The sequence below is a fragment of the Corvus cornix genome, chromosome 6 (genome assembly GCF_000738735.6).
Source record: "Corvus cornix cornix isolate S_Up_H32 chromosome 6, ASM73873v5, whole genome shotgun sequence".
Lineage (NCBI taxonomy): Eukaryota > Metazoa > Chordata > Aves > Passeriformes > Corvidae > Corvus > Corvus cornix.
The window spans coordinates 2,233,259-2,287,606 of NC_046336.1; the positions used below are offsets into that span (position 1 = coordinate 2,233,259).

Genomic DNA, 54,348 nt, shown 5'->3' on the forward strand with positions numbered 1-54,348 from the left:
AGCAGAACTGAGAATAATTTGCAGTGGCTTCACCTTGAATTTCCCTGGCTACTGCTGAGCACAGCTGAGAGCATTGACCTGAGAGCCAAACCTTGGATCCTGCCCTGCTGGCATCCCTCGGGAGAGCGTCCCAGAATCCCAGAATGGTTTGGGTTGGAAAGGACCTTAAAACCCTTCCCTGTCTTGGGCAGGGACACCTTCCACTATCCCAGGATGCTCCAACCTGGCTTTGGACACTTCCAAGGATCCAGGGGCAGCCACAGCTGCTCTGGGCACCCTCACGGGGAAGAATTCCTCCCTCATCTCTGATCCTTCTGCAGCTGTGGGCATCAAACCACCATGGGATTTGTTCCTTTCACATGTAAGAATGTGTTTGCAACATTAAAAAATAGAGGTGCGTGAGATGTTTGAGTTTAAAGGTTTTCCTTTTGTATTTTTACATTCCTGGTTGCTTAAAGCAAACTGACTTAAACAGAATTGAAATACTCACATAAAACCAATCCTTAAAAATGATGGGTAATTTTATGTAGCGAAGGATTCCAGCTCTCTCTGCTGCTCCTCTGGTTCATAACAAATTAATCTGATTTTTCTCTTCTATTGCTGTGCAGGGCTGAGTCAGGATCCGTGGGGGCAGAGTTGATAAGGTGCTGATCAGGAGATATTTTCTCTGAGTCAGAGGAAAGCAATCTCTTCTCCTTTCTCTCAAGTGATGAGGTGTGTCCTGTCAAGCTACAGCTTTAATTCCAGGTTTTATGATGTTTTTACAGGTAGCTGTGAGGAAAAAAAGACAAGGAATCGTAGCTTAGGCAGAGAATAAACCTCAAGGTGACAGGCAAGAAAAAAGCAAATGATGGTCTCATTTACAGAGCAATTCCCTGAGCCACAAGAGAGTTCCAATGATTTGAGCCATAACACTTCGAGCTGAGTCACCAAAAACTGAATATAATTGAGTCGGATTGCAAGGAAGGGAACTCCAGGCTGTTCAGCATGCTCTGAGTGGCTGTTAGTCAGTATTTTTAAAGGGGTGGGTGCTCAATTCATCAAAATTGAAGGAGCTGAAAAATAGTGCCCTGGAAGTTTTTACCGAGACAAACATCACTTCTTAAATATTGATTTTTTTAAACCATTTTTCACACGGGACAAGTGGCCCAGCTGATGGCAGGAGGGCAGCTTTTAGCTCAGTTTATTAGAAAACATCCTTGGATTATAAAGTCTTGGACTATGTCCTTTGGAGAATAGAGCTGGTGGATCAATGAACCTGGAGAGGTGGCTCAGCCTAACAAAGCCTTGCCGTATTTCTGGGGTTAAAGTTTAACTGGGTACAGATCAGAAGGTGAGGCAGGTTTCTTATTACTTTAGACAGGGTAAGAAATTCCCTTTTATTCCTCAGAGTTTAAATCAAATCCTGGCTGACTGGCACTATGTTAATGAAGCATTTAGATTCTGTAGGAATGAAGCTTAAATACTTCTAAAAAAATTAGATTTATTTATTCCTATAAATAATGACCTCAAAAATAGCATCGAAATCTCAAATAGTTTGAAAAATGAAATAAAAATCAAGGCTATATTATGTAAAAGACCAGAAATAAAATATTATAAAATATATAATATAATATAATATAATATAATATATATAATATAAAACCTGATTACTGCTTAAAAGTTTGGGATCAAAAAAATCACGAAACAGAAAAATCTCAGTACAATAACCCTGCTTTGCAGAACAGGCATTTTCTCCTCCCAAAAATTTCTTGCACTTCAAATCCATAAAAAATTCGGGAATCTCTCCGCGTCCTCACAGGACAAAGCAGGGAAGCTTCAGGATGAGAACTCCACAGGTTGATGTAGCAGCACTGTTGAAGCAGATTGTTCCCTAAAGGTTAATTAAAAAGCTCTGGATGATCCAAGAGCAGGGATCCAGTACAAAGTGGGATAATGACATTATAATTAATAGAAATAAAAGCTGATGGAATCTTTATTACTTTACCCTGGCAATAAATTATTAATTTATGTTCCTGGTTTCAGCCCAAAAAAAGGGGGACTGGGTTTATCTCAAATTCTAGAAATTTGGTTTCAGTCTTTTCATTAAGCAATGAAAGTTCTGTCTGATACCATCATTTTACTGGGTTTTGTTGTTGTTTAGGTCAGCTGGGGTTAAAAAAAAATAGAATAGATTTGTTTCAGGATTTCTCCCTTTACATATCCACTGCTTCCCTGAAATGAAGGCCTGCTCAAGGTATTTGTTTCCTCCCTGACAAAACGAGAAAGGGAAGGAGTTAGTCTGTGAAAATAAGTGGAATTTGATTAGGAATTAGAGCTCTTTCTAGAAAATAACCCATTGACAGTAGACAGAACCTCCCTACCCCACCAAAACCCAAGAGCAACCCAGTGTTTTCCCAAATTTAAAGAATTTAACACGTTTCCCAAAGGGATGGTTGGGTAGCTCTTAGGCAAGCTGGGAATTTGAACAGAGAAAGAACATTTTACAACTCTTTACCATAAAACATTAGGCACAGATTTAATAAAAATTCTTTCCAGCCCAGCTATCAGGATTTTAAGAGGAAAAAGCAACAAATCAGGACTCTCCCAGGAGGAGCGAGGTGAGCTGGGAAGGTGCCAGCTCCAGGCTCTGGATGAACCCAGAGCGGTGATCTGGGAAGCGACGCTTTGGCAAGGACCATAAATCATCCATGGACAATTCCTTTGGCCTTTGCCAGGCTGCTTTGGTTGTCTCCATGGCAACACCTTTTCCCCAGAGCAAAGTTCAATTATTTTACATTTTTACTGCTGTTTGCTTAAAGTTTACCAGGATGACTCTGTGCTCGCACAGAGCACGGACAGCACCAAGGAGGAATCACCCTCATGGTAAACCGGACTAAAGGGACCAAAATCCTCTGAACTGGGGGGAAAATCCGTGGAAAGATGCCATCCAGGAGGAAAACATCCATGTTTGCCTCTGCTTTCTGTACCTGTGTGAGCTCCTTCGTGGTGATCTGTGTGGTGCTGGCGACCCCGCAGTGGGTGAGCAGCGACGTTCGGTTCTCCCGCACCAACTCCACCGTCACCGTCAGCCTCACGTACGGCCTCTTCAGTGGCACCTGTGAGCAGTTCGTGGATGCAGGACTCCTGGTGTCCGAAAAAACATTCCAAGGTGAGTGCTGGCACACCTGGAAGTGGATCAGAGGATCACAGACTGCTCTGGGTTGGAAAGACCTTAAAACTCATCCCATTCCCGCCCTGCCATGGGCAGGGACACCTTCCACTATCTCAGGACCCTGTCCAACCTGGCCTTAGACACTTCCAGGGATCCAGGGGCAGCCACAGGCTCCCTGGGAAACCCATTCCAGGGCTTCACCACCCTCACAGGGAGGAATTTCTTCCCAATATCCAATCCAAACCTAAGATCTCCTTGCTCGTGCCGCTGACGGACGTATCCATCCCGTATTCACCTGTAAGTAGAATACTTTAAATGAGAACAAGAATAGCCACAGAACAGTCTGGGGATCCAAGTGGTATAAAATAAGGCCCCCCAAAAGGCACAGAAATGCTGCAGCATTCCTGACAATACCAGCTTATCACCTGTGATCTTGGCCTTCACCTTGGAATGAGGGAAAAACCACAAAATGGGAACTTTCTGTCAAACTGACTTTGATTTTCACAAGTTTGGTGAGGAACAGAAAAGCAGCACTCAGCACTTTATTAAGGGATTTACAAACCTAATTGACCTTCCAGGTTGGTTTTTTTTTAAATTTCATTATGTTAATTTATTGTCTGACTTCAAACATTTTGCCACCTACTACTAAATTAGCACCATTTTGATAGAGAAAGGTTTTAAGGCTGCTGCAGGAAAAAGAATAAAACACACAAAACAACACCCAGAGGTAGATGAACCTGAAAGCTGCTGCCAGGATCAAGGGTTTGCACTTATTTTATCTGCCTTGCTGCCTCATCAAGTTCAGAGCAATAATGCTGGTGACACACAGGAAAGGGAGAAAAGCCACTCGAAAGAAAGCTACCAAAAAACATGAGCAGGTCAAGTAATTTTGAAATATGAGATATGGATTTAACTTAGGTGTAAGGACTGGCACAGGGTGCCCAGAGCAGCTGGGGCTGCCCCTGGATCCCTGGCAGTGCCCAAGGCCAGGCTGGACATTGGGGCTGGGAGCAGCCTGGGACAGTGGGAGGTGTCCCTGCCATGGCAGGGGTGGCACTGGGTGGGCTTTAAGGTCCCTTCCAACCCAAACCAGTCTGGGATTTTAAGATGTTTCAAGAAATATTTTCATTTTTGGTAGGCTGTTGTGAGATGTCCCAGCACAGCAGATGTAAACCTCCAGCTGCTTCCCAGCTCTTCCCCAGCTTCATTTATTCCTGGCATTGCACCTGCAGAAACACCTGAATTCCCACGGTGGCAGAGCTGTGTTACACAAACCTGTCCCCACCATGACATTTATGTTCTCACGAAACCCTGAGCACAGCAGCATTCCCAGCAAAAGGTGGAGCATGGATGGGGATAGTTACGTAACAAGTACAGAGTCCCAAATCATTCAATCTTACTTCACTACAGTCACAGCAGAACAATGAACGTGATTTTTAGAAGAGTCAATAATAAACAAACTAATTTATACGTGGTTATAGCTGCCCATGGCAGCTGGCTGAAGCCCCAAGCCTTGAGCCACGTGGGCAGCTCTGGCTGATTTTAATGGGGCTCCGTGGGAAACGTGGAATCCTGCCCTGGAGAGCTGATGGCAGAGGAGGATCCAGGCTGGCTGCAGTCCAGGGATTGTGCCCTGCCTTTGTCTGCACAGCAGCTCCCACAGCCCAGTCACAGGGCCTGGGTGTTGTGATCGATTTTAATTAGAATTACTGAAAGGAACTCAAAACACTCTGCTGTCAGTGAAAGGTTTCAGTTCTCTGCATGGTCTGCGTTGGTGGTGTTGGGTTTTCCCTCACTGGATTTGGGGTTTTGTGCTTATCACTTACCAAGTGTTGAGAGAACACTTACAAAAAGCTATCTCAACTCTCACCTATCAGTAATTTAGGGATGAATAAAGTGAGCGTCAGGAGCTGTGAGTTTCTTTCCACAGCTGCTGAAGGAAAGTGGAGCTTTGTGAATAATCTAAATATGGGTTTGCCCACATCCCTCATTAGTTCTGTCGGGCAGGTATCCAGAATGAGAAGAACTGACTTTAAATTAATTCTTAGGCTCTGTACTAGGCATGATTATCGTGTTTACATTAAATATTATTTACTGAAGAAATCCTTCCCTGGGAGGGTGGGCAGGCCCTGGCACAGGGTGCCCAGAGCAGCTGGGGCTGCCCCTGGATCCCTGGCAGTGCCCAAGGCCAGGCTGGACATTGGGGCTGGGAGCAGCCTGGGACAGTGGGAGATGTCCCTGCCATGGCAGGGGTGGAATGAGACGTTCTTTAATGTCCCTTCCAGCCCAAACCAGTCTGTTCTATCATTCTATTCCATATATATTTGAAATAGGAAACATGCTTCCTAGAATTCCATACATTCTATCTTTATATTCATATTCATTTACATTCCTGTCCTCCTAAGGCAGGAGAAGCGTTTCCTTTGCTGATATCCTTAAATAAACGGATTTCCAGTGCTATGGAGGAACAAAGTGCTGAGCTTTCTGCACTCTGACATTTCAGACACCAGCAAGAGGAGTTCTAAACATGCTTTTAAATCTCAGCATGATTTAATTTGGTATTTGATTTAAAACCAGTTCTGCCCTGGCTGGGGGCTCTGCTGTGCACCCCACGTGCGTTTCTCAAATGGCATTGTCACATTTGGGTATGGGAAAAGAAGGACAATCCCAGAAGGGTAAATCAGAGTCAAGAACTTGAGGATTATTTTTAGCAGCAGCCCAGGTTGGCTTTTATCAATGACTATTCCAAAGCAGATCATCAACAGCCTTTACAAAAAAACCAACTTGTTTTTTCCAGAAACCACAACATTAAAAGAAATTTCCAAGCACAAAGATGAAAGACTTTGAATATAATTCCTGCCATGCCCTGTGCATGGAGTGCCCAGCCAGGGTGGCTCTTTCCCAGCCTTAACGGAGCAATAAATCACTGCAGCCACTTCCCAGGCCCTGGGGATGAACAGGCAGCCAGAATGCAAAAGTTATTTAATAACCAGAGTCCTCAGAGCCTCCCTGAGCTGTTTGAGTGGTTTGTCTTAGAGAGGAACCACCTATGAATAAAATGCTCTGTCAGAGGGTTTGGCCACAGCTTTGACTGGTCCAAGCCAAACAGGTAGAGCTTGAGCCAGGCTCAGGAAGAGCCACGCCCAGAGAGTCCAGAAGGTCAGGATTATCCAACAGCTGGCAGCCAGCAAGGCCAACAACACCCAAGGAGGACTTTCAAATTCACCACAGCACAGAGGAATCGTTTCACTTTCTAAAATACATGACAACAGATGCTGGAATTCATTCATGTTCTCATCAGTTCCCAGGGATCTCCTGTAAATTTGGAAGCTCTGTTGAGCTCTCCTTGGGATTTTTTGCTTGTTTGGGCTTTTTTCAGTGCTTAATTCCTGATGTGTCATGGGTGATTGTGGAGCTGTAAAAGCTGCTGGGAAGGCTGACTAAGCTCAGTAAAGTCTGGGAAATTCTACCCAAACACGTAAGAATTAAGGGTGAAAACCAAAAGAAGATACAGGAAATTAAGGAGAGACCTGGGCAGACCCTGTTTTCATTCTAGGATGAGGTTGTTTTACACAGATCCGGCTGCAGGTTACAACTGATCCCACTCAAACAGATCAGCTGCTGGAGACTCCTTCCGTCTGCACAGGCTGCTTTAGTTAGGGATAAAACCCCATCAGTTGCCATGAAAAGAGCATTTTCTTTAAAGCCCTCAGCCTTGTGCTGTTGCAGACACGGCTACAACAGCTGGAGGCTGACAAGATGCCATCCCCTAAACTGCAGCTCCGTGTCAGACATAAACAAGATCAACTAGGGGGTGTGAGAGGTGTAGCCAGGCAGTTGTGGAGATGTTCTGAGCGATAAAATTAAGTGAGGCTGCCAGAGGGAAATTACACAAGCCTGTCTGATTTGGCTCCAGACTTATCTCTTCTGCAAGAAATAGATCACAGGTTGTAAGGCTGCGAGGCTGCTTCAGCCTGAGCACAGGGTGCAAGCTGCTCACTTCCATTTCATTGAGTGATATCCCCCGGATGCCCTCCTTTCCTTTTCTTCCAGGAAAATTGCTTAAATTTACAACTGATTTCCATAACACATCCTCACCTGCTGCTGCCTCGAGCAGAAATTAACTTGTACTGCAGTATTAGATAAAATGTGAGAGGAATTCTCCTTTCCATTCCTTTCCAACAGCTCTTTTTATTATATTTATTCCTCTTTATGGGTTTTTACTCCTTTTTTTTTCCTTCTGCTGTGATTTCTGCCATTTATGCACTACCTGAATATTTTGCAATAATGGCTCTGTATCAAGAACAGCACAGAAAGGGAATTTTCCTACAGAAATCTGTCTCTCACAACATCTATTTGAACAGAGAGCTCCAAAACATTGTCCTTGTATTTGTTGCAACATAAAGCAGCCACAGGCACATTATAGCTGCCTTTTCAGTCTTTAAATTGAGAAGAGGAAAAGAATTCACCTCCACAAAATACACTTTGAGGCTATTGCATTTGGGGTTGAGTCTCTTGTTATCAGCAACTTGTCGAGTAACTGGGAGGATTTAGGCAAAAATTGGTGACAGTTCTGAAGGGTTTGACCACAAGAGCCATGGACATGTGGCCGGGAGCTACAGCAGGGAATGATCTGGGAATAAGCCAGGGAAAAAGGAGAGGGAGCAGGATGTGGGGTCAGGGCCATGTGCCCACAAAGCTCAGCCCTGTGGGAGCCAAACCCTCCACGAACCCCGTCCTGTCCTGGTGGGAAAACAGCAGGAGCTGCTCCTTTATTTTAAAAGAAGGTACCAGTCCTGCCTCCAGCAAGCTTTTCCTGCAGGGCATGCAGACAGATCCAGTCAGGAGATGAGCTCAACCACCCTCATCTGCCCCTGGATGACCACACTCAGATTTATTTGCCCTGCAAATGCAGCTGACCCATCCAGGCAGCAGCTTTAATGCACTTTGGGAAGGATTTCCCCGTGAAATTTATTGCACGTGAGGGACTGCTGCTTTATCGAAAGGAAATACAACTGGAGCAGAGCTCTACATTGGAGCAGGGTTTTAAATTGGCATTTGTGGAGGTTACCAGACACTGGCAGAGGAACACCCAGATTTCTGATCCACTTTAGGCAGAAAATTCCTGTCTGGCCACGTCCAGAGGAAATATCTACAGAAGTATTAAGGACAGAAGTTTACTACCCACTAACCTGCAGAATTAGCAGACAAGAATTTATTTCAGCCCCACATTCCTTCACCCCATGTTTCGGTTTGGATTCATTGCTGTGTCCAATCCTCCTGCTCTTTCTTCATCCCCATCCCTACAGATCAGCCAGACCTCTGCTCATTAGCTTTTAATTACAGCCCTGGCAGGAGGTCATAACATGGGCTGAGCCCACGTGGCTGGGCAGGGCAGGTTGTCACAGAATCATGGAATATTCACGTAGGAAAAGCTCTCCAAGATAACTGAGTCCAACCTTTAATCACTAAACCACGTCCCCCGGCACCACAGCCACTTTAGAACACTTCCAGGCATGGTGACTCCCTGGTCAATGCTTGACCACCCTTTTTCTGTGAGCAAACTTTCCCACATCTCCACTCGAACCCCCTCTGGCACGAGCTGGGGCCGTGTCCTTTCCTGCTGTCCCTGTCCCCTGACCCCGCTGTGTTTCAGTCGCAGACGCCCTGAGCAGCGCCAGGAGCAGAAGCCTGAACGTTGCCATCATCGTGGTGCTGGTGCTGGCTCTGCTGAGCTCCCTGCTCAGCTCTGGCTTCACCTGCACCAACGCTGTCAGCAACCCCTACCAGACATTCCTGGGACCCGTCGGAGTCTACACCTGGAATTCCGTGTGCGGTGAGTAGCGCGTGTTCCCGTGGATTCCGGGATGAAGGAATAGCTGCGAAAGGGAACACTTGGAAATGCATTCTGTTCTGTGGGTTTCCTTTGTAACTGTGCCTGCTGGGACACCCGAAAAGCATCTTTGAAATACCAGTAAAATACATTATATAACAATAAAACAATATTCATATAATAGTATTTATAGGGAGGCAGCAGCTTGGAGGAGTGAGCCCTGGCAAAAATTATTTCAGTCTTTAAAAAAGCAAAAAGTCACAGGTGAAAATAAGTTTAAACATTCCCTAAGCATGAAAAACAATTGGAGGGGATGCTGAGTCATTAGAGCTGGGAACCTGTCCAAGAACCCCACGTTCTTGCTTGGATTGAGCCCGGCTGCTCCCAACCCTCCCTGTGCTGCTCTGGCCACGACCACAGATCTCACACTTGATTAGTCTCGAGAGGATTAGGTGTTCCTCTAATAATAGGTTTGCACTTGAATAATTTCCTTTTAAGACATCTGATTAGAGAGTACTTCAGCACAGGTATTTTGTCCCTCAAAAGCTCTTCAGGTCCAGGGAAGAAGTGTCCCCAGCAGCACCACGCTGTCCTGGGGACACAGCCAGCCCTCAGTGGGAAGGGAGCAGTGCAGATAATCTTAATTATAGCAAGTACAGGTGAGGCGTGAAAATCACCCATTTTTAACACAGATGCTGAAGCAGCTGTGAAACGCAGTAAGAAAAGTGAACAAAAGCTAAATTAGATAATTATTCACTTCTGAGACAGGTAGATCATTGTCTCATCACAAGAGAGGGTTTTTCCTGAGCCCAGCACCCTGAACCTGCAAGCTCTGACTGAAATGAAAGGACCAAAATAAATATTGGGGAGAAAATAAAATTCTCATGTTGGCTGAGGGTTGTGGTTACTTTTAACAGCCCTGCAAGTGCTGTGACCTGGAAGTTCATTTTGCTGTGGGTGTATTTTTATGGGAAATCACGCATCATTTAATGGGGGAGGTCATCTTGGAGGCTCCTAATCCTCCTACAGCGTCCTCCTGAATAAAAAATGAAGCTGTTTCAGCGTGAGCTGGGGTGGGATGAGGTGCCTGGAGAGAAGGAATGGAACTGTTCCGCCAGAGTTCAGAGATTACAGCTCTGTTGGCACGAGGAAAGCAGAGATGTAAGAGCAATATTGAGTTAAATGTCAAAGCAACTGAACTCCTTTTACATTTGGGAGGCTGTAAGAAATAGAGACAGACCTAATAAGACATCACATTTTGGCTCATGCCAGACTGATACAATAATTCAAGCTGTAAAGAACAGGAGACCTCCAAGTTTAAGCTCTTGGGCCACCCCTGAGCACAGACCAGGCTGCTCAGGGCTTTATCCAGCTGTGATATTTATCCAGCTGTGATATTTATCCAGCTGTGAGACTGCCCATCCATGGATTTGGGCTCGTATCAAACAGGCATTGACAAATCACCAAAGGGGTGAATACACAATACTGCTCAGCCCTAAATTCAGTGAAAAAGAGTTGAATTAAATGGCCTTATCTAAGACTAATCAGTGAGAATCTAATCATTTTCAATTATATCTTTGCCTGTATCAAAACACCTGGCAGATACTATTGGGTGGGGCAAAAATTCTTTAAATGCCCCCATAGTTTATTAATGATAAATATTAGATAAATTGATTAAAATACCTGGATTAGGACAAGAATTAAAGCAGACTGTAAGTCACTACATAAATAACATTGCAGTTTCTCCTCTAAAATGTTATATTTTATATAAAATTATAATTTTGTATTTCTATTTTCTAGGAGTCCTCACCCTCATAGCCATGATTCTTTTCCCTGTGAATGTCCAAGGAAACAGCCTGTCTCAAGAACTGGCCCAGGGATGTTCCACCTCTCCACAGACACACCTTGGATCCAAACACAACTACGGATATTCCTACTGGATCATGCTGCTCATCCTTTTCCTGAACATTGCTTCTCTCGTCATCATCTATTTCTATGACCACGCCAGATATTCCAAGAAGAAAGAGCAGGAAAGACCCATTGAAAATGCACCAAAGGATGTTATCCTGTTTTAAGGACACCTTGGAAAAGGGGGTGTGCAGGAGGATTCATGTGGACAGCAGATTTCTGTTTGCTCTGAACTGTGTGCGCAGTTCAATTCCCAAATTGTTGTGAGGACACCAAAGCCTCTTTCGGTTTCAGCTGCCTTCAGGCCTGGGCAGCAGGATCAAAGACATCGTTTGAGTTGTGTGGGATTTGGGATCTCGAGGGACAGGAAGAGTGTAAACACCAGGATCCCTTGGGATCAGCAGAAATGGTCACAGAAGTGCTGGTGCTCCATCTTCTCCTTTCTCTGCTCAGGGATGTCCTGCAGGTCTGGAGGCTCCTGGTCATGCCAGGAACTGCCCTTGTGGCCAAAACCCACAGAACACAGTGCTGGAGTCCCCATCCCTGCGGGGATTGAACAGCCCTGGGGATGTGGCACTTGGGGACATGGGGCAGTGGTGGCCTTGGCGGTGCTGGGAATGGTTGGACTCCATGGATTTCCCAACCTAAACGATTCTACAATTCCACAGCAGCAGAGAAGCCCAGTAGCTACAGGTTATTAATGGATAGGAGCATTAGGGAAATCTTGTCTGGGGCTCTTTGCAGACCTTTGAGCACTGCCAAGAGCAAAGGGCACTGCCACACCTTGGGCAGCTGTGCCCGGCCCCCTCTCCACACATCTCTGCCTGGCACAAAGTCCCCCCAGCTGGATTATCAGTGATGACTGATGGCCAGGGCCATCCCTTTGCCCAGTTTAATGAGTATTTACTGTGCTCACAAAGGCTGTAGAACTGCCCAGGAGTGGGGAGCTCCCTTCTCATTCCTCCAAGGGAAGGGAGCAGAGGGACCTTGGGACAGATCCTGCTCAGAGCACAGGCTCACTGTGGTCAGCACTTCTGCTCCTTTGTCCCTCACCTTTGCAGCCAGCAGAGACCTTTTCTTTTCTTTCCTTTAAAAAGGAAAAAAAAAAGCCTCATTTTCCTTTGCAGTGTGAATTTCAGTTGTGCTCCATATCTGTCCTGTGATACAAGAGGTGCTCGTGGAGATAAGAAAGCATTTTGAAGAGGGGATGAGGAGATACAAGAGGTGAATCCTCACTTTTTATGTCAGAAAAGCAAAGTTTGGAGATGAAAGCAGCCAGCACTTTGTGCAGCTGTGCTTTCACAGGAACCAGAGCAGAGGGATTTTCCTTCCTGCTTAAAAGGGTGGTGAGGGCAGAGGGGGGAATAAAATAAAAAAGAGTTTCTAAGAGTTGAGGGTGGCACAGGTCAATAAAATCAGGGATGATCTTTGCTCTGCGTGACTGGAAGTGCCGGCGAGGGCTGTAAACATTGCGGTGGAGCTGGCCCCGGGCCAGCTTTGCCAGTTTTGCTTCGGCTGCAAAAATTTTCACAGTTTCAGCGTTCATCTGTCACTGTTGGACCCAGCCAGCATCCGTCACACGCCACAGCTCCGCTCAGAGCGGCCTGGTGGAGGAACAGAGTCAGAATAATGCGGGAGGAGCAAGAATTCCTGCTCTGGAGAGCAGGAGCTTCCCACTGCCTGGGAGTTCCTGGTGCATCGAAGCACTGGTTTGGGAAATGAAATAAATCCTGCTTTTGGATGCCTGTTGGGAGCACGTGGCCCTGTTAAAAATCAGTCTGGAGGTCTCTTGTTTGCCTGCAGACACTAAAAAGTCACTGTGTAACGAGGACTCACCTGCTTTGATGTGAGCACAGATCAAAGTCACCACAAGGCTAAAAAACCCCGATTTAAACAGGAGTTCAAGTTGTAGGTGACTAACGAGGCTGCCTCGGGATTCTTCCTCTGGATGTTTTATCTCAAATTAAGGGCAGGAATTCCCTTCCCAGGCACCAAGAGCTGCTCTCAGGCACGCTGTGCTCGCTGGCAGCTGCTGCTGCGGGGATGGAGCAGGCGGGATGGGGCCGGGAAGAGCCTCAGGTGCCCCAAGGAGCAGCCGCGCATCCCTGCACGGGTGAACCCCCCAACCCCGGCTGGGCAAGCACAAGGCACGGACGAAGTGAACGCACAGAGCTGGCACCAACTTGGCACCCTGTGCTTCCCTAAAATTCCCTGCTAGCGCTGGGCAGTGGCAGCAGAGGGGGGGTTATCATTTATAGGGTGCCTCTGGATCCCTGGAAGTGTCCAAAGCCAGGCTGGTGCAGCCCGGGGTAGTGGGAGGCGTCCCTGCCCATGGAACTGGATGAGTTTAGGGTCCCATCCAACCCAGACCGTTCTGTAATTCCATTTATCCTGGGTTCAGGCTCTCCTCCCTTTCACCCCCCATCCAAACCTGCCCAAGGGCTGCCAGAGGAATATTTATTTTCAGCTCTCTGATACCCCTATAATAAAAATCATTAACTGTGTCTGTGATCCTGTGCTTGATTTAGAGCATCGATTGTTAATTCGGGCAGCTCTCCCACCAGCAGAGATTTTTAAACAGCAGGAGCTGGCTGGCTCTTTAGTGGAATAGCTCCTGGGGGACAGGGATTGCTTTTATTGACTGTGTCTCTGTGCCTCTGGGCAACAGCAAAGCTGCACTGGCTCTTTTTTTCTCTAATTGTGAATTAACCAGCTCTGCCGTGCTGCTGAGGGGCTACAGCAGAAATTATTGCATTTGCCTGCCTGCAGCTTTGCAATGTATCTTATTAAATGTTTTCAGCTGCTGCTAAACATTAGGCTGACTGTTAATTTAGCAGGTGTTGAGGATCTGCGGTGGTTTCAAGGAAAAGCTGCCTTTATTCAGCATTTTCTGCTGCATGGTGTAACTTTTATCCAGTGTGAAACCTTGAGAGTGAACTGTACAGCTGAAATAGATCTTGCACAAATAGAATCACAGAATTAGAGGATGGTTGGGTTGGAAGGGGCATTAAAATTCATCTCATTCCACCCCTGCCATGGCAGGGACACCTCCCACTGTGCCAGGCTGCTCCCAGCCCCAATGTCCAGCCTGGCCTTGGGCACTGCCAGGGATCCAGGGGCAGCCCCAGCTGCTCTGGGCACCCTGTGCCAGGGCCTGCCCACCCTCCCAGGGAACAATTCCTTCCCAATATATAACTTAAATCTCTCCTCTTTAATCCAAAGCCATCCCTCCTTGTCCTGTGCCCCTGCAGAAAGCCAGGTGAGAATGCATTGCCCAGTTAATGTTATATATGGTTATTTTAAACCCTGTAGTTCAATCACAATCACTTTAGGAGAAGCATCCAAGTGATTTATTTAGCCAGGGAAAAAAAAAAAATCCCTTGTTGAGCCAGAGCAACCATTATGGACAGGTCAGCATGGACTGGGAGTGAGGGACTGCCTTGGATTTCTCCTTCGGGGAGTAAAAGGAGGAAGAGAGGGGAGCAGATGGGAGCTGGGGGTGCCTTGCTGGATAATCCCCTCTTGTTCTTCTCCACTCAAGCTCAGCTTTCAGCATTTCTGACCGGGGGCACAGGGTGAGGAGCAGTTGGGACTCGGATGTCGGAGGGGGAATCACCTTTCAGCCGGTTTGAGGCAGGACCTTCCCCTGACCTGCTCAGACACAGCTCCCGGGGAAAAGCCGCGCTTCAGACACTGGCAAGTGATGAATGTGGAAAATCACCCGGCTTCAGATAAGTTGGGAGCTTGATTTTCCTCTCAGCAGCGCATCGGGCTGACAGTGCCAGCTTTTCCCCTTTCACCTGAGGGTGAACTGCCAGGACCTGTGCTCGTTAAGAGGATAAGTGCACTGAACACAGCTCCATTCATCTCCAGGCTGCCTGCTTGGCAAGAGCCGGGCCGATTCCCCTCTGATCTCCCAAAACCTAATGCAAGCTTGGATTAGGTTGCATCCCTTCCCCCCCCCGCCCCCTCTTTTTTACCCTCCTCCCATGGAAGTGCCTGTAAGGGGGATGCACAATCCTTTCTTCTGCAGAGCTTTTGAATCAGCAGATTCCTGGACACTTTGCCTTCCTGTTGTTCATCCCTGTCCTGGCTGGCTCCTGGGCAGCCTGTTCCCTTCCAGGACGTGGGGAATTCCTGACTTTTCCCATTCTGTAATCTAATTTAGAGCAGGAGCTTCCAAATCCAGGCAGTTACCTGATAACCAACCTTTGTTACCTCCTTATCCCAGCCCTGTCCAACCCAACCATGGACACTTCCAGGGATGGGGCACTTAAATCCTGAACCCCCCAGTTATCCCAGGGAACCAATGGGATTTCCAGGATTTAATGGGTGTTCTGCTGGAGGAGCAGTTCCTGTGGTGCCCAAACCACATCAAAACAACCTCTGGGAAGAAAAGGAACTGAAAAATCAGGAAATCAAATCCCACCGAACAGCATTCCCTGCAATAACTCAGGGCATGGAGTTATCCCTTCCTGCTCAGCCTGTTCTGGCTTCTGCTCCTGTGCCTGGAAAGGGAATTGAGCTGGAGAGTAAGGGGGATTTTCCCTGTTTAGTCCCATTTTCCTCCCGGCTGTTTGCTGCAGGAGCCATGAGAGGGCAGCAGGCTCCTTCCTAGGATGCCTTGGCTTGGCTTTCCTGGTTTATTCTGCTGAAAAGTGGACGGCGAGAAAGGCAGGGAGGGGCTGGGAGGGACAGGGAGAAGGCTCCTGACTCTACATGCAACGGATTCTTCTATTTCACCTCCTTAAGACACACAAAAAGAGAAAGTATTTTCCAAATTACATTAATTTTGAGGCTCTAATTGACATCCCAGCTCTGTGGGAATGAGCACAGGGGGAGGGAAGAGAGTGGTAGGTTCCTGGGAAAAGTTTTTGGCCAATTCCCAGTATTATGTTATATGTAATAATAAGAGGAAAATTGCCCCCAAAAAAGCCCAGAGGAAAGTGAGAATACACGATTTTTAAAAAATTAAATCAGAGCTACCAAAGCTCTTGGTTAATAATAGTCAGAAATACAGATTCAAAGAGAAAATGGGATTTTATACAGCACAAATCGGCCAAATAAGGATAAAGATACTGAGTTTTGCAAAGGTAACCAAGGCAACGTTCACTAGTATTCCTTGATCAATACAAGTGTGAGCAAAACCAGCATCTCAAATAAGAACAGAACTCTATCACCCAAGAATATTTTATAAACATGCTTATTTCTGGACATGAAAGAGAATATTTCAGTGACCACGGGAGGGGGGGGTTCTCCCATTCTTTGTCGAGGATTTTAAAGAGGAAAATAGAGGAAAATACAGAGGGATTGTGGCACTGTAAGAAAGTGTTTCCCATCTATTTCTACCTGTTGAAGCCTCGGGAGAAGCATCAGGCACATTACAGTGAATATTCAAATACTCAGATTAAAGCTTCTTGGGCAAAGAGCAACTCTTAGAATTAGCAGTGCAGAAAAAAAATGTGTGCATAACTAAAACCAAACTTCCTTCAACTGCAAACATCACTCTGGGAACATCCAGAGTTAAAAAAAATGTCAATTTTCCACCTTTCCAAAGTTTCTGACCAGTTCTAAGACTCATCTGGCAGGGAGAATAATAAAGAATAATAAAGAATAATAAAGAATAATAAAGAACCTGTCTCGTGTCATATATTGTGCCTTGCAAAATCTATTTCAAGGCACAATTTACCCCATGACACGTGATTTACTTGAGGAGACTTTTCAGGATGACTTTGTTAAATTTCACACATCCCCAGCTTGTGCTAAGGGACCTTCTCCTGTGCTGGAGTTCCTGCAGTGGTCACCAAACCAATCTGGGTTATTTTCTCTATTTTCCCATGTGTTTCCATATGTTCAGGGTCAGATTTATTTCCCATCGCTGCCATCTTCCAGATGGGATCTTTTGAGAATAAAATGTCCCTGAGTGATGGGGAACCCTCCCAGATTTTTGGGGAATAAGGTGATCCATGAACACACCGGTGCTCCAAGGAGCTGCCAATGAAGCCACAGGAAGATGGGTGATACCCTAATTATCCCAACTTCAAAGAAAATCACTAATTACAATCAAACTATGCTTAATTTCCCAAGGACTTTGGGGTCCAGCCCAGATATTGTCACCTGCCCATGTTTTAAGGATATTCAGCATTCCTGGACTTTTTACTGGATCTGAGGGTTTCATGTTTAACATGGCAGGGCAAGGAGAAGGAAGAAGGAAATATTTGATGTGAAATTGCCCAAGAAACACAAGTGGGTGAGAAATAAACACTGCTGGCCTCTGCACACCATAATCCTGTGACAGAAATGCTTCAGCAGCCTGTGCTGAGGAAAGTCAGGAAGAAAATTCCCATTTCTGTCAACATCCAACGGGAGGAAAAGACAACTAAAAATGCGTCACCGAGGCAACAAACGAACTTTTCAAAGATCCCACGATCCAAATCCTTAATAAAAAAAAGTTTCTTTAAAAACTGAACAAATAAAAAGCTGGCAGAGCACGTGGAGGACACAGGACAAGGACACAGGTCCCACTTGGAACAGGGACACATCTCCAAAGGTGTCTGTCCATGTGGGAACATCCCACCCCCAGGTCATCCCTAACTTTGCAGCAGCTCCATTAATCCCTTCCCAACATTTCAAGCTGCCTTTTCCAGCCCCTTCTCCAGTTTTTATGGGAGTTTTGGCTCTTTCCAGCAAAACCATGTTACAACAGGATGGAAATTTTGCTTTCCTGCTGGATCTTTCCACACTGGGAACAACAGTTCAGCAGCTTCACAGGAATGATGGAAACCAGGCCAGAACAGGAACTTTCGTTGGCTTGAGTGGGATTTGGATGGAGCTGTGAACAAATTAACAGGACAAGAATGGGGATCTTCTCATGTTTATCCTGTGAGGGCAAAGACTGGAATCAACATATCCCCACTAATCTCAGCTTCCTTTCCCCACCTCCATTTAAAGGGGTTACAGGGATTAGAGAGAGCCAAGAGCAATTCTGGCTCCAGCCACCAGGTTCTCCAGATAATTTTGCACGTTTTGTTGGAATTAAACAAAGTTAAGGTTGGGAAAGACCTCCAAGATCACCAAATCCAGCCTTTGATTGAATCCCACTGTGCCACCAAACCACAAAGTGCCACATCCAGGCGGTTTTTGAACACTTCCAGGTTTTTTGAACACTTCCACCACGGCTCTGAGGAGCTGTTGCAATGTTTAACCACTTCTCACAGAATCCATTTTCCCCAATATCCAACCTGAACCTCCCCTGGTGCAACTTGAAGCCGTTTCTCCTTGGCTCAAGGGATAAATTGGACCATTCCTAGAAAACACTTGAGGGTTTGCAATGCAAAATAACAATATTATTTTTATTTTGATATTTGCTCCCATCCCTGGGGAGGCAGGAGCAGAGGTTCCCACTGGGCCTCAGCTTTCACACCAGTGTTCAAGTGGATGTTTTACCAGCTGGGGGTAAAAAGAAGCTTTTAAAGCACAAACCCGTGGGTTTATCAGGTTTAACAGCGTGTCTGTGGGGAGAAAACAGCAGCAAAAGAGGGGAAATGAAAAGGGTTATGGTGGATACCATAAATTATGTGTTTTCTTTGTTAAATCTCCAAGAAAATAAGATAGAAGCCACACAGGTGCCCCTGAGAAGGACCCTGCTGCTGGCTGGGGGTGTCTGAGAGTCAAACACCCCTCTCCAGGAGCGGTTTCATTTATCAAGGAGTTTTGTCAGCACATAAATTGCTGTTTTCCAGACCTGGCACTCAGGCTGCAATAGAGGGAAGGAAGCTGAGGATCCATAACCATCCATCTCCATTTGTCATTCCGGGATGAGAGGGGAGCAGGGCCCCATCTCCAGCGCCAGATTTTGCTCTCTGATACCATCCTGGGAGTTACTCCTCCTCCCCTCCTCTCCCTTTACTCTGCTCCCTCAGTCCTGCCCTTACAAGCTGAGACTTGCTCAGTTCCTGCATTTTGAAATAAATTGGTTTTATTTTTCCAGCACTTCGCTGGAAATGAAACTTTGCACAGGTGAGAAAAGCACAAAAATCCCATTCAAAGCCACATTTAAACATCAAGGAGGTTTTAAATGTTACTTTCAGCCTCTTCTGGTACAACTGTCCCAGTGCTCCCTGCAGATCCGAAATGGTATTGGATTTTGATAGCACCTCTGGGTTTAATGTGAGATAATGAATGAAACGTACCCACAGATGGGAAAGGATCCTGCCAGCAAGGGGGAATTCCAATTATTTCTCTGCAGCCAGAGGGTGACTACTTCTAATCTGGAAATAACTTCCATTGTTGAAACAAAGGAAAAGGAGCTGCAGCTTCTGGTTAATTCTGGGGGGACTATTCAGCTGGTTTTTAATGAAATGCAGGTTGAGAACACTTTTTAGGCAATTTATTGCATGGGAAAGGCTGATGGGAAGCTACAAGATGCAGGAGAGAATCCAAGTCCTTAATCAAAGAAGGTGCAGCAGATAAAAGTCAGGTGTAAGAAGGGACTTTAAAAGGGCAGCACATTTTGGTTTTCCTCACAAAGATTCTTAAAGGAGAGCCAGGGAACAGAGCATCGACCTTTTCTGGAGATAATTCACTTCATGCCTCTTTTCTCTAAGGAAGATGTCATCACTTATTCCAAGAAATGTTCTCTGGCATGGACTAGCAAGAATAAAGCCCAGAGGTTGATTTCATCATTTATATTGATTTATTACACCTGTCCAAAACAATTTCAAGAGGAAATATTTTCTCTGGTAAGCTCTGAAGTCCCAACCATGCCCTGGCAAGGCTGCAGAAAGCCTCTTGATCACATACAAAATATTCCCTGGCAATCCTGAAACCCAGAAAACAGAGAGACAAGCACACTTTTTGTACATGGAGCCGTGCCCAAGATGAATTTTGAGGCAAGTGTGTTCATCTGAAAGTCATGAAGCAGCTTGAAGAAGGGTTTAGTCTGGGAGGCTTTGCTCTCCTGTAAATCATGAGCAGCTGGAGCTACTTGTTCACGTTCATTGAGGCTGAGAGCACCCTCATTCTCACCCAGGGAGTCCAAGGAGGGGTTTATTTCCCCAGGTTGAAAGAAAAGATCCCTCAGGTGTGACAACAGAGTGGATAAATCATTGCAGTGATTTAATTACCACTGGCAAAAATAAACCCCCTGCATTTCCAACACTTAGGAGTTCATTTTCATGGCACACCAGGCTAAAACATCCAGAAATAAATGTTGGAATAGAAACGTGTTCATCTGGGGCTGAGCCTCCTCCTCCCCCAGTGGCAGGTGCTTGGCTGGGCAGGGATGGGGAATGTGCCTGCAGGGATTCTGCTTCCTCCAAATCCTTTCCAGAGGGAAATATTGAACATTCCTGCCTGGACGTGGCAGGCAGGTTTCTGTTGGAGTCCAGCAAATAAAAGGGCTCAATTTGTCAGTGTCAGGATGGGGCAGGGATCTTCTTTCCTTCAAGCAGTAAAAACCTCCCAGCAGCCAGTGGTGCTGAAAACCAAGATGGGACCAGATGGAAAGAGCCTCTCCATCAATTAAAAAAGGATCCACTTTCAAAAAGGGGGTTTAGGGTAAGATATGGGAAATATATTCTGGATAATGTTATAGATAGTATTTAAATTATTGTTATTTAAATATTTCCGACAGGGTAACGAACTGCTAAGTGGCAAACAACTCCAACTAAATGTGTACAACTCCAATGGAATGGTTTGGGTTTCATTGTGTATTTCCAAAAATTCCAAGCTTAAGGGAGATAAAATTGGGACTGTTTGGCCTGGGGAAGAGAAGGCTCTGGGGAGAGCTCAGAGCCCCTTCCAGAGCCTAAAGGGGCTCCAGGAGAGCTGGAGAGGGACTGGGGACAAGGGCTGGAGGGACAGGACACAGGGAATGGCTTTAAGATGAAGAAGGGGAGATTTAGATGGGATATTGGGAAGAAATTGTTCCCTGTGAGGGTGCCCAGAGCAGCTGTGGCTGCCCCTGGATCCCTGGCAGTGTCCAAGGCCAGGATGGATGAGGCTTGGAGCAGCCTGGGACAGTGGGAGGTGTCCCTGCCCATGGCAGGGGGCAGAATGGGATGGGCTTTGAGGTCCCTTTCAACCCTGTTCCCCCCTCAGGATGGGCTGTGTTTGATCAGATCCAGCCAGGTTCTCCCAACCTGGCCCTTATTTCACATTCCAGTGACCTGAGGAGCACTCAGGTTTCTCTGTGCATCCCAGGAATGAGCAGTTGGCTTTTACAAGCCCATTGCTGCGTTTTATCCCACTTTTATGGTTCCTGTGGATGGGCATGGAGAAATAAGGAGAACTCCTGCTGCTTTCCCCATCCTGGATGTCCTGTTAAGAGCTATCAAATCTCCTTCAGCTCGGTTATAAAACTGACTCAGAACAGCTTTTCTCGAGTTCCCAGAGAAATGTTACCAACAAAACCCCCACACAATTTATCAGCTCAGCTCTCACTCAGCTGAGATGAGGCACAAACCCCAAATGCTCATATCAAACACAAAAAATCAAATATTAATGGCACTCTGAAAGACACTGTTAGAAAAACCTCACTCCACTTCCAAGGCACCTTGGCCAGAACTCCCAGAGGAACTGAATGCCTCTGGAAGTCCTCCACAAAGTTTTAAGGGCACAAAGGGTTCTCACATCAATCCCCAAGGATCTCAGTCTACTTTGGAGTAGCCCTGCAGAGAGCAGCCACATTCCAGGGCAGTAAAATGGAGCAGCTGGGGACTTTAAAAAAGCTGTGACTGAATTTCCTGAAAAGTCTCCAGAGTGTTTAAAAATATATAATAAAGGATTTTCCCCTGGGCATGGGGTTCAGGTAAATGGGAGAGCCCTCCAGAAGAAGAGGGTTGAAAAGAATTCTCTGCTTACAGGAGCCTCTGATGAACACGAGGGTGTGAAATGGAGAATAAAGAGATGGCAGAGGTCACTGAGGTGCAGGGGAGGGGTGAAAGAGCACAGGAAATTCTGGAAGGGAGCAGAAGCACCCAGGAATGCTGTAGGGTCAGGATTCGGGATCACCAGAGGCAGCAGTGCCCAGCAGAGCTCTGCTCCCAAACCCTGCACTGAGCACTTCATGCACTGCCAGAGGCTGTGACAGGGATTGGAAGATTCATTAACCCACGGGCTGTGCTTCTCTTTAGAAGCCTCCTTGCTACGCTGCCCAAAACTCTCCAGCTGCTCTTAAAGCAAAGAATCCTACAAGGAAATCAGGGTTTGATGGGAGCCAAAGCTTCTCTGCAAAGCTGGGTTTGGTGCAGGTGTAGGTGTTGCCTAAATTAAGAGGAGCCTGCACAGTTTCCTCAGGATCTGAACCATTCCCATCCTTTTCGTGGTTGCTGGCTCACACAGTAGCCTCCCCACACCAGTTACCTGGGGAATTCAGTGTTCCAGAGCTAACCCAGCATCTCCTCTGCTGGATTTTTTATGTCTTAACAATTCACGTGGCATCAGGGGTGGGGCTGAAAAAATTCAACAACTTCAACTCCAAACCAACGCTCTGGGAAAATCAGGTTTTCATTTCAGGGCTGTGCTACACATCCAAGCCTCACTGAGGTCAGTTCTGTTCTGCACAGGCCTCTGCAGGGAATGGGAAGACTCAGCAGACATTCCCAGTCAGAATTTGTCAGTCCCAAAGATCAGCACGGGGCTTAAATGTAGAAAACCACTTTGCTTTTTCTGCTGCTGCAGGATAAAGCCTGTCCAAATTACAGTGAAATAAATAAATAAATAAATAAAGGTTTTATTGCAGCAGCAGTTTGGTTGAAAACTTCTTTTTCCTGACATTGGCATGTCTGTTTTGATGTGACTGCAATGACAAAAATACCACTGCAGGCTGCAATAGGTGTAAAGGCACTTCACCAGAGCCGAGGTAAAGAGGAAAACAAGTAAATAAAGGCTCTTAAAAGAGTGCTCAGTGGAGCATGAAGTGAGAATATCCTGAGCTAAAACATGGGGATTTATAGGCTCGCTTCCCTCCTCCTGCCCATCTCCAAAATGTGTTTTACCCTCTGGTGCCAGGGATGAACTTCTCCCTCTGTCTGTAGAGAAAGGAGAATTTCAGCCCATGTGGGAAACATTTGGACAAGCGTCCTTTCCTGAAAGCAAAAGAAAACATTTTAAGACCCACAACTATTTTGCCTGGGGAAATTTCCTCTTAATCTTGCCACTGACACCTCTCTCAGACACTTCCCAGCACTTCAAACCACGCGAGGGGCCAGCAGCAGCTATTCCCAAGGTATTTGGTTTCTCCCCACAGGTTTTTGCAGCGATTAAGTGACCTCAGATCTGAGGGCTGCTCTTCCCCCGGAGTGACAGGTAATTGAACAGGAGTGCAGGAGGGGCTGAACAAAGATGTTTGCTGCAGAGCAGCTCCTTTTCCCCGCCAAAGAAAACCTTTTCTACCCTGCAAATGGGGTAAAATTCTCAGCTAATACTCTCTTGTAATGTTTCAATGATGCCATGAAGATTTTTTGCCTTTTCTTTTATACCCCTGTTGTACCTTTTTACAGCTCCTGTATTCTCAGTGCTTTGTGCCTGCATTCTTGGACTTGTTTGTCAAGCTGAGAGACTCAACATTTTAGAAGCTTCGTAGCCAGGGATCAGTGTGCCCCAGAGCCCAAGGTCCCCTCCAGAACACATTCTGTAAACCAAGATAGAACCATCCAGGGGAAGGTTCCTTGGGGAGGGGGGCTCACTCGAGCCTCTCATTGGGGAATCTTTGATAGATGTGCTAATTAGTAACACCTCTAATGATATACCAGATCTTTTGGGGCATTTTTTGGGTGGGGTGCATTTTGGTGCATATGACCTGGACATGTGCACCTAAAGATCCTTAAAATAAATACCAAGGTAAAATCCCTTTTCCCCTTCTAACCGTGTTTGACTCTTGATTTTAAGACCAGGAAAAGGCATCATCATAATAAAATATAATTGCAGAGTCAGATTAGACTTAATTAAGAGAAGCAGCAAAGATGGTTTTGTGCATCTTGTGAGCAAGGCTGCTAAAACTGAGCAGCACTTGGACAAAGAGTGGCTTTTGGGGAGCACTCAGCTGCAGCCCCTGGCACAGGGTGATACCCAGAGGAAAGGGGGTGTCACTGGAGGGAGCTGCTCTCCTTGGGAAAACAGAGCCTGCCCTTGCTTTCAGTCCCTCTGCCAGGGAAACGCTTCCAGGTGTTGCAGGCGTTGCATTTGTCCACTCCTGAGACAGAAACTCCTTTCTTGTCTGACACCATCAACTCACAGCAATGCCTTTATGCAGACAGAAAAAAGCCAAGTGGCTGAAAAACTTTTAGGGATGGAAATGACAAAGTCCCCAAGGGTCTTTACCAAAATCCCTGTTGTGGACACTGAGCTGGGCCCTGGGGATTCCCTCTCTCCAGGATTTGTGCTCGGTTCCAGGCAGCCCCAGGTTGGGTCTATTTTTCCTCTCTCCTGCAGTCACAGAATGATTTCGTTTGGAAAAGCCCTCTCAGACCACTGAGCCCAACCATTCCCAGCACTGCCAAGGCCACCACTGCCCCACGTGCCCAAGTGCCACATCCACAGGGCTGTTCACTCCCTCCAGGGATGGGGGCTCCACCCTGGGACCCTGTTCCAATGCCTGACCACCCTTTCCATGAAGAAATTTTCCCTAATGTCCAATCTGACCCTCCCTGGCACGGCTTGAGGCTGTTCCCTCTCTCCCTGCCAGTGGACACTCTGTTGCTGGAGCCGGTTCCAGATGCTGGGGAAGGAAGCTGGATTTGGCATCCCAAGGCTGTGAAATCCCTGCTTGGAGCCTGCCCCCACTGCCAGGGTTTCTGGAGGGCAGTGGAGATCCAGGAGCTGGGAACACCACCCAGAACTGCAGCAGGACAGGATTTATCCCAGCCCTGCTGAGAAACCTGCACAGAAATTGCTGCACTCCCAGGAGCTGGATGGTGTTTGATAACAGACTGGGAATTTATTGGGAATTTCCATTAGCGTGTTTCAGTCTTGGAGCTGTTTAAAAGCTTTGCAAATTCTCATTCACTCTGGCTTTAAATTATTCAGCTTTTTATTCCAGGTTAGCTGGGTCAGTATTTTCACAGGTGAGACATGGGAAGGGTGCTGCAGGTTGCTGCTTGCTCTCAGCTTCCCACCCAGGAAATAAAACAAATTCTGGGAACATGGAAAATCTGGAGAAAATTACTCTGAGGTGGCAGCTTTACAAAATAAAAACTATCCTGTTTATATCACCATCTGTAAGAGGGAACTGTTTTCAACTTGACTTCTCAGTCCTCTAAACCAGATTTCCTTCTTTAGGAATTATGTTCCCCTATTCTTAGATCCCTTCAGCACCTGAGCTAACAGATCAAACAAGTGATTTTTGAGCACTGCAACATTTCTGATGGAATGAAGCAAGGTCCTGAACTCAATATCAATGCATTGCAGACAAGCAGAGAAATACTGTGATTGCTTTTCTAATCAGTACCAACATTCCCAAGTATCCTACTTTCTAAAATTGGGAAAGCTGAAGGTGGAGGGAATCTCTGGGTAGAGATAAATTAAACAGAGCTTTTATAACAGTCATTTGGCACTGCTTTCCAGCTCTTTCCCCTTGGCTCCTCCACAAGACTTTAAAGCATCAAGTGACTCCTGCCTGAGACAAAAAAAGGAATGAGTGAAGGAATTGTGAAGAGGAGGTAGCAGCCAGATCTCCAATTATTTTCCAGATCTCTCATTTTCAGAGAATCCTGGACTGGTTTAGTTTGGAAGGGACCTCAAAGCCCATCCAGTGCCAGCCCTGCCATGGGCAGGGACACCTCCCACTGTCCCAGGCTGCTCCCAGCCCCAATGTCCAGCCTGGCCTTGGGCACTGCCAGGGATCCAGGGGCAGCCCCAGCTGCTCTGGGCACCCTGTGCCAGGGCCTCACCTGGAAGAATTCCTTCCCAATATCCCATATAAATCTACCCTTTTTCAGCTTAAAGCCATTTTCCAAATCTCTCATTTCACTTCCTCAGTGCCCTCAGAGCCATTTTAGAGCATTTCCTATCCCATCCCTGAGCACCAGCTGTGAAAGGCAGCAGATCAGCCTCGATCCAAGTGATCCCTGCTTTGAAATGTTCCAGGAATTACTCAAGGATTCGCTTGATCGCTGCTATTTCCACACCCCCGAGTTCCAAGGAGCAGTGTTTTAGTGGACAACAGGTTTTCCATTGCTGTAGGGATGGGTGAGCCAGTTCAGAACAGGACTTGGAGGAAGGCTTTTCCATGCCCAGTTTGCTCCATGCCCTTGGATGCCTCCAGGCAGTCACTATCCAAGGCCTTCTCTTCCCACTCCCTGTCTCCAGGAGCTTGTGGCTCTTTCCCACCACAAATGACCCCACAACCAGTGCTGGGCAGCAATGGGACAAACCCCTGGAATCCCTCCATCCCCTAAAGTTTCCTCAGGATCTCAACCCTTCCAGTCCTTTTCGTGGTTGTTGGCTCACACTGTATCCTCCCCACACCAATTACCTGGGGAATTCAGTGCTCCCAGCATCTCCCCTGCTCATTTTTTTTTGTCTTAACACTTCATGTGGCATCAGGGGGGGCTGAAAAAACTCAACAACTTCAAATCCAAACCAGCTCCGGGAAAATCAGGTTTTCCCTTCAGGTCTGTGCTACACTTTTAAGCCTCATTAAGGTCAGTTCTGTTGGGCCAAATGTTGCTGTGTGACACCATCCCGCTTATCCAGGGCGTGAGGAATGCAGCCAGGGAGAGAGGAGGTGCTGTAGGATGCAAAGGAAGCCCTCAGGTTTGGGACAGACTGGGGGACCTTGGCTGAAATGCCACCAGGCTGAGCCCACATAGAGATTTCCAACACACCTGGGCTGAAGCAAAGCACAGCAACCCAAATTCTCCCTCCCAGGTGCTTCCCCTCAGCCAGGGATCTGTTTTCCATCAAAAAATCGAGACCCTGGAAGCAGAAAAAGGAAAGGAACGTTTCAACACTTCACCATTTGTGATGTTTCTGCATTTTGATGCCTGGGCCAGAGGTGAAAAGGCAGCAAAATATTATTACAGGGGATTCTATTGACTGTAAACAGTCTGAGGCTCTTTCAGCTGCTCCCTTGGGAGGGCAGACAGGAATCTTGACGGCTTTTACTCCTGGGGAAATCACCCAGACTAGGATTTTATGTCTAAATGTTTACAGCAAGCGATAGCTGCAGAGCTGAACGTGCCATGGCCTGGGGGTGGCATGGGCAGCTGCTGGCACTGATGCCTTTTCCTGGTCTTAAAATCAAGAGTTATACACGGTTAGAAGAGAAAAAGGGATTTTACCTTGGTATTTATTCTTAAGGATCCTTAGGTGCACACGTCCAGGTCATGTGCATCGAGATGCACCCCGCCGAGTCTATCCCTGTGTCTCTGTGTCTCTCTTCTCTTCTTCCCCCCAGCATCGGGTATATCATTATAGGCTTTACTAATTAGCACATCTATCAAAGATTCCCCAATGAGAGGCTCAAGTGAGCCCCCCTCCCCAAGGAGCCTTCCCCTGGATGGTTCTATCTTGGTTTACAGAATGTGTTCTGGAGAGGACCTTGGGCTCTGGGGCACACTGATCCCTGGCTACGAAGCTTCTAAAATGTTGAGTCTCTCAGCTTGACAAACAAGTCCAAGAATGCAGGCACAAAGCACTGAGAATACAGGAGTTGTAAAAAGGTATAACAGGGGTATAAAAGAAAAGGCAAAAATCTTCATGGCATCAGCACCATCCTGCTGGAACAGCCACTCGTGATCGAGGCAGCTGCTGGGTCACAGCTCGGACATTCCAGCCAGCCCCAGGCTGGAGGGCAGAAGCCAGCGAGCCCTGGCACAGGGGGTGGTGTCCAGGAGGAGTCCAGGACCCCAAATCCTTCCCCAAGGGAACACCCAGGGCTGCAAGCAAACCAAGCCCTTCCCACTTTAGCAGAGCCAGGTTTGGGTCCCAACTTCAGGTCTGGAAACCTCCTGGGAAGCACAAACCGGGCTCCAATCTCAGTTTTCCAAGTCATTCCTTACTGAAGCAAAGCCAGCAGAAGTGTGGGAATAATCACCCACCTAAACCCACAGCGTGATCTCACTTAGTCCATGTTTTCAAGAAGATTCAAACCCACTTTTTCTTCCAAGTTTCTACTCCTGCTTTCCAAATATTTGGGAAATAAAGCTGGGAAGTTCTAGACTTGCTGTTAAAACCTTCTTGAAATGTTCATAACAAGTAAAATTCTCATGCTCAGAGGAATCACATGAAATGAAACTCCACAAAAAAGGGCTGGGCATGGAAGGATTCAGGCAGCACTGGGGGGTTTTCACTTCAGGAGCACAGATCAAGATAACACCAGGTGGAAAAAGAGAGGGAAAGCTGGGACTCAGAGGAATTTATCAACCAGCCTCTCCAGGGGTTCTAATCCAAAAGGTTTCAAAACTTAATTCCTAGGCAGAGAGGTTTTAGTAAGAAGCTCAGAGCATTTTTTTCTGGTTCCTCATAGCAGCTTTTATTGAGGAACCAAATTCTTCTGAAACTTCGAAATGAGTTGGAGAGAAACTTAATTCCAAAAGCTAATAATAATAATAGTAATAGTAATAATAATAATAATAATAATTCACAATAAAAGAGTGTGTTAAACACCTACCTCTGACAGGACTGAGCTCTTCAGTTTCCTGGTCCTGGTTGGAAGGTTGAAATAAGGATAATTCCTGGTTTATCCTGTACCAAGGATTACACCCTGAATGTTCCAAGGAGTGGATTGATTCCTTTAGCCATTGGTTCTTCTCATCCCTCCCTAAGAAAAAACTTTTCAAGCAGGGGAAGAAGTACAAAACAAATATATTAAAGCACACATATTTCCAGTTCTGGCTCCTGCACTGAGCTCTCCACCCAAAATAAACTGGTTTTCCAAAAAAACTTCTTCAAAGGGACTGAAAAACAAACATTTGCCATGGCTGGGGTTGCTCTGTGGGAGGAGCTGAGGGAGAAGCAGGAAGAACAAGTTGCCTATTTAACACCTTTTATTATTTAATTGACAAAGCCAGATTTGGGGAGGGAATGGGAATTGCTGTTCTCCAAGCAGGTGATGCCAGGCCTGGGTAGAGGAGCACAGGTTACAAGGGGAAGCAGATGAGGATAAATCCCAGCTGGGCCTGTGGTCAGGGCTGATCTTTGTACATCAGCAGGTGAATCCTTTGCCAGCTGATTTTTAAGAAAATCAAAATTCAAAACAAATCCCCCTTTTGATTTTTCCAGATAAAGAAACATGAAGCAAAAATTTTATGCCCCACAGCCCATGGATTCCCTGCTAGCAGATTTTCAAGAGAATATTCTCAGCTGAAGTTTGACTCCACACTCTTTTTGGATGTTTGAGTTTTGATTGCTTCTCCCAGAATTCTGGTAGTGCTGGACACCTAAAAAATAAAAGAAATTATTCTGAAAAACAAGTGAGAGGTGCCAGTCCAGATCTGAGGAGCTTTTAATGCACACCCATAGTTGGACTCTGCCAAATTCTCTTTGAACTTGTGGGGTGTGTGGTGCTGGTGTCAAAGAGATGTGGCTGTAGTTGAAATATTTGCAACTTTAATTACTTTAGGGATAAATCCTTGCCTGGGTGGATGTCACAGAACAAGTGGTGCAGGCTCCTGCTCTAAAAGGATCAGGAAGGACTTTTGTCTCTATAAATAATTCTGCTTTAATTTGCTCAGAATTTATTGCTGCTGCCTTCCAATTTCCACTGTGCCTTGATTTTATTTCTTCCTACCCAAACGCTCTTATCAGCCTCTGGGCTTTGGGAAGCAGCTTTGGGAATGGGGTTTGTACTTCAAGGTAAATATTTTTCACTTGTGATCTGTAAGATCCACTTCCTCCTGGTTTATTTTTTTTATCTGTTTCTTTATTTAAGATTTGTTGCAGGCTCAGCTTTTTCATCCCACTGCTTTCTTGCAGGGAAATGGGCACAGTTTTGCCCCTTGGCTGTGCCTTGGTTTTCCTTCTTCAAGGGACAACGGCACCACCCTGAGAGTCAGGGAATTATGGAATGGTTTGGATTGGAAGGGACCTTAAATCCCCTCCAGTGCCACCCTTTTCCATGGGCAGGGACACCTTCCACTAGCCCAGGGTGCTCCAAGCCCCGTCCAACCTGGCCTTGGGCACTGCCAGGGATCCAGGGGCAGCCACAGCCTCCCTGGGAAACCCATTCCAGGGTTTCACCACCCTCAGAGGGAATGATTTCTTCCCAAAATCCCACTAAATCTCCTCTCTTCCCATTTGAAGCCATTCCCCCTGAGCAGACAGGCAGTAATTACAATTACAGACAGCACAGGCTGTCAGGGAAAGCACAATATGAGCAAGGGTGGTGTTGGCCTAATTAATAATGCAAACACCAGGAGCTAATTTTACCCCAAGTATGATCATTAAAATGTAATTTATCCCCAGCAACTGCTGGCATGTTTTTATGGAGATTACTCAGTGCAGCAGCATTTCATCAGTGGCTCTCAAGGACAATATTTGTTTTAAAACGAGAGGCTGCCACCCTGATGGAAAATAATGAGCCTGGAATGCAAGAGGTTGCAAGTGATCTCTGGAAATGAGGTGAAAACAGCGCTGTCCTCTTGAAGTTGTCCTTGGGCGGGTTGGCATCCTCAGCCAGGTGCCAGGAAAACCTGGGATTTCACAGTGCCCCTCATGAAGAAATAGGAAACTGCAAACCCGAGAGGTTCAGAGGGCAGAGGTGGCCCCAAGCATCTCGTTTCACCTCAGCAACAAACGAAATTCAGCTGTTGAGATGAAGCCTGTCCAAAGTGTGGACAGAGAAGGATTTCTCCTTAAAATCCGTGTCAAATATGGAATTATGGGTGGTGTACTTTAAAAAAAAAAAAAGCAACAAGCAAAACAAAAAAGTGTTTCCAATAGAAAGGAAACGGGAAGTGATGAATTCCCAGGGCTCAGCCTTGAGCACTCACCTCACCGAGTATTCCCAAAGTTTGTTCCTCAACCAATCCTTTGGCATCGCTTTCAGAGTCCCCAAGCACTGCAGCCAGGGACAATAAAGAGATGTAATTCCGAGGGATGTAAATCTTGTGCGTTACCAGACTTTTGTTTTGAGTCACTGCAGAACAGCACAAGCTCCTTTTTATTCCCAGAAATTCCCTTACAACCAACTCACGCTGGAGAGAAATCCCGAGTCTCTCGCTCACCTCAGCCTCAGCTCCCACTCGTGACTTTAAACCCAGGGAGGAGAATTAAACCCGATTATCTTGGTAGGTCTAAAACCAACTGGGCGCTGAGATCCTCTGGGGAAAGGGAAAGTTAATTAACAGTGAATTATCTTGAGAGAGTCGCTGTGAAGCCCCGGGGGCCCCAGGCAGAGCCATTATTGCCTCATTTAAGCTGACAGTGGCTGTCACCTCCTCATTTCCAGGGCAGGACTCAGCTCCTCATCATTTATTTTTATTTCTTCAGAGCTTTTTTTTACTCTGTTGTTTCCCCCTTCCATTTAAAGACTTAATGAAATTCTTCCTGCATTAAGAATTCCATCCTTGTGCTGGATGATTTTTCTTCCTAAAAAATATATCCAGATCCAAACAACATCACCCCCTTAATGGGATCTCCCACAGCTACAAACCAGCCTTTGCTTGGCTTGATTTTTATTTCAGAGCCTGATGTTTCAGGGTGTTCTTTCTTTCCTTACCTCATCTCTACTCCCAGTGCTCTGGGCTGGTGACAAGCTGGGGATCGGTGACAGGTTGGATTGGATGATCCTGGAGGTCTTTTCCAACCTAAAAGATTCTGGGATTCTGTGGAAAGAACCCCTTTGCCTTAAAGGATGGGACACAAAAGCCCTAAATCTCCATGGCAGTGGCTTGGCTCTGCTGTGGGCACAGGGAAACTCAGCTGAGCAGCTGAAACTGGGTCAGTAAAATAAAAATTCAACAAATCCATCTGGGATTTCAGGTCATTCCAGTCTCCTACCCCGCATCCTCTCTCAGAGCAGAAGGCAGGAGGGGTGAATATAACCTTACCTGTACTTCTTGAGATAAATTAATGAGTTTCTGCCGTCATTTGCAGTGAGAAATATGGAGAGTGAGGGTTATTTTCAGGATCTCAGGAGTGTGAGAAAACATCAGGAGGATGAAAAATCTCCCCCCTTTGTTGGGCTATTTTCCAGCCAGCAGGAGAAAACTGTTGGAAGTTACTCTGAGAATTGATGGCCACTGGTAAAAAGTGTTGCTGTGATTTGGGTCCCTGTGAGTTACAAAAGCCATCATTGTGCTCTTGGCTATCAGCTGGCTCACGGATCCAGAGCTGGGTGATAAGTGGTGCCTTAACCAACCTGTGACCCCACAAACATCTGTCTGTGAGGTTCTACCCCCGTGCTGAGAAGGGCAGGTCCCCAGAGGGGTGTCCTGGGCAGAGGTGGCACCACAAAGAGGGACAGAAAGAGGTGGCACTGCTGACACCCTGAAGGGGACAAGGTCCAGCCTCTGCAGTCCCTCACTCACTTCTGAGGCTACAACATCATTTAAACCTTTCCAAAATATGCAGGTGGGAAGCTTTGGAAAGGCAGATTATTTTGGGGAAAAAGGAAACTATGAATTACAGAATTTGTGTCAAGCTTGAAGGAGTGAAAAATTCCATACTCATGAAAATCTCTCCTCCTGCACACCCAGAGCAGCTGGGGCTGCCCCTGGATCCCTGGCAGTGCCCAAGGCCAGGCTGGACACTGGGGCTGGGAGCAGCCTGGGACAGTGGGAGGTGTCCCTGCCCATGGCAGGGGTGGCACTGGGTGGGCTTTGAGGTCCCCTCCACCCAAACCAGTCTGGGATTCCATGATTCATTCCAGTATAGACCAGTATGGTTCTGGTGTCTCTATTTAATTCTGGCACTATTTAATTTTATAGACATATTCCATATGTGCTGCATGTCTTACGTGCTTTAATTCCCCAATTATCTGGATAATCTGGATAGTTCCAGCACTATTTGAAAGGCAGAAGAGTTATTATGTGGCAGATGATGAGTCAGAAACTCAGAGTACACATACCAAGATAAATGGAAACTGGGAGATGCCACCAGACTAATTTATCTTTATTTGAGAACGTATCCCTTCAAGAAAAATGCAAGAGATCCACCTATCCTTCATCTGAGGGTATCATCTGTTACAGCAGGAAAAATGACTGCAGAAAAATGGGTGCAAGGGTGGGAAGAAGTTTCCAGAAGAGGCTGAAAGGAGCACAAGTTGTGCCTCACGCTGCAGGAGAGGAGGAGGCAGCCAGGAGCCAGCACTGCCGCGTGTAGGGGGAGTTAATGGCACCTGCTCCTCACACATCCCCTAGAGGGAAAAAAGGACTGAATATCAACCCCAAAAGGGATGAAATGTGACTTTACAAAGTTTTTATTCTCGGCACAGCATGATTATTTCAGTAAGCAAACCCTGAGGGAGGCGAGTGTGAACTCGTCCAGAAAATGTCAACTGCGGCATTTGGGAAAACAGCAAGTTTGGGGCAGGAGAAAACACTGCAATTTTGGTGAAAACTGAAATGCAGGAGGAGGAGAAGTATGGGAGTGAAAGGGAAACTTTGTCATGTGGAAGAAAAAAATGTTTCATTATAGCTGTGACTGCATTTACAACAGAAAATGGAGGGGGGCTTCCATCAGGAGGACTGAAATAATCAAACTGGGTGCAAGGAAGCAAAGAAAAGCACATTTTTAGGTGGATGTTCATGACTTGATGACATCTGCAAAAGGTGCTGTGCCAGAAGAGCACTGCAACCCTAAACTCTGCCAATTAAACCCTTTAAAGGGTTGGATTGATTTAAACTCATGAAGAATTTCACAGGGAGTGAAGGAGAGGTGAGGTGGCTTCACCTTGGTCAGCTGAGTGGATTCAAAGGTAATCCTTTTGCTAATTTAATCAGAATATTTGCTGTCATCTCTATCTGTAACACAGATTATAATTAATTAAAAGTTCATCCACAAGAAGAGCAGCTGAGCTTTGATCTCACCACTTGAAGGGCCAGCTCCAGCTTTTACATTTTCATTCATTTCCATTCATCTAACTTAAACTTTGCTGATTCGTTGCTTTTTAGCAATCTCACTCCCACTTACAAATCCCTTTAGGAATTTCTGTGGATTCCTGGCAAGACCTTAATAAACCCCCCCCAAACTCTGCCTCTCCTACAAAACCAGCCCAAATTCTGCCTCCTGAATTGGGGAAATAGCACCTTTGGAACCTGAATCTGAGGGCAAACCCCTCTCAGGGACTGAAAGGCAAACTCACAAATGTTTTTTCAGTATTTTTACTCGAGCCCAGAAGATGGGAGGGAGAAATAATTAACTCCATGCACAGCTAATTGTGGTAATTAGCTATTGATGAAGGGAATGGTGTATTAAATATCAACATTTGTCACTAATGTGTCATTTCAAACAAAGCTTTGCGTCCCAACAGCAGAAATCTGACTTGAAATGTTCATGAGTCACAGCAGATAAAAAATGTGTTTATTCTGCATCCTTAACATCCGTGGGTTTGAGTGCTGAAAGGAAACGTTAACAAAACCAAATCCCTGTTAGAACTTCCCATCTAAATTGAGATGGATAAACCCCACAACAGAGTTTTTGTATGTCAGTATGTACATTAAAATACAGTTTCCAAAGAGGTGTCATTATTAAAAGTTAGATTTATATATTTAAAGCAGAGATTAAGTTTGAATCCTTAAAATTTCCTCTTTTTTGGAATGCCCCCTGATGTGGCAGCAGTGCAAACCCCTTTTCCTCTGCTCATGGCTCAGGGTTGCTGTGTCAAGGAAAGCCTTTGCACAGCTAAAAACAAAGCAATGTTTGGATGCAATATGTGCCAAATGAGCTGTTTCTGGACTATTTTAGATTAGCAGGTCAATCTTTTCCTGCTAATTCCAACTGTCCCACCCACTGTGTTGGCAACCCCAAAACTCAGCTTGAGGACAGACCTGGATACAGAAGTTCCTTCCTCTAAAAAGGGATAAAATCTCTCCTTTAAGCTTGTTTGTAGTAAGAAACTGTGAATCCCTGGCTTCCCATCCTAAAGCAACAGCTTGAAACCCCACTTTTATTTCTTGGAGCTCAACAAGCTGTGAGATGTTTATTTATCCCATTATAGAAACCAAAGTGAAGGGGGAAAAAATCTCCAGGAATTCTGTGAGCTCCAGCAAGTTCACACTGGGAACCTGAAGGGATGGGATGTGTAACTTTGAAACAAAAGGAAGCCTGATGTTCAAAATTGCTCATTGGAATCCAAACCCTTTAATTATGGTGTTAAAACTCTTTCCCTCTTGGGGCTGTTCCTCCGTTACGAGGTTCCCAGGCAGCCTGGATTTGTTCCAGCACTGCCCAAACATTTCCACTTGTGGGGAAGAGGAATCTTTCCCCCAAACAACTTCTTTGTGTGATTTTTGGGTTGTGTTTCGGCTGGAGCTTTCCTTTCAGAGGAGAAAGGGACTGGAGCTGAGCTGTGAGTTCTTCTCACTGCTGTTTTACACCTCACAAGGTCTGAGCACATCCCTTGCTCACCTACACACTTGGGCACTGTAAAGAACTTTATTCACCTTCAGGCTGTAGGAAAATAATCTTAATATGAGCAAGAAGCTCCAGGGTAGAGTTTGAAGACGTTTCATAAAAGGCCTGATAAAATGTATTGATCTTTCCAAAAGCAATTGTAAGTAAAAAAATCCCAGCTAGAAATGAACAGCAAAAATCCAAGTTTATTTTAAAAAGAGTCTCTGCTATTCTGCTGCTGTGAAGTGATCAGAAAGTGACTTAACTTCAGCACAGGAAATGGTTTTGCATTGGCTTTTCTTAGTCTGAAGAAAAATTAATGAGTTCATCTCCACAAAATGGAACAACTCACGAGTGCCTTTGGGCTCTGCATAAGCAGCAACACTGCGCAAGTTTGGCCCCTAATGAAAATAAAATAAAATAAAATAAAATAAAATAAAATAAAATACCAGTTCTATCAAAATCTGACAGTTGTAAATGATCTAAGCTGATATCAGAGACAATAATATGAAATCCTTCACCAAGCACAGCAGACATCACCCCAGAATGAAAAATTCTTCCTTTTACTCCGTGGTTATCCAGGTGATAAAGAAGTGTTTTCCTTAAAAGAAAGGCAAACACAGCTCAGCCGTGTGCTGTCATATTGACTGAAAGCTCAGTGAAAAGAGCAGATTAATCCTGGCTGATAGACTGGGCTTTGAGATGCCACTGCTGCAGGCAGGAACGGAGTTTTTAGTCCCTGTTCCACCCACAAGATCTCAGAGTCAACACCAGAGGTGCTCTTCTTACAGCTCGATTTTTCCCCTACTTCAAGGTACCATTTCCCCTTCTGCAATTCCTCACTCAGCACTTACTGGACCTGTTCCCCTCCAGGAGTGTCTCAGAGCATTATCCAGAAAAAATCCAGCATTTCCAAACAGTCCCTGGGCAAAGAGTGGGACGGGGAGCTGGGCTTGGCAAATTGGGGTGCCCAAATCCCAGGGTGGGTTGGGTTGGAAGGACCTTAAAACCCATCCATGGGCATCCCATGGGCAGGGACACCTTCCACTATCCCAGGGCACTCCAACCTGGCCTTGGACACTTCCAGGGATGGAAGATTTTCTGGGCAAGAAGAAATCCCAGAGCTGAGTGTCGGGAGCAGGACAAGAATCCCGAATTCTCATGGAGTGTTGTTGTCTGGCACCATTGCAGCAGGAAAAACCAGTTCCATCCCCAAAGCAATAAATCCAGCCCCTCACCAGGTACTTCCCAGGGCCTGGATACCCCTGGGAGCACAGGGAGAGGAGCTGGAGTCCTACAGGAGCAGGATTTGGTCCCTGGGTGCTCCCAGGATTCCAAGGAAATGCAACGATCCCGAAAAAACCCAGACACCACACAGAGCTGGGTTCTGCGGGTTCCAAGACAAATCATTCACATCCAACCTGCTCCCACCACGTATATTCCCAAGTATTTTTCTCCAGGGCTCGAATTCCTGTCTCCTACAGCATGGAATTCTAGACAACACATAGAAAAGGATGAGCTTCCTGATCTTTTTATGTACTAACAGCTACTTACAACTTCCTTTCCCTCCAGTCCTGATGACTCCCAAGAACATGGAAACTCGGGTTTGTATTGATTTTCCTCCCACAATATAAAATTTAATACTCCCTCTTCTGTTTTCCAACAAAAAAATCCTGGGAAGCCGTGTTATCCCACAGTAAAGCACAGGGAAATCCCAGTGCTTAACAAGGATTTATCACAGGCGAGTGTTGGAGCAGAGGGAAAATTGAAAAGAAAAAAGGAGAAATAAATCTGAGTTATCACATCCTGTTTGCATTTGTGATGGGCTCCTCCTGAGTGATAATCACGCTGAAAATAGAGATTTATTGCTGCTGCAACTGGGTTCAAATAGAACTGAGACTGGAAGAACATCAATTAAAGCCAGCAAAATAATTCACAGACTCATTGCTGAAGAAGTGAAGCCTCCAGCTCTGCTCTGCAGCCTCTGCTGCCCTCAGAGGCATTGCAGGGATAGACCCTGTGTGGTTTGGGGAATTTTCCATCCCTCCAGCTTAGTCCAGGGGACACCCCACAGGCACTGCTTGCACACAGCCAGAATCCCCTGCACTGCCAGGCTCTGTCCAGCCCCTCCTGGGAGGAAAAGCTGCCAGGGGTGAGGAGGGATGGGGTTTTTCTTCGGGAACCCTCCAGCCCCGAGTTGGGCTCAGAGCACAGCCCAGGATTAAATGTTCAAAGGTGCAAACTCTTCTTTCATGCCCTGCATCACTGCCTGCTCCCCAAATCCTCATTTATGAGTCTTTGACAGCCCCTTCTCTTCCTTATTTAGGGCAACACGTTGCTCCAGAGTACAGAATTCCTGGATGTTTATCCTGTTGGGTAAAGGAACAGGCCAGATCCCTACTTCCATGGGTCTATCCCTGAATAAAGAACCACGGTTGTTGTTTCCTTGCCAGAGCTGCACCTTCCCCTGTGAAAAGCACAGCGTGGAGCTTCCAGAACTCTGTTCTTTCCCAAGCTTTTCCGTAACTTATTGATGTCATTCCCATTTCCCAGTGCACCCTGGCTGAAATGAACCATGGGTTTCTTGCTCTTTTTGGGTGTTCCCTCAAACAGCGAAACCTTTTCAATCCTGTTTAGTTTATTGAGGGGGAAATGGTGAAAATGATGCAAAACCTGTTCCTGGCAGCACAAATTGTTCTAAATTCCAGCAGGAATTACAGAACAGAATCACAGAATATCCTCAGCTGGGAGGGACCCATCAGGATCAGTGATTCCAACTCCTGGCCCTGCACAGAAACCAATCCCCCCATTGGATGTCTAATATTTCCAAGACCAGGAGAGAGCAGAAATGGCATCCAACTGCAGGAACATCCCCCCGTAATTCTCACCTGTGTTAAACTTCCTGAGCTCCCACAGACACAGAAAACCAGTGACAAACCAGTGGCAGGGGTCTGGGGACAGCAGGAGGGGGTCACAGGGTGCACACTTCACTTTGGACATCCCCAACTCACCCTCCTCAGCCCTTCTCCCAGTGTGGAATGGCTCCTCCAGAGCCTCATCCCAGCCCCTGGGCTGATTCCCAGGCACCCTCCTGGTGAAACCACCTCCATTATTTCTGGGCTTCCTTGGGAATCTGGCCCATCCCAGCATCCCACCACCTTTCCCACAAAAGCCTGCAGCTGTAATTAGCCCAGAGCCTCATTACCTGCTGCAGCCCTTCCTTCAAGGCACTGCTTTTGCTCCCAGCGATTGCAACTTCCCTGCTCCAACGATTTATTTTAAAAACATCTCCTTTCCCATACACAAAAATAGGATCAGAGCACAACAGAAGCACAGAGAAATACAAATGGGGGCCTCCACATACACACTGAATCATCATCTAGAACTGTCCCTGGAAAAAGGTTCTGCAGTGGAATGTGGTCCTTTCACCGAGTTCTCCATGGATTTCCCTGCCCCAGGACCCAGGTGAGCCAGCAAGGACCACGCTGGGGAAGTTGGAATCTCCTGCAGCCTCCTGGGGTTCTGTTTTCCTGCTTTTCCAGGGCCCTGCAATGGTATTTTATCCCAGGAGAAAATCGGGAATTCAGCCCTTACAGTCAGATCTGGAATTTTGTATCCTGGAGCAGAAGGAAATGTGGGTTCAGTGAAATCATTTCTTGCCCAGCTCTGAGGTCCGGGGTCTTGGGAAGGGTCCTCCAGCGCTGCCAGGCAGGAGTTTCTCCATCCTTCCCAGGTCAAACGTGTGCCCATTCCTTAGGGAATTAATACCCCAGTCCAGAGGCAGCTTGGACCCTTGGACAGGATCCTACCCCGCTTGGAAAAGGAAACAGAGGCTATCATTTAAATGTCTTCTTCCTTGAAAACCCTGGAAAAATAATAATGGCAACAAAGAGATTCTGTCTGAAATATTTTAAATTCCATTGCAGAAATTTCACTTCCCCTTTTTGTGTAAATTTTCTTGAATGAGGCTTTTTGCAAATAGGGAATTAATAAAAAATAAATTTATCTACACAGACCCTCACAGGGTATTGGCTGACAAGTTCAGTTGGCTCTTTGCTTCACTCCAAGGTGGATATTTGTAAACCGGATATTTTTTAAACACAATTTACTACATTTTAGGCCAAGAAAAACTTCCTTTGCACAGCTGATTCTTCCCTCTCACCAGGGACTCAAATCTCTGACATTTTTTAGGTTCTCAGACAGTTTTTGTGGGGTTTTTTTTGGTTCAAATTTGCTTTATAGCCCCATTATAATACACAAAAAATTTGAATTATCAGCTTTTTGTTTTGGATGCTCAATTAAATCTGAAATTCCTCATGTACATTCTGGTCAGCTCCATGGGCTGGCACAGAGATGTGATTGTGTTTGGGGAAAAATAAAGGGGGCTTGGTTAGAAATGCTGCAGAGGATGGGGGCTGGGTGACCTCTGTGCCAGCCTGGTGTTCCCTGGGAACAAATCCTGGGAGTGAGGGCACATCCCTCTGGCTTTCTCATGGAGTCGATGGTTTGGGTTGGAAGGGACGTTAAAACCATCCAGTGCCATGGGCAGGGACACCTCCCACTGTCCCAGGCTGCTCCCAGCCCCAGTGTCCAGCCTGGCCTTGGGCACTGCCAGGGATCCAGGGGCAGCCCCAGCTGCTCTGGGCACCCTGTGCCAGGGCCTCAGCACTTCCGAGTAAAGAATTTCTTCCTGATATCCGATCTAAGTCTCCCCTCTTTCAGATTAAAACCACTGCCCCTTGTCCTAGCTGTTGGTGTAAGAATTCATTCTCCCTCTTTTTCTATAAGCTGACTTTAAATACTGCAAGGGGCTCTGAGGTCTCCCTGGAGCCTTCTCTTCTCCAGGTGAACACCCCCAGCCCATCTCCATCCTGAGCATCTCCTGGCCTCTCTGGGACACCCAGTCTGCAAACCCTTCACCCACCTCCCCAAACACAGCCAGGAGGGCTGGCAGGGAGCTCTGCTTTGCCCCTGGCCATGGAAAGCTGCTTGGGACACCTGTGTGGCAGGAGATTAAAGCCTTTCCAGGGTTCTGGTGGGACGGGACAGGGAGAGAAGGAGGGAGGAAGGAGAAAAGGCCAGCCCTGCACACCCATCCCCATCCCCCTGCACCTGTAGTACCAAACCTATATAAAAACTTACATTTCCACCGGACAAAACCATCCCTCTCCCGTGCCCGGGTTCAGCTGGGGGTGAGCCCAGTCAGGCCTGGCCCCCGGCGTGGCCGTAGCGGGCGGTGGCCTCGGGCGGGGGTGGCCGCGCCACCCGCTGCTCCCCAGCGCTGTCCCCGGCCGCCTCCGCCGCTCCGGCCCCCTCCGCTCGCCGCTTCCTCCTCCTCCTGAAATTCCCGTTGTCGAACATCTTCTCGCAGTCGGGGTCCAGCGTCCAGTAGCTGCCTTTGCCTGCGGACAGAAGGAGCCCGGTGGCGCTCCCGCTGTGCGCGCATCCCTCCGCTCCCAGCCCGCGCCTTACCCGGATCGCCCTCATCCCGCGGCACCCTCCTGAAGCAGTCGTTCAGGGACAGGTTGTGGCGGATGGAGTTCTGCCAGCCGGCCCTGCCGCGCCGGTAGAACGGGAAGTTTTCGGCCACGAACTGGTAGATCTGGCTGAGCGTGCGGCGGCGGCCGGGCGCGCTGTGGATGGCCATGGCGATCAGCGCCGAGTACGAGTAGGGCGGCCGAGCCGGGGACAGCGGCGACAGCGCCGGCCACCCCCGCTCCGCCCCCGCGCCCAGCACGGCCCCCGAGGGCAGGCACGGAGCGGAGAGGCCGCCCGGCCACAGGTACGGGTTGGCTGCGGGCGGCTGCGGGCCCGGGAAGGGAGCCGAGCATCCCGCGGCATCCCGCGGGTCCCGGCCGGGCGGCGGGGGCGGCCCGAAGGGGTGCATGGTGCGGGGCGGCTCCGAGCCCGCCCCGTTAAATAGCAGGGGACCCCCGGCAGCGACCCCTCCCTCCGCCCCGCCCGGCACCGCCCCGCAGGTGCGGGGGAAGCGGAGGGGTGAGGGGGGAGAGGCGCCGGGACAAGCGGGAGGAGTTTGGGAATGGCAGCCGGGGGGAGCTGAGCACAGCAAGGACGCGGAGCTGTTGGAGAGAATCCGGAGGAGGCTCCAGGATGAGCAGAGGGATGGAGCAGCTCTGCTGGGAGGAAAGGCTGCGAGAGCTGGGATTGTTCAGCCTGGAGAGGAGAAGCTTTGGGGTGACCTCAGTGTGGCCTCGCAGGGCCTGAAGGAGCCGCAGGAAAACTGGAGAGAAACTATTTGCAAGGGATGGATGACAGGACAAGGGGAGATGGCTTTAAAAGGACAGAGAGGAGGCTCAGATGGGATATTAGGAAAAAATTCTTTACTCAGAGGGTGGGCAGGCCCTGGCACAGGGTGCCCAGAGCAGCTGGGGCTGCCCCTGCATCCCTGGCAGTGCCCAAGGCCAGGCTGGACACTGGGGTTTGGAGCAGCCTGGGACAGTGGGAGGTGTCCCTGCCCATGGCAGGGGCGGAACAAGATGTTTTTAAGTTCCCTCCCAACACAAAGCACTGCAGGATTCTATAATTCTATGAATTTAGGAAAACCAGAGTTGGCTGATCCCACTTTCTGTGTCCTTCCAACAAAGGGAGCAAAATCTCACAGCCACAGGAGCCTTGTCCTGCAGTGAGGAAACTCCCAGGAAGTCAGGAAAAGGGGTAAAGATGGGTAAACATCTTTCACACATTGCAAAATTAGAAATAACCAAATTTTACCACGAGGTTTATCTGAATATCAGTTACTTCAGGCATAATTTTAGAAGATCTGCCTTAAATCTCAAAAGTGTGAGGGGAGATATTCCTTCCATTTCAGTGAAACGAGTTCAGGAAAGAATGTGACCCCAAATATTATCATTTAATTATATATTCCATATAATGTGTAATATTAATTACATCTATTTACTAATATAATTTAATTTCCCTGCTCTCAGTGATTACCTGGAGACATCCAGCAGCAAACTGACCCTCAGCTATCACAGGCACGGCTGCTGTGGGTGCTGTGGGTTTGTTTTCTGTGCCATTTCCTGTCTGTGACATTATTTATTTTAGTCACTGCCTCGTGGCAAACCTGCCGTGGGTTCGGCTGAACTTTTGTGGAAGTTGGAGATGTCTCCCGTGCAAACAAGAGAATTTAATTCACATGTTTTGTAAACACCCCCCTTCACAAGCCTACAGAGAGCTCATTAAACTCTCTCCATCTCAGCTGAGCTGACACCCGAGGACACAAATAGTCACATATTTGTTAACGCTGGCTTGTTTTTGCTGTACAGAAGCCGTTTTCCCGGGAAGCAGCAATCCCTGGGAAACACCCAAACACAATTTAACTCCTTGGTGATCTCTAACCCACAGGAAAAAAAAACCTTCCCGCTATGGAATGCGGCGTTTCCACAATTCCCCCCCCTTGTTTTAGCATTCCACCTGGATTCGCCAGGCGAGGAATGTGTCGGGTGTCACGATCCAGTGGCTCCCGCGGGTCTCACGGGTGTTTCCAACCCTGCGGTTGCTCACCAGGACCTTTTCCAGCGGCTTTTCCATCCGCGCGTGCTTCATCCCCCACCTCCCGAGGGATGCTCCCGCTCCCCGCTGCACCCGACAAATAGCGCGGCTCACCTGAAAAGCGGGATCGGGAGCTCCAGGAGTTATCCCCGCGTCATTCCCAGGGCAAGGCGGCGGGATGGGCGAATCGTGGGCTGGCGATGCCATCTAGTGGCACCGGGAGCGGCTCCCGCCGCTGCTGGCACCGATCCCTGCGGTCCGTGCCATAAATCTCCCGAAAATGGGGTGTGAGCGAGCCAGCGTGAAATTTCCAGGCGTATTTCCAGCCAGGAATGGGCTGGGAGGGACCTTAGAGCTCATCCCAGTTCCACTCTCCCAGGTTGCTCCAGCCCTGGCATTGGACGTTTTCAGGAATCCAGGGAAGCCACAGCTTCTCTGGGCACCCTGTGCCAGGGCCTCACCCCCTCCCAGGGCAGGATTTATCCCTAATATCCCATCTCTCTGTTAATTTGAAGCCATTCCCGCTTGTCCAAAAAATCCTTGTGGAAAGTCTCTCTCCAACTTCCAATTACTTCTCTCCAGCCTCGGTTATTTCTCGTTGCCAGCCAATCCGAGACCCCACGTATCCCGAACATGTCCTGGCAAAGCTCAGGAGTTTGGAGCAGTACAGTTCCTCCTCCTGGCATTATCTGTGATGGAAGGGAAATCAGCTCCTCTGCGTGGAGTGGGAATGAATTCCCTGTTTATTCCTCCACTCAGAATACAGCAAACCTGCAGGAGGGGAGAGAGCAGGGGCTGCTTGGGAGATATAAACACAGAAATTCACCCCAACAAAGCATTTCTGACAAATCTGATTGAAATGGGCGTGGTTTGCCCCAAAAGCATCAGTCTGGTTTCTCCTGGACTAGCAGATGTGGGAAGAAACTGCCCTTACTTAAAATAAAAATTGGGAAAGAGTGAAATTCTGAATTCTGGGATTATCTATTCTGCATGTGCAGTTTGTTTTTCAGAGCAGCCATTCTGGAGTGCTTACTGCGGTCCTGGTACCATGTTCCACCTCTATCCACTTAAAACTTCAGCCAATTTTAATACTCTGACCTCCAAAAATAAAACAAACGCAAATTATAGTTATTGCCTTTCAGAAATATCTAAACCCACCTAAAATAACTTTTTCAGACATAACAGACTTCCATTTTCCACTTCCTCTATTTCCTGATCTGCCAGGCTTAGAGAACGTGTGGTATAAAAAGAAATGTTCTATAAAAGAGGATGTAAAAGTATCCTAAAGTTCCGTATATTGTATTTCTATTTCCTATTTTATTTCTTATTTTATTTCCTATTTGACTTCAGGGAATTTGGGTATGAAGTATTTAAATTTTCTAGTGTTCAAACCTGTTGATACGAAGTGTCTTTGGTTTGTGGGATTCTGAGGGTGCAGCATCTGCTTTTTACCGAGGAAAAATGCAAACAAATAATATTTCATTAATTTAATGAAAAAATTAATTAATTATATGCAAATGAGCTGCTTGTTTAGGAATATTTGGCCCAAAAAAATAGCAGGAATCTCCCACAAGTCAGTTCATGGAAGGCATGTCAGTGGTGGGGTTTGTGTGGCTGTAGAACAGGAAACACTTCTGTGTTTGGGAGGAAAGAATGCAGAAACAGAAGGATTCCTTCTCCATATTTACCAAAACCACCACATTTGTCACCCAATTCCCAACCATTTCTCGTGGTGTCCCTGGGGACATCTTGGGAGTCCTGCAGCAGTTTCCCTGCAGAGAGGGAAGTGCTCGAGGAGCAGCACCTGCTGCTGCCCCAGATCCCAAAGAAACCCCACTATTGATTAGGGAGGGCTGGTGTTTCCCATCTGTTATTAATGGGTTATTAATTAGTGAAAAATGCACTTTTAATGCAAAGGCAGTGCAGGGGATGTCTCCTCAAGGCCCTGCTTGGGGCCTGAAGTCCTTGTGAGTGTTTCCATCACACTCTGGGAATTATTGCCAGATTGGCTGAGGTTTCCTGTGCTGGCACAGGGACAAAACCCATTTGTCTCTCCATGGATCACAGAGAAGGCTGCGGGCTGGGATCCTGGGAGCAAGGTATCTGCTCAGCCAAGGATGCCAGCTTGGCCTCCTTGATTCCCACCCAAACTTCATCAAAATATTGGAAGAACTCTCGGTGGTGGTGTCAGAGGTACAACACCAACCTCCTTCCTGCAGCTGGTGCTGGAGAACGACGAGGATTCCCAAACCCCACTGGAAGTGTCCTTGGCTCTCCATCCTTGTCCTGCAGGATCTGCTGGAGGACAACAGGGATGATCTGGACCTCCACTCCCTGGGCTGCTGCCATCACTTGGAATCCCTCTCTGCTCACCTGGAGGAAAAAGTGACAACAGGTGAGCTTTGGAGGCTCTTGGTTCCCTTTTTGGGAGCTATAAAATCGGAGAGAGTTTCATTTCCTGCTGGTTTATGGATCTTTGGAGTCCACTTCTGTTAGTGCTGTGGAATTGTGCTTGAATTTACAACCTCTGGCAGCTATTTCAAGCCCAAACCAACCAGTTTGACCCAGCCTGGGTCAGATGTCATGAGGATTTTACTGATCAGCTGAGATCTTCCCTAAAAACCTCCTTGCCAGTGTTTGTACCTTCAGCCACTCACCTTTAACACTTGGTTTAACTCTGCTATGGAGAGGCTGAACTCTTCATGAACTCTGTCCTTTACAGCCCAAACCATTCTATGATTTTTCAAGTGGCCTAAAAATGAACCAACAGCTGAAAGAAAATCTGATTTCATTAAGACCAAATATTGCTGATATTGGTCAGTTCCTGACCTTTGACTGTGGCTGCCTTGCATTTAACCCAGGAGAAGTGGGATTTGTTTCACTGCACAGGTAAATGACCCTCAACAAAACCCCAGTGAAATTTTGCCATAAGATGTTGCCCTTTTTTTTGCACATTTTAAACAGCTATTTCTGCCTGGTCAGAGAATCTGGAAGTAGAGCAGCCCTAACAAGTAATGAGATAACAAATAATCCAGAATTACGTATGGCACAGAGATGCAGCCACAGAAGAAGTTCTAGAAAACAGCAGTTTGCAGCCAATTTTTCCATTTCCTGTTCTGTTGATGTGTTCCTCACGTATTATTATCATAAATCCCACTCAAGGTTCAGCCCCCCAACCATGAGAACCAAACCAACAGTATTTTAATTGTACATCCTCACGCTGAATTTCCTAGTAACTCCAAAACCACATCTTCTCTTCCCAGTATTTTTTTTAACACACCTTTTCCTCTGCAATTAAAAATAGAAATAAAAATCCTAAAGTAAATAACAACCAGTCCCAGAGGAATGTTGATTTGATGAATGTTGTCATACAAATACAGTAAATCCTGTAAATAATCCACTGATAAAAAATGAAGTCACAACCATGGTTCAGCAAATTTCACTTTGAGGAGGGTCTGTGCTTTATGGAATATCAGATTTATTTATTTAGGTCACGTTTTGCTGTTTTCAGTGCAGCTGGTGGGAAGCTACAAGATTTTTGGGGGAGATTTTTTACAGAAGAGGTGGGAAGGATTTTACCACAGAGAACAATATTTGCATACCAGGAGCAGGACGTTCCTGATGCCACACAAAGGCCAAGTTCTCCTTCCTGAGCTCTCCAAAGAGGAATTTTTCCAAACATTCCTAAACAAGCAGCTCATTTGCACCCCAGTGACAAATCCCTGCTCTTCCCAGCCACCTTTGTACCAACAATTCCTGGTGCTGCCCCAGAGCCCAACCCAGAGGTGGGATGGGGTTGGACACCTCCAGAGGGATATCCCAAGGTTGGGTGACCGTGTCCTCCTGGCAGCTCTTGCTCCATGAGCTTGGAGCAGCCCCTAAAACCCAGCTGATCCCACATCCCATTTATTTTACTGGATCTGGTTCAGCCAATCAGGCCCTTTTTCCTTCAGAACTCATCTGTGGAGAGCGTGGCATTAATTCACCTCGTGGGATTAATTGCCTGCAAAGTCACTGCCAGACCTTGGACACAGTGATGTTAATTCCTGTAATAGATAGCAGAATGTTAAACATCATTTCCTACATTTGTTGGGCAAAAAACCTTCTCAGAATCAAAGGAATTAAAAACCACCCCCAGGCTATTTAATTATTTTACTGCCCTGCCATGGTTTGGTGAGGCCTCAGCTCTGTTTTTCTCCTCACACTGCAGCCTCCCTCAGCCATGTCAGGAGTGTGGTTCACTGACTCACAGAAATCAGAGAGATACAAAGAATTGTTTAGCGGATAATTTCTATTTCCAAATTTTCTACAACCTCATTTTTTTTCATTATTGGACTGCTTTAAATTTGCCCTCATGAGATACAATTAATTTGCAGCTGAGATTCAGAGAGCTGGAATTTAACAGGGCAAACTGCACTGTGCAAAAGAGCTTGTTATAAATATGGGATATTTGGCAAACAGTTTCTTTCCTCTAATGACAAGATTTCCAACCAATGACAAAAAAATCAGAGAGCAAAATTATCCTCTGCCTGTTTCCACTGATTCGAGTGACATTGCACCAGGAAGGGACCGAAATGCCCCAAAACAGCAGGGAAATGAGAGAAACGAAGGTTGTTTCTGAGGGAGGGTCACAGGTAATATTTATATTTGTTATGGGCAAGGAACAACATACAGGAAACAGCAGAAACAGAAACATGGCCCTGAAAATCAAATTATTTCGGGGTACCAATGGCAGCCCCCAGAGGAACTGGGATCTAAAGTTTTCCACCAAATGACCAAATTAAAACCAGCTGAGGAGAAGGGAGCCATCCCTAACTGACAAAACTCCTCTTTCAATCCTGACATTCCCAGCCCAGGCTGGGAAGCAGCTCCCAGTTCCACACTGGGAATATTGGCTGACTTTGCTGGCAGTCAAAGTCAGCCAGCAGCCTGTAATTACCTGGAATATCCTCCTGGAACCTTCCTCCCACAAACAGTGCCATCTTCTGAGCCACAGATCCCTGGGCAATCCATCATCAGGGCTCCATGGATTCCTGGGATGTGGAGTGGGAGCTCCCGAGCTGATGGGTGGGATGGGGTGTCCTGGAGAGGAGCCTCGTGGGGGATCTGTGCCCCCAGAGACTGATGGACAGCCTTGGGATGATGCTGTGAAAGTCTGGGGCTGTTTCACACCCCCAGAGAGGGAGGGATGGGGGTCCTTGGCCAGCGGTGTCCAAATGATCCAGAGTCCCCAAGAGTCTGGAGCTGGGGCCACAAAAAACTAAATTAAAAGGAGAAAATTCTTGGCTTGGTCCCTCCTGTGCCTAAAGGGGGTTACAGGAAACCTGGAGAGGGACTTTCCACCTGGCCATGGAGTGATAGGACAAGGGGGAACAGCTTTAAAATGATTTATTTTGGATATTGGGAAGGAATTGTTGCCTGGGAGGGTGGGCAGGCCCTGGCACAGGGTGCCCAGAGCAGCTGGGGCTGCCCCTGGATCCCTGGCAGTGCCCAAGGCCAGGCTGGACATTGGGGCTGGGAGCAGCCTGGGACAGTGGGAGGTGTCCCTGCCTGTGGCAGGGCTGGCACTGGATGGGCTTTAAGGTCCTTCCAAGCCCAAATCGTTCTGTGAGTCTTAGAGCCCTGAAATTCTTATTACAAGAGCTTAAGGTCCCTTCCCAAAAAAACCCCATCGCACGGCTCTGCAGCTTCTGGAGCCCTGGGTCCATGGAAATGCAGTTTCAGAGGAGCTCCGAGGAAATGGTGTTTTGGGGAGAGCAGAGTGGCTGGAACAGAGGAACAGGAACGGTCTCCTCGAGCGAGCCCTTGTGTCTCAGGGAGCGGGATCGGCTCGCTCCTAACGCACCTGGTGACTCCCAGAGCGGGGGATGGAAACGCAGCCCTGGTCCGAAAGAAACCCTGCCCGGGAAGGCGGGCTGGGATTGGGAGCTGGCTGCGGGAGCTCGCTGTTAAAGGCGATCTTTTGGCTGTAAAGGTGCGCCTTTGTCTCTGTGCGAAGCACCCGCCCGGAGCGCCCTTTGTGCTGCTGTCTCCTGATTTCCTTAAGCTTTTATTAAACTGTCCCTTTTCTTCAACTTTCCTTCAAATCCCAAAGTGAAGCTCCTTTTGGCAGCTGCGCGTGCGCGGATCCTTGCGCGTGCGCAGATGGCTGCGGGTGCGCGGATCAGTGCGCATGCGCGGGCGGGGACGCATCACCGGTGATGCCTCCGCCGGCAGGACCGCATCACAAATAGTCCCTCCCGGCGGATCACTCCGCCTGCGCATGCGCATAGCCGCTGATCCCTCCGCGGGCGGGCCGCAGCACCGCCATCATTTACAGCCTGGACATTTACATTGAACCCAGCTAGCATGTCCAGTCATGGGATGAATTAGACAGGGTATGTGGTATGGCACTCTTGGAGGTAGCAATTCCTCCTCCTTTTTGAATAAATCACAGGCTAAGGGCAGAATATGAGAACCCTCAGCCCAAAATAGTCCTGATCCTCCTGTTTGGAGCGGAAGGATTCCTCCCCAAGGAGGGTATCGGAGGTGTCTCAGGACTTGTCCAGGCAACACTTGAAACCACTGCTATAAGCTTGGCCTTATTTCCCAGTCAGGTGTGATTCTTGGTGTATCTCTTGAATCATTTGGGCTTTCCCAGCGCATTAACCCCCAGTTCCCTCTTAAGAGTTACCTTGGTATCCCCAGGCTTAGATGTTCTAGTCCACTCCTTAGGTTCCTGCACGGGTGCTTTGATTCTGCTGCCGTGGATCCACCCTCGCTCCTTGGCCCGGATCGCTGCCTCAGTTGTCAGTAGCACCTGAAAAGGACCTTTCCCTTGTGCAGCTAAAGATTGCTCCTTCCATGTTTTTACTAACACCCACTCCCCTGGATGGATGTTACGGATTTTAAAGTCTAAAGGAGTGGTTTGAGGGATTATCCCTTTGAACCGCAAACCTTCAAGGGTCCTTGCAATTGTGTTGACATATTCTGTAATGCTCATTCCCCTAATTCATAGGTAGCAGTTTCATTCTGGGTGTTCAAAAAGGGTAACCCAAACTATAGGAAAAGGGTTCATGAAGGATGTCTGGACTTCAGGCAGCTCTCTTGAAAGCTGTTTATTGCATAGGAAAAGTCACAAAAGCATTTCAGGGAGTGGGTATCCAGAGCCAGCCCCACAGCTGTCAGCCACAGCTTGTAGGCATAACTGAAGCCGCTTTCTGTTCAAGAGAGCACTGTACACCTTTCTTTGCTGAGTATCCCAAGACATAACCAACAAGCACCATACACAACACCTTCACATTTGCCTATAGCCTATCTTAGGTACTGCCACCACCGTACTGTACATATCCTATAGAACCCCAGAGTCACCACCATCCACTCACAAGAGCAAGCAAGCTACAATTCAAGCTCACAACGGAACACTCTCAGACCTCTCTTCTTCCTGCCACATCAACATTCCTTGTCTGCCTGCCATAGCTCTCTTCCTGGCAAAAACATGTTTTCTATTTACTTCTGCTCTTCCTGAGACCCCCCCCACCCGGTGAAAAACATGTCCTTGTTTGCAGTCACATACCTCTGTCCTAAGCACAAAAATCTCCTTCCAGCTCATCTCCAACCTTTGTCCTCTCACCCATTCAGTGATCAATGTTTCAGCAAACATCTTCCACTCTACATCAAAACCTGCTTCCATTTCTGTCCCATCCTCAGGCTCCACACTCAGAGATCTCTCGGCCGGGCCCACGCATCTGTGAAACTTTCTTATCGAACTTTCATCTTCAACAGCAACCATCATTTCGTAAGGTGACACTCTCAGGTCTGACCTGGTTGTGTCTGAACTCTCAATAAAGCCAGAGGTTGGCATTCTACCCATGACATTTGAGTTTCAATTATTAATTCAGTTAAGGTTCTCTTTAAAGTTTGGTTCATCCTCTCTACCCGTCCTGAACTCTGTGGCTGCCATGGGCTATGTAGTTCTCATTTTATTCTTAAGGCTTGAGTTAGCTGCTGTAAAACTTTTGATGTAAAGTGTGTCTATCTTAGTAATCATTCCATACCTGGGAATAATTTGTTCTAAGAGGGTTTTACATTCTACATTGGCTGTGGCTCTGACACTGGGAACAGCTTCCACCCAATGGGGAAGATGGTCTGTTATTACTAACAAGAATTTCCACCTCTGCACTTGGGGGAGTTCAGTAAAGTCCACTTGGATACTTTGAACTCACGACCTCCTGGAGTTGTTTTTCTCATCACCTTTTTATTTACTTTTTGGCAAACCATACATCTTTCAGTTATTTGTTTAGCCAACCCATAGATTCCAATGCACCCATAATTCCTTAGAAAGTGATCACACAAAGCCTTAGTACCCCAAGGAGTTTTTGATGCATGTTTTCTAATATTTTTCTGGTGAGTGACTTATGAAGTAACTGCCTTCCGTCAGGAAATTTCCATTTTCCACATTCGTCTGGCCTTCCCCCCCTTCTTCCTTCATTCTTTTTCCTCTGTTTCACTGAATTTTGGAGTCTCCAATTTTTCGCTCTTCGAGGTCAAAATTAACACAACCCTTTTTATCCCATTCTCTGCAGCATCCTCAGCCCCCCCGATCTGCCAAACTCCCTCCTCCCATCTCTGAGGCCATCCCCCCGCTGTCCCCCCCTATGTACCACAGCTCTCTCTTCAGGCAATTCCAATGCCTCTAAAACCTCCAAAACAAGTCTCCCATGCATCAGCCCCTCTCCCTCTGAACCAAGCAATCCCCTTTCTTCCCAGATTTTCCCAAAGGCGTGCACCCCTCCAAAAGCGTACCTTGAATCAGTAGATGTATTTCCCTTCTTGTGTGCTAAATCTTCCAGTGTGCATAGTCCCCCCATCAACTAAAGCCTACCCTGACATTCTTTTTCCTTGGACACATCTGGAAGAACCGTCTCCAGATATTATTTCCTTCTGCAAGGGCTCGTTCCTCGAGATGGAACTTTGGCGTTTTGCTTCTCCTTTCAGAGGAGCAGCAGACGCGGTCGCTGCCAGGGGAACGGTGCAGGCGAGGGAGGGAGGGGGGTAGGAGGTGGGAATCCTCTCGGAGGCAAAGGCGGAGGCTGCTGCCGGCACCGCCAAGGGCACCAGCTCTTGGGGCCGGTACCAGAGGCTGGCGTGGAGCCTCTGCGCGGGTCTGCAGCAGCCACGGCGCCAGGAGGCCGAGCTGCCGGCGGGCCCAGCGCAGCGCGCGGGGCTGAAGCCGGGTTCAATGGAGCCGCGGCAGAGAAACGCAGCGGGGGCAGGGGCTGCTGGAACGGCCGCGGACATCGGGAGCGGGGCCGGAGCCGGGACTGGGGCCGCCGGCAGGGGCGGGGCGGGCCCCAAAAGCGGCGGACTGGGCTGGTGTGGAGCGGAGAGCCGGGCACAGGGACACCGAAAGCGGCGGGCTGGGCTGGTGTGGAGCGGAGAGCCGGGCTGGGGCCGGGCACAGGGACACCGAAAGCGGCGGGCTGGGCTGGTGTGGAGCGGAGAGCCGGGCTAGGGGCCGGGCACAGGGACACCGAAAGCGGCGGCCTGGGCTGGTGTGGAGCGGAGAGCCGGGGCTGGGGACGGGCACAGGGACACCGAAAGCGGCGGGCTGGGCTGGGCTGGTGTGGAGCGGAGAGCCGGGCTGGGGCCGGGCACAGGGACACCGAAAGCGGGCGGGCTGGGCTGGTGTGGAGCGGAGAGCCGGGCTGGGGCCGGGCACAGGGACACCGAAAGCGGCGGGCTGCGCTACCGCTGGAGCCGCAGGGGCTGGCGGGGGCGGCGGGAACAGCGGGGCTACCGGCGGAGCCGCCGCCGCTGGGACAAGCGGTGGAGCCGCGGGCGGTGCCTGAGAGCCGGCACAGGCGGGACCTCGGGCTCCGGGAGCGGCGCTGCAGCTGCGAGCGGCGCCACAGGAGCCTGGGCTTGGGGGCGAGGCAGGCGGGAATGGAGGGGGCGATGCTTCCAGGGGCTCCCAGCCCTTCTCTTTCTTGTTTGCCCTTTGCTCCTTTCCTTGGGTCTCGGACAACTTTACAATTCTTATCCCCTTAGACTCTCTTTCCCACCCAGCATGAAGCGTACTTGCTTTCTTCTGTGGTAACGAGTTCTTTTGAATTTACAAATCCTTGTAAAGCCTGACAGACCCAGACTTCAAGAGCGCCATGTCTGGGCCAGAAGACACGGTGGGATCTTATTTCCTTCTCGGCCCAACCAAACATACAAAACTGGATCGTTTTGACTTTGCTCGTTTCCTTTGTACTTGGGTTTGTATTCCAGGTAGCTAACAGAACTTCCAAAGGGCTTTCCTGGGCTATTTCCGCTGGCACGCCTCTATTCCCTTTTTTATTCCCTGACTCTTGCTTACTAGTTTTATGTCCCATTTTCTCAGACTCTTATCTATCTTTCCCAGACCTTTGTTTCCCACCTTTTTAATAAAAACCAACAAAACAACTATTCAAACCTCACCACCTCTTTCCCCTTTCTTCTCCTAGAATACAAAAGTTCCCTCCTCCTAATAAAATATGCCTCCTTCCAGAAGATAAAGTTCTATTTCAAGGTTTAGCATTTCTATCACATACATTCTCATTCATTCTCACTCACTCCTTTTTATTGGTCCAACTTCTCTTTCTCAAGCGCTCTCAGTCACAACCACACAAGTTTTAGGTACCTTTTAATTTCAAATTGTTGGCCAATACTCACCCCTGGGCCCAAAATTCCAGGTTTCTTGAAGTAATCCTCAATTTGGCAGAATTAAGCCTGGATTTCTTGAATTTTTTTTTTTTTTTTAACGCTCAATCCAGCAGTCTCAAAACCCAAATGTCTCGGAACTAACCCTGCATTTAGCAGAATTAAGCCCGGATGTCTCGAATTCTTGAACCCTCAATCCGGCAGTCTTAAACCCTAAATTTCTCGGATCCCATACTAGGAAATTCTTGACTCCCCTCCTTCAAGGAGTCCAATCCCTTCCCTGAAAGCCCGTCCCAGTTAACCCGGGGCTTCTCACTCCTTTTATCTTTGGCTTCGCCTCTTTACTGACTGCTTCCCTCGCGGCAGAGCAGAGCCGCAGTCTCAGAGGCTCCACACTCGCTTCGCAGCTCTGGGCTAACCAGCCCGCGTCTCATGCACACACTTTCATCCCCCTTATCTCCCCAAAAAGAGGAAAGAAAAAATACTCACTTTTCTCAGAGTCTTGGTGCACAAGATTTTACGTGTTTAATTACCGCGGTTCCTCAGGGAGCCTTTTCTTTCCTTTCTTGTTGCTTTGTCTCCTCTCTTGCGCTCCGGGTGTTTGACTGCAAAGCCCCCTGACCCCGCCGGGAAGCACAAAGCGAGGCCGCCAAAAGCGGGCGGGGGCACCCCCCTGCTCTGGGTTCCCCGGGAGATCCCAGAGCTGAGCCTTTATCCCCGTACGGGCCCCAAATTGTGAAACACGAGGTTCGCTATTTGTAAAATTTGAAGGAAAGTT

At 47.6% G+C, this 54,348-nt stretch overlaps 2 protein-coding genes and 1 long non-coding RNA gene across 10 annotated transcripts; 1 reads left to right on the plus strand and 2 right to left on the minus strand.

The window, feature by feature from the left end:
* Positions 1–229: 229 nt before the first annotated feature.
* On the minus strand, positions 230–28,918 carry LOC120410182. Its single transcript, XR_005602137.1, has 3 exons — positions 28,510–28,918; positions 2,970–3,167; positions 230–771 (listed from the first exon to the last, which is right to left on the minus strand). It is a non-coding gene; the product is annotated as an uncharacterized LOC120410182 (long non-coding RNA).
* Positions 2,733–12,719, plus strand: CLRN3 (clarin 3). Its single transcript, XM_010408445.3, has 3 exons — positions 2,733–3,151; positions 8,811–8,990; positions 10,788–12,719. The coding sequence occupies exons 1-3, from the start codon at positions 2,923–2,925 to the stop codon at positions 11,060–11,062; spliced, it is 684 nt and encodes a 227-aa protein (XP_010406747.1). The 5' UTR covers positions 2,733–2,922; the 3' UTR covers positions 11,063–12,719.
* A 5,295-nt stretch (positions 28,919–34,213) lies between the features above and the next one.
* Positions 34,214–51,096, minus strand: FOXI2 (forkhead box I2). 8 transcript variants are annotated; one of them, XR_005602184.1, is made up of 5 exons: positions 49,579–51,096; positions 47,845–48,149; positions 45,112–45,278; positions 43,020–43,676; positions 40,710–40,795 (listed from the first exon to the last, which is right to left on the minus strand). XR_005602184.1 is itself a non-coding variant. In XM_039553911.1 (3 exons), the coding sequence occupies exons 1-2, from the start codon at positions 41,278–41,280 to the stop codon at positions 40,596–40,598; spliced, it is 615 nt and encodes a 204-aa protein (XP_039409845.1). In that variant the 5' UTR covers positions 41,281–41,771; the 3' UTR covers positions 34,214–39,206; positions 40,536–40,595. The 8 variants fall into 8 exon arrangements, 4 of the variants coding, with proteins under 4 accessions (XP_039409845.1, XP_039409844.1, XP_039409843.1 ...); XR_005602185.1 differs by lacking the exon at positions 40,710–40,795 and adding an exon at positions 40,944–41,026; XR_005602187.1 differs by lacking the exon at positions 43,020–43,676 and having other exon boundaries at positions 40,713–40,795.
* Between the last annotated feature and the right edge of the window lie 3,252 nt (positions 51,097–54,348).

What these genes read in the sequence shown, in the direction of transcription:
- CLRN3 (XM_010408445.3), top strand. Translation starts at nt 2,923, where the DNA reads ATGCCATCCAGGAGGAAAACATCCATGTTTGCCTCTGCTTTCTGTACC. An exon ending in GTCCGAAAAAACATTCCAAG is followed by an intron (nt 3,152 to 8,810) that starts GTGAGTGCTGGC and finishes GCTGTGTTTCAG; the next exon opens with TCGCAGACGCCCTGAGCAGC. An exon ending in CACCTGGAATTCCGTGTGCG is followed by an intron (nt 8,991 to 10,787) that starts GTGAGTAGCGCG and finishes TCTATTTTCTAG; the next exon opens with GAGTCCTCACCCTCATAGCC.
- FOXI2 (XM_039553909.1), bottom strand. Translation starts at nt 41,280, where the DNA reads ATGCACCCCTTCGGGCCGCCCCCGCCGCCCGGCCGGGACCCGCGGGAT.